At 45.4% G+C, this 72,089-nt stretch overlaps 2 protein-coding genes and 1 pseudogene across 3 annotated transcripts in view; all 3 read left to right on the plus strand.

Annotated features, from left to right (window-relative positions):
- Positions 1-27,210: 27,210 nt before the first annotated feature.
- LOC123442061 lies at positions 27,211-36,005 on the plus strand (annotated as a pseudogene).
- A 5,536-nt stretch (positions 36,006-41,541) lies between these two features.
- On the plus strand, positions 41,542-42,314 carry LOC123440675 (putative lipid-transfer protein DIR1). The gene has a single exon (XM_045117233.1). The coding sequence runs from the start codon at positions 41,641-41,643 to the stop codon at positions 41,968-41,970; it is 330 nt and encodes a 109-aa protein (XP_044973168.1). The 5' UTR covers positions 41,542-41,640; the 3' UTR covers positions 41,971-42,314.
- Positions 42,315-67,142: 24,828 nt separating this feature from the next.
- The window catches only part of LOC123445187 (proline--tRNA ligase, cytoplasmic-like), a 7,655-nt gene continuing 2,708 nt past the window's right edge, over positions 67,143-72,089 (plus strand). Inside the window, exons 1-9 of one of the 2 annotated variants that reach the window (XM_045122141.1) lie at positions 67,143-67,343; positions 67,547-67,619; positions 67,719-67,804; positions 68,423-68,515; positions 69,003-69,119; positions 69,434-69,621; positions 70,332-70,398; positions 71,310-71,432; positions 71,525-71,677. In XM_045122141.1, coding sequence (XP_044978076.1) covers positions 67,568-67,619; positions 67,719-67,804; positions 68,423-68,515; positions 69,003-69,119; positions 69,434-69,621; positions 70,332-70,398; positions 71,310-71,432; positions 71,525-71,677 — 879 coding nt within the window. In that variant the 5' untranslated portion in view covers positions 67,143-67,343; positions 67,547-67,567. Of the gene's footprint in view, positions 67,349-67,546; positions 67,620-67,718; positions 67,805-68,422; positions 68,516-69,002; positions 69,120-69,433; positions 69,622-70,331; positions 70,399-71,309; positions 71,433-71,524; positions 71,678-72,089 lie in introns of both variants that reach the window. The other variant, XM_045122142.1, reaches the window with a different exon arrangement.

Raw genomic sequence — 72,089 nt, forward strand, 5'->3', positions numbered from 1 at the left:
TACGATTACGACGTTCGGACACACCATTACGCTGTGGTGTTCTAGGCGGTGTCAACTGTGAAACAATTCCACATTGTCTTAAGTGAGCACCATACTCGAAACTCAGATATTCACCCCCACGATCAGACCGTAGGAACTTGATATTCTTGTTACGATGATTTTCGACTTACTCTGAAATTGCTTGAACTTTTCAAATGTTCCAGTCTTGTGCTTCATCAAGTAGACATAACCATATCTACTCAAATCGTCAGTGAAGGTGAGAAAATAACGATATCCGCCGCGTGCCTCCACACTCATCGGACCACACACATCGGTATGTATGATTTCCAACAAGTCACTTGCACGCTCCATTGTTCCGGAGAACGGAGTTTTAGTCATCTTGCCCATGAGGCATGGTTCGCACGTGTCAAGTGAATCAAAGTCAAGTGACTCCAAAAGTCCATCGGTATGGAGTTTCTTCATGCGCTTTACACCAATATGACCTAAGCGGCAGTGCCATAAAAACATGGCGCTATCATTGTTAACTCTAACTCTTCTGGTCTCAATGTTATGTATATGTGTATTATCACTATCAAGATTCAATACGAACAATCCTCTCACATTGGGTGCATGACCATAAAAGATATTACTCATAGAAATAGAACAACCATTATTCTCTGACTTAAACGAGTAACCGTCTCGCAATAAACAAGATCCAAATATAATGTTCATGCTTAACGCAGGCACTAAATAACATTTATTTAAGTTCATAACTAATCCTGATGGTAACTGAAGTGAAATTGTGCCGACGGCGATTGCATCAACCTTGGAACCATTTCCCACGCGCATCGTCACTTCATCTTTCGCCAGCCTTCGCTTATTCCGCAGTTCCTGTTTCGAGTTGCAAATATGAGCAACAGAACCGGTATCGAATACCCACGCACTACTAGGAGAGCTGGTTAAGTACACATCAATAACATGTATATCGAATATACCTGATTTTTCTTTGGCCGCCTTCTTATGAGCCACATACTTTGGGCAGTTGCGCTTCCAGTGACCCATACCCTTGCAATAATAGCACTCCGTTTCAGGCTTAGGTCCAGCTTTGGGTTTCTTTGTCGGATTGGCAACAGGCTTGCCGCTCTTCTTTGAATTACCCTTCTTTCCTTTGTCGTTTCTCTTGAAACTAGTGGTCTTATTCACCATCACCACTTGATGCTCTTTACGGAGTTCTGACTCTACGACTTTCAGCATCGTGAATAACTCGCCGGGTGACTTGTTCATCCCTTCCATGTTATGGTTCAACACAAAGCCCTTATAGCTTGGTGGCAGTGATTGAAGAATTCTGTCAGTGATAGCCTCTTGCGGGAGTTCAATCCCCAGCTCAGCTAGACGGTTTGAGTACCCAGACATTTTGAGCACATGTTCACTAACAGACGAATTCTCCTCCATCTTGCAAGCATATAATTTATCGGAGGTCTTATACCTCTCGATCCGGGCGTTCTTCTGAAAGATAAACTTCAACTCCTGGAACATCTCATATGCTCCATGATGCTCAAAGCGACGTTGAAGTCCCGGCTCTAAGCCATACAAGACTGCACATTGAACTACTGAGTAGTCCTCCTTGCGTGCTAACCAAGCGTTCTTAGCATCTTGGTCAGCTGCGGCGGGTGGTTCATCTCCTAGCGCAGCATTAAGGACATAATATTTCTTCCCAGCTTGCAGGAGCAACTTAAGATTACGAGCCCAGTCTACAAAGTTGCTTCCATCATCTTTCAACTTAGCTTTCTCTAGGAACGTATTAAAATTCAGGCTGACTGTCACGTGAGCCATTGATCTACAACACAAATATTTTCAAAGTGGACTTAGACTATGTTCAAGATAATTAGAGTTTAACTAATCAAATTACTTGCTAAACTCCCACTCAAAAAGTACATCTCTCTAGTCATTTGAGTGGTTCATGATCCAATTCCACTAGCTCAAGTCCGATCATCACGTGAGTTGAGGATAGTTTCAGTGGTAAGCATCCCTATGCTAATCATATCAACTATATGATTCATGATCGAACTTTCAGTCTCATGTGTTCCGAGGCCATGTCTGCACATGCTAGGCTCGTCAAGCTTAACCCGAGTATTCCGCGTGTGCAACTGTTTTGCACCCGTTGTATGTGAACGTTGAGTCTATCACACCCGATCATCATGTGGTGTCTCGAAACGACGAACTGTAGCAACAGTGCACAGTCGGGGGGAACACAATTTCGTCTTGAAATTTTAGTGAGAGATCACCTCATAATGCTACCGTCGTTCTAAGCAAAATAGGGTGCATAAAAGGATTAACATCACATGCAATTCATAAGTGACATGATATGGCCATCATCACGTGCTCCTTGATCTCCATCACCAAAGCACCGGCACGATCTTCTTGTCACCGGCGCCACACCATGATCTCCATCAACGTGTCGCCATCGGGGTTGTCGTGCTACTCATGCTATTACTACTAAAGCTACGTCCTAGCAATATAGTAAACACATCTGCAAGCACAAACATTAGTTTAAAGACAACCCTATGGCTCCTTCCGGTTGCCGTACCATCGACGTGCAAGTCGACATTAACTATTACAACAAGATCATCTCATACATCCAATATATCACATCACATCATTGTTGGGGAACGTCGCATGGGAAACAAAAAATTTCCTACGCGCACGAAGACCTATCATGGTGATGTCCATCTACGAGAGGGGATGAGTGATCTATGTACCCTTGTAGACCGTACAGCAGAAGCGTTAGAGAACGCGGTTGATGTAGTGGAACGTCCTCACGTCCCTCGATCCGCCCCGCGAACAATCCCGCGATCAGTCCCACGATCTAGTACCGAACGGACGGCACCTCCGCGTTCAGCACACGTACAGCTCGACGATGATCTCGGCCTTCTTGATCCAGCAAGAGAGATGGAGAGGTAGAAGAGTTCTCCGGCAGCGTGACGGCGCTCCGGAGGTTGGTGATGACCTTGTCTCAGCAGGGCTCCGCCCGAGCTCTGCAGAAACGCGATCTAGAGGAAAAACCGTGGAGGTATGTGGTCGGGCTGCCGTGGAAAAGTCGTCTCAAATCAGCCCTAAAACCTCCGTATATATAGGTGGGAGGGAGGGGTCTTGCCTTGGGGCTCAAGGAGCCCCAAGGGGGTCGGCCGAGTCCAAGGGGGAGGACTCTCCCCCCCAAACCGAGTTGGACTAGGTTTGGTGGGAGGGAGTCCCCCTTCCTTCCCACCTCCTCCTTTTTTTTTCTTTCTCTCTTGATTTTCTTCTCCTTGGTGCATAGGGCACTTTGTGGGCTGTCCCACCATCCCACTAAGGGCTGGTGTGTCTCCCTCAAGGCCTATGGGCTTCCCCGGGGTGGGTTGCCCCCCCGGTGAACTCCCGGAACCCATTCGTCATTCCCGGTACATTCCCGGTAACTCCGAAAACCTTCCGGCAATCAAATGAGGTCATCCTATATATCAATCTTCGTTTCCGGACCATTCCGGAAACCCTCGTGACGTCTGTGATCTCATCCGGGACTCCGAACAACATTCGGTAACCAACCATATAACTCAAATACGCATAAAACAACGTCGAACCTTAAGTGTGCAGACCCTGCGGGTTCGAGAACTATGTAGACATGACCCGAGAGACTCCTCGGTCAATATCCAATAGCGGGACCTGGATGCCCATATTGGATCCTACATATTCTACGAAGATCTTATCGTTTGAACCTCAGTGTCAAGGATTCGTATAATCCCGTATGTCATTCCCTTTGTCCTTCGGTATGTTACTTGCCCGAGATTCGATCGTCAGTATCCGCATACCTATTTCAATCTCGTTTACCGGCAAGTCTCTTTACTCGTTCCGTAATACAAGATCCCGCAACTTACACTAAGTTACATTGCTTGCAAGGCTTGTGTGTGATGTTGTATTACCGAGTGGGCCCCGAGATACCTCTCCGTCACACGGAGTGACAAATCCCAGTCTTGATCCATACTAACTCAACGAACACCTTCGGAGATACCTGTAGAGCATCTTTATAGTCACCCAGTTACGTTGCGACGTTTGATACACATAAAGCATTCCTCCGGTGTCAGTGAGTTATATGATCTCATGGTCATAGGAATAAATACTTGACACGCAGAAAACAGTAGCAACAAAATGACACGATCAACATGCTACGTCTATTAGTTTGGGTCTAGTCCATCACGTGATTCTCCCAATGACGTGATCCAGTTATCAAGCAACAACACCTTGTTCATAATCAGAAGACACTGACTATCATCGATCAACTGGCTAGCCAACTAGAGGCATGCTAGGGATGGTGTTTTGTCTATGTATCCACACATGTAAATGAGTCTTAATTCAATACAATTATAACATGGATAATAAACTATTATCTTGATACAGGAATTATAATAATAACTATATTTATTATTGCCTCTAGGGCATAATTCCAACAGTCTCCCACTTGCACTAGAGTCAATAATCTAGCCCTCGCATCACCATGTGAATTACATTGTAATAAATCTAACACCCATACAGTTCTGGTGTCGATCATGTTTTGGCCGTGGAAGAGGTTTAGTCGGCGGGTCTGCTACATTCAAATCTGTGCACTTTGCATATATTTACGTCCTCTTCCTCGACGTAGTCGCGGATGAGGTTGAAGCGTCGTTTGATGTGTCTGGTCTTCTTGTGAAACCGTGGTTCCTTTGCTAAGGCAATGGCACCCGTGTTGTCACAGAACAAGGTTATTGGATCGAGTGCACTTGGCACCACTCCAAGATCCGTCATGAACTTCTTCATCGAGACACCCTCCTTAGCCGCCTCCGAGGCAGCCATGTATTCCGCTTCACATGTAGAATCTGCTACGACGCTTTGCTTGGAACTGCACCAGCTTACTGCACCCCCATTAAGAATAAATACGTATCTGGTTTGCGACTTAGAGTCGTCCGGATCTGTGTCAAAGCTTGCATCGACGTAACCTTTTACGGCGAGCTCTTCGTCACCTCCATATACGAGAAACATCTCCTTAGTCCTTTTCAGGTACTTCAGGATATTCTTGACCGCTGTCCAGTGATCCACTCCTGGATTACTCTGGAATGTACCTGCCATACTTATGGCCAGGCTAACATCCGGTCTAGTGCACAGCATCGCTTACATGATAGAACCTATGGCTGAAGCATAGGGGACGGAGCGCATATGCTCTCTATCATCATCAGTTGCTAGGCACTGAGTCTTACTCAATCTCGTACCTTGTAAAACTGGCAAGAACCCTTTCTTGGACTGTTCCATTTTGAACCTCTTCAAAACTTTATCAAGGTATGTGCTTTGTGAAAGTCCTATCAGGCGTTTTGATCTATCCCTATAGATCTTAATGCCTAGAATGTAAGCAGCTTCTCCTAGGTCCTTCATAGAGAAACTTTTATTCAAGTAACCTTTTATGCTCTCCAAAAGCTCTACGTTGTTTCCAATCAGTAATATGTCATCCACATATAATATTAGAAACGCCACAGAGCTCCCACTCACTTTCTTGTAAATACAAGATTCTCCAACCACTTGTATAACCCAAATGCCTTGATCACCTCATCAAAGCGTTTGTTCCAACTCCGAGATTCTTGCACCAGTCCATAAATGGATCGCTGGAGCTTGCACACCTTGTTAGCATTCTTAGGATCAACAAAACCTTCTGGTTGTATCATATACAACTCTTCCTTAAGGAAACCGTTAAGGAACGCCGTTTTGACATCCATCTGCCAGATTTCATAATCGAAAAATGCAGCTATTGCTAACATGATTCTGACGGACTTAAGCATCGCCACGGGTGAGAAAGTTTCATCGTAGTCAATTCCTGGAACTTGTGAAAAACCTTTTGCCACAAGTCGAGCTTTATAAACGGTCACATTACCGTCAGCGTCCGTCTTCTTCTTAAAAATCCATTTGTTCTGAATAGCCTTGCGGCCCTGAGGCAGTATCTCCAAAGTCCACACTTTGTTCTCATACATGGATCCTATCTCGGATTTCATGGCTTCTAGCCATTTTTTGGAATCTGGGCCCACCATTGCTTCTTCATAACTTGCAGGTTCATTGTTGTCTAACAACATGATTGATAAGACGGGATTACCGTACCACTCTGGAGCAGCACGTGATCTCGTCGACCTGCGTGGTTCAACAGAAACTTGAACGGGAGTTTCATGATCATCATCATTAACTTCCTCCTCAACCGGCGTCGCAACGACAGAGGTTTCCCCTTGCCCTGCGCCACCATCCACAGGGATGAGAGGTTCGACAACCTCGTCAAGTTCTATCTTCCTCCCACTCAATTCTCTCGAGAGAAACTCCTTCTCGAGAAAAGCTCCGTTTTTAGCAACAAACACTTTGCCCTCGGATTTGAGATAGAAGGTGTACCCAACTGTCTCTTTTGGGTAACCTATGAAGACGCACTTTTCCGCTTTGGGTTCCAGCTTTTCAGGCTGAAGCTTTTTGACATAAGCATCACATCCCCAAACTTTAAGAAACGACAACTTTGGCCTTTTGCCATACCACAGTTCGTATGGTGTCGTCTCAACGGATTTTGATGGTGCCCTATTTAAAGTGAATGCAGCTGTTTCTAATGCATAACCCCAAAATGATAACGGAAAATCAGTAAGAGACATCATAGATCGCACCATTTCCAACAAAGTACGATTACGACGTTCGGACACACCATTACGCTGTGGTGTTCCAAGCGGTGTTAACTGTGAAACAATTCCACATTGTCTTAAGTGAGCACCAAACTCGAAACTCAGATATTCACCCCCACGATCAGACCGTAGGAACTTGATCTTCTTGTTACGATGATTTTCCACTTCACTCTGAAATTGCTTGAACTTTTCAAATGTTTCAGACTTGTGCTTCATCAAGTAGACATAACCATATCTACTTAAATCGTCAGTGAAGGTGAGAAAATAACGATATCCGCCGCGTGCCTCCACGCTCATTGGACCACACACATCGGTATGTATGATTTCCAATAAGTCACTTGCACGCTCCATTGTTCCGGAGAACGGAGTCTTAGTCATCTTGCCCATGAGGCATGGTTCGCACGTGTCAAGTGAATCAAAGTCAAGTGACTCCAAAAGTCCATCAGCATGGAGTTTCTTCATGCGCTTTACACCAATATGACCCAAGCGGCAGTGCCACAAAAATATGGCGCTATCATTGTTTACTCTAACTCTTTTGGTCTCAATGTTATGTATATGCGTATCGCTATCAAGATTCAATATGAACAATCCTCTCACATTCGGTGCATGACCATAAAAGATGTTACTCATAGAAATAGAACAACCATTATTCTCAAACTTAAAAGAGTAACCGTCTCGCAATAAACAAGATCCAGATATAATGTTCGTGCTCAACGCAGGCACTAAATAATAATGATTTAAGTTCATCACTAATCCCGATGGTAGCTGAAGTGACACTGTGCCGACGGCGATTGCATCAACCTTGGAACCATTTCCTACGCGCATCGTCACTTCGTCTTTCGCCAGCCTTCGCCTATTCCGCAGTTCCTGCTTCGAGTTGCAAATATGAGCAACAGAACCGGTATCGAATACCCAGGCACTACTACGAGAGCCGGTTAAGTACACATCAATAACATGTATATCAAATATACCTGATTTTTCTTTGCCCGCCTTCTTATCTGCCAGATACTTGGGGCAATTGCGCTTCCAGTGACCCATACCCTTGCAATAGAAACACTCCGTTTCAGGCTTAGGTCCAGCTTTGGGTTTCTTTGGCGGATTGGCAACAGGCGTGCCGCTCTTCTTCGAATTGCCCTTCTTGCCTTTGTCGTTTCTCTTGAAACTAGTGGTCTTATTTACCATCAACACTTGATGCTCTTTACGGAGTTCAGACTCTGCGACCTTCAACATCGCAAACAACTCGCCGGGAGACTTGTTCATCCCTTGCATGTTGTAGTTCAACACAAAGCCTTTGTAGCTTGGCGACAGTGATTGAAGGATTCTATCAGTGATAGCTTCTTGCGGGAGTTTAATCCCCAGTTCAGCTAGACGGTTTGAGTACCCAGACATTTTGAGCACATGTTCACTGACAGACGAGTTTTCCTCCATCTTGCAAGCATAGAATTTATCGGAGGTCTCATACCTCTCGATCCGGGCGTTCTTCTGAAAGATAAACTCCAACTCCTGGAACATCCCAAATGCTCCATGACGCTCAAAGCGACGTTGAAGTCCCGGTTCTAAGCCATACAAGACTGCACATTGAACTATTGAGTAGTCCTCCTTACGTGCTAACCAAGCGTTCTTAACATCCTGATCAGCCGTAGCGGGTGGTTCATCTCCTAGCGCAGCATTAAGGACATAATCCTTCTTCCCAGCTTGTAAGATTAGCTTAAGATTACGAGCCCAGTCTACAAAGTTGCTTCCATCATCTTTCAACTTAGCTTTCTCTAGGAACGTATTAAAATTCAGGATGACTGTCGCGTGAGCCATGATCTACAACACAAATATATTCAAAGTGGACTTAGACTATGTTCAAGATAATTAGAGTTTAACTTAATCAAATTATATGCTAAACTCCCACTCAAAAAGTACATCTCTCTAGTCATTTGAGTGGTTCATGATCCACTTACACTATCCCAAGTCCGATCATCACGTGAGTTGAGTATAGTTTCAGTGGTAAGCATCCCTATGCTAATCATATCATCTATATGATTCATGATCGACCTTTCGGTCTCATGTGTTCCGAGGCCATGTCTGCACATGCTAGGCTCGTCAAGCTTAACACGAGTGTTCCGCGTGCGCAACTGTTTTGCACCCGTTGTATGTGAACGTTGAGTCTATCACACCCGATCATCACGTGGTGTCTCGAAACGACGAACTGTAGCAACGGTGCACAGTCGGGGAGAACACAATTTCGTCTTGAAATTTTAGTGAGAGATCACCTCATAATGCTACCGTCGTTCTAAGCAAAATAAGGTGCATAAAAGGATTAACATCACATGCAATTCATAAGTGACATGATATGGCCATCATCACGTGCTTCTTGATCTCCATCACCAAAGCACCGGCACGATCTTCTTGTCACCGGTCGCCACACCATGATCTCCATCGAAGTGTTGCCATCGGGGTTGTCGTGCTACTCATGCTATTACTACTAAAGCTACATCCTAGAAAAATAGTAAACGCATCTGCAAGCACAAACGTTAGTATAAAGACAACCCCATGGCTCCTGCCGGTTGCCGTACCATTGACGTGCAAGTCGATATTTCTATTACAACATGATCATCTCATACATCCAATATATCACATCACATCGTTGGCCATATCACATCACAATCATACCCTGCAAAAACAAGTTAGACGTCCTCTAGTTTTGTTGTTGCATGTTTTACGTGGTGACCATGGGTATCTAGTAGGATCGCATCTTACTTACGCAAACACCACAATGGAGATATATGAGTTGCTATTTAACCTCATCCAAGGACCTCCTCGGTCAAATCCGATTCAACTAAAGTTGGAGAAACCGACACTTGCCAGTCATCTTTGAGCAAAGGGGGTTACTCGTAACGATGAAACCAGTCTCTCGTAAGCGTACGAGTAATGTCGGTCCAAGCCGCTTCAATCCAACAATACCGCGGAATCAAGAAAAGACTAAGGAGGGCAGCAAAACGAACATCACCGCCCACAAAAACTTTTGTGTTCTACTCGAGAAGACATCTACGCATGAACCTAGCTCATGATGCCACTGTTGGGGAACATCGCATGGGAAACAAAAAATTTCCTACGCGCACGAAGACCTATCATGGTGATGTCCATCTACGAGAGGGGATGAGTGATCTACGTACCCTTGTAGACCGTACATCAGAAGCGTTAGAGAACGCGGTTGATGTAGTGGAACGTCCTCACGTCCCTCGATCCGCCCCGCGAACAATCCCGCGATCAGTCCCACGATCTAGTACCGAACGGACGGCACCTCCGCGTTCAGCACACGTACAGCTCGACGATGATCTCGGCCTTCTTGATCCAGCAAGAGAGACGGAGAGGTAGAAGAGTTCTCCGGCAGCGTGACGGCGCTCCAGAGGTTGGTGATGACCTTGTCTCAGCAGGGCTCCGCCCGAGCTCCGCAGAAACGCGATCTAGAGGAAAAACCGTGGAGGTATCTGGTCGGGCTGCCGTGGAAAAGTCGTCTCAAATCAGCCCTAAAACCTCCGTATATATAGGTGGGAGGGAGGGGGCCTTGCCTTGGGGCTCAAGGAGCCCCAAGGGGGTCGTCCGAGTCCAAGGGGGAGGACTCTCCCCCCCAAACCGAGTTGGACTAGGTTTGGTGGGAGGGAGTCCCCCTTCCTTCCCACCTCCTCCTTTTTTTTCTCTCTTGATGTTCTTCTCCTTGGCGCATAGGGCACTTGTGGGATGTCCCACCAGCCCACTAAGGGCTGGTGTGTCTCCCCCAAGGCCTATGGGCTTCCCCGGGGTGGGTTCCCCCCCCCCCCCCCCCCGGTGAACTCCCGGAACCCATTCGTAATTCCCGGTACATTCCCGGTAACTCCGAAAACCTTCCGGCAATCAAATGAGGTCATCCTATATATCAATCTTTGTTTCCGGACCATTCCGGAAACCCTCGTGACGTCCGTGATCTCATCCGGGACTCCGAACAACATTCGGTAACCAACCATATAACTCAAATACGCATAAAACAACGTCGAACCTTAAGTGTGCAGACCCTGCGGGTTCGAGAACTATGTAGACATGACCCGAGAGACTCCTCGGTCAATATCCAATAGCGGGACCTGGATGCCCATATTGGATCCTACATATTCTACGAAGATCTTATCGTTTGAACCTCAGTGCCAAGGATTCGTATAATCCCGTATGTCATTCCCTTTGTCCTTCGGTATGTTACTTGCCCGAGATTCGATCGTCAGTATCCGCATACCTATTTCAATCTCGTTTACCGGCAAGTCTCTTTACTCGTTCCGTAATACAAGATCCCGCAACTTACACTAAGTTACATTGCTTGCAAGGCTTGTGTGTGATGTTGTATTACCGAGTGGGCCCCGAGATACCTCTCCATCACACGGAGTGACAAATCCCAGTCTTGATCCATACTAACTCAACCAACACCTTCGGAGATACCTGTAGAGCATCTTTATAATCACCCAGTTACGTTGCGACGTTTGATACACACAAAGCATTCCTCCGGTGTCAGTGAGTTATATGATCTCATGGTCATAGGAATAAATACTTGACACGCAGAAAACAGTAGCAACAAAATGACACGATCAACATGCTACGTCTATTAGTTTGGGTCTAGTCCATCACGTGATTCTCCGAATGACGTGATCCAGTTATCAAGCAAAAACACCTTGTTCATAATCAGAAGACACTGACTATCATCGATCAACTGGCTAGCCAACTAGAGGCATGCTAGGGATGGTGTTTTGTCTATGTATCCACACATGTAAATGAGTCTTCATTCAATACAATTATAACATGGATAATAAACTATTATCTTGACACAGGAATTGTAATAATAACTATATTTATTATTGCCTCTAGGGCATAATTCCAACAATCATCGGCCATATCACATCACAAGCATACCCTGCAAAAACAAGTTAGACGTCCTCTAATTGTTGTTGCATGTTTTGCGTGGTTGGCATGGGTATCTAATAGGATCGCACCTTACTTACGCAAACACCACAACGGGGATGTATGTATTGCTATTTAACCTTTCTCCAAGGACCTCCTCGGTCAAATCCGATTCAACTAAAGTTGGAGAAACCGACACTCGCCAGTCATCTTTGAGCAACGGGGTTGCTCGTAGCGGTGAAACCAGTCTCCCGTAAGTGTACGAGTAATGTCGGTCCGAGCCGCTTCGATCCAACAATACCGAGGAATGAAGAAAAGACTAAGGAGGGCAGCAAATCGCACATCACCGCCCACAAAAACTTTTGTGTTCTACTCGAGAACACATCTATGCATGAACCTAGATCATGATGCCACTGTTGGGGAACGTCGCATGGGAAACAAAAAATTTCCTACGCGCATGAAGACCTATCATGGTGATGTCCATCTACGAGAGGGGATTTCCGATCTACGTACCCTTGTAGATCGCACAGCAGGATGCGTTAAGAAATGCGGTTGATGTAGTGGAACGTCCTCACGTCCCTCGATCTGCCCCGCGAACCGTCCCGCGATCCGTCCCACGATCCGCTCCGATCTAGTGCCGAACGGACGGCACCTCCGCGTTCAGCACACGTACAGCTCGATGATGATCTCGGCCTTCTTGATCCAGCAAGAGAGACGGAGAGGTAGATGAGTTCTCCGACAGTGTGACGGCGCTCCAGAGGTTGGTGGTGATCTTATCTCAGCAGGGCTCCGCCCGAGCTCCGCAGAAACGCGATCTAGAGGAAAAACCGTGGGGTATGTGGTCGGGCTGTCGTGGCAAAGTTGTCTCAAATCAGCCCTAATACCTTAGTATATATAGGAGGGAGGGGGAGGGACCTGCCTTGAGGCTCAAGAGAGCCCCAAGGAGTCGGCCGAAGGGGGGAGGAGGATTCCTCCTCCAATCCTAGTCAAACTAGGATTGGAAGGTGGAGTCCTTCCGTTCCTTCCCACTTCCCCTTTTTTTCTCTTTGATTTTCTTTATCTCCTGCGCGAGGGCCTTCTTGGGCTTGCCCTCCAGTCCACTAAGGGATGGTGCGGCATCCCTAAGGCCTATGGGCTTCCCCCGGGTGGGCTGGCCCCCCGGTGAACATCCCGAACCCATTCGTCACTCCTAGTACATTCCCGGTAATGCCGAAAACTTTCTTGTAATCAAATGAGGTCATCCTATATATCAATCTTCGTCTCCAGACCATTACGGAAACCCTCGTGACGTTCGTGATCTCATCCGGGGACTCGAACAACATTCGGTAACCAACCATATAACTCAAATACGCATAAAACAACGTCGAACCTTAAGTGTGCAGACCCTGCGGGTTCGAGAACTATGTAGACATGATCCGAGGGACTCCTCGGTCAATATCTAATAGCGGGACCTGGATGCCTATATTGGATCCTACATATTCTACGAAGATCTTATCGTTTGAACCTCAGTGCCAAGGATTCATATAATCCCGTATGTCATTCCCTTTGTCCTTCGGTATGTTACTTGCCCGAGATTCGATCGTCACTATCCGCATACCTATTTCAGTCTCGTTTACCGCCATGTCTCTTTACTCGTTCCGTAATACAAGATCCCGTGACTTACACTAAGTCACATTGCTTGCAAGGCTTGTGTGTGATGTTGTATTACCGAGTGGGCCCCGAGATACCTCTCAGTCACACGGAGTGACAAATCCCAGTCTTGATCCATACTAACTCAACAGACACCTTCGGAGATACCTGTAGAGCATCTTTATAGTCACCGAGTTACGTTGTGACGTTTGATACACACAAAGCATTCTTCCGGTGCCAGTGAGTTATATGATCTCATGGTCATAGGAATAAATACTTGACACGCAGAAAACACTAGCAACAAAATGACACGATCAACATGCTACGTTCATTAGTTTGGGTCTAGTACATCACATGATTCACCCAATGATGTGATCCAGTTATCAAGCAACAACACCTTGTACATAGTCAGAAGACCTTGACTATCCTTGATCAACCGGCTAGCCAACTAGAGGCTTGCTAGGGACAGTGTTTTGTCTATGTATCCACACATGTATCTAAGTTTTTCATTCAACACAATTATAGCATGGATAATAAACGATTATCTTGATACATGAATTATAATAATAACTTATTTATCATTGCCTCTAGGGCATAATTCCAACAGAAAAAACATATTATTTTTCTTTCTTAAAAAGCATGGTATTTTTTTTCACGAGAGGCACGAATTTTCTTCTGCGATAGGCAACGTTGTGCCTATCGAAAACGGAAAAAAAATCCTTCCTTGAGAGACACGATTTTGCTTCCGCAAGAGGCATGAATTTGCTTTCATGAGAGGCACGATTTTGCTTTCGTGAAAGACACAGATTTGCTTCCGTGACAGGCACGGTTGCGCCCATCGAAAACGAAAAGAAAACATGTTTTATGTTTTTTTCGTGAGGGACACAGTTTTGCTTCCGCGAGAGACACGGCGGTGCCTCTTGAAAACGGAAAAAACACGGGTTTTCTCTGTGATATTTTCATGAAAATTCAGTTCGACAAAACCTATCAACATGGGATCTAGTAGTAAAGTGAACTGTTTTCATCGTTGGATTCTTCGCGTCGAGATCTTCAATATTAGATCACATGTTGATAGATTTTGCTCAACTTTTTTTTTTTGTAATTTAGCTTTATTGAATCTGCGGTTACCTCCATGGCCTTTCCTTGTTGGGCCAGCTAAGAATCTTTGGGAATCTACATTGACAAAGACACATGCGTCAGAAACCCGCTGATTTCTATAAACCGCGGCCCGCATAGCGACCTTCTTTTCTGTTTACCCTTTACCTTTTCCAGGTTTTTATCCTCCTTTTGATTGAAAGCTAGCACATGCTGTGTGTGCGATAGGCTTTCGATGTGTTTGCCTTAGGTAGAGGGACAGCGGAGTAGTAGTTGTTTCAAAGCGACAATGCTCAGATCTGCTTTTCATGCTGCTCCGTGCAGCTCCTTCTGGTTCTTAGAGGGTGTTTGGATACTCTCTAGTCATGTGACTAGTAGTAGTCAGACTAGAAGTTTTTAGTCAGGCCCTGTTTAGAAGGTGACTACTACTAGTCAGCATTAAATGTCTCTGTATTAAATTATTCTCATTTATCTCCCTTCCATTGGCGTGCCAGCATGGGAGGATGAGTCATTAATTGGAGAAGAGACTTTAGTCACTTTTAGTTGGGGGTGGGGTGACTAGGGACTAAACTAGTTTTAGTCACCCATTAGTCAGGGGTGTTTGGAGGTTTACTGACTAAAGGTGACTACTACTAGTCTCTAGTCTCTAGTCTCTAGTGATCCAAACACCCTCTTATCCTGCTAGGATGTGCTAAAAAAGAATAGTCAATTTCACTGCTTATATTTTTATATAATCGTAGGTATTGCCCATGGTTGAATACATGGAGACTGGAGCAGTTGGGACCACGGCTCTGGCCTCTTGTTCTTGTTTTCCCTCTTTCCCTTTCTCAACTTTGAACAAAAGATGCAGATGTAGGTCCCGTAATTACCGAGATGAAATAGTTGGAAACATCCAAACATTACGAGTCATTTGATCCAGTTTATCGCACATGTAGGCTAGTTGCTTTTGTTTGCAGATTAATCCACACCTTAGTTCGCTTTACACCAACTACAACCGGACCATCCATTTCGTCTCTGCGTGTCCGTTTAAATCATCACGGACATAAAACTTGATCCAATGCGACGAGCTAAACGGACATGCGTTCGTTTTCTATCTGTCCGCATCTCATTCTAGATCCAAATTTAGGCTGTATTGGTGTCGACGCGGACATGAGATGGACGCACGCGACGCCCGCCCTTCTCCTTTTCCTGACCCTCCAGTCGGTGGCACAGTGTCATCATTTTCCCTAACTTTCCAAAAAAACACGCCTACTCGCGCGCGCCATGGACAAGATGCATCGACCCTCGGCGCCGCCGGCCTTGTCTCCCTCGCTTCAATCGACCCCGGCTCTGGCAAAGTAGTCAAGGCCCGCGGCGCCCGCAAAGCGCCGACGCTGACCAAGAAGAAGAAGGTGCTAACGGACGAGGAGCGCGTCGTCCAGTCGTCGAGGAGAAAATACCACAGGCATGTGCAAGTGGCGAGGATCAACGCCGCGGCTGCGGCCGCCCTCGCCACCGCAACACAACAAGAGGTCGACGCCGCGAAGACCAGCCACCTCGTTCTCGAGGCCACGAGGGAGGCCCTGCTGATGTTTGCGTTAAACCTAGGCCAGCAAGGGCTCGTCGCTATCGCCGTCACTACGACCAGCACCGGCTCGTCACCCCTTATTCCTCCACTTCCGGACTCGTCGTGCATGTTGACCACGTCGCAGGCGCACGTCTTCCGCCCCCACAACCCGCAAGCCTCCCGTTTGTCCGATTCTACGGGCTCTGGTTCGCCGAGATGAGCATGGTCGCGTCTGCCATGCCGGCGCACATGGCCATCGATCTCAACGCGAGACCTATGGACGGTGGATCGTTCTCCGGGGGGGAATGGTAGTGCGAGCTCTCAACCGACACCTTGAGGAACTCCCGCAACCAGTTCGACAAAATGTCGACGCACGACGAGGCCAACCGCTTGTTCATGGAGAGCATCATCTTAGAAGGTGATGGCGGTGGCATTCCCTTCGATCCCGACGAGACACAAAGCCAAGATGGCCGAGCCCCCTTATGGCCGGCCACAAGGGCATGCGCAACACATTCGGTGAAGAAATTGGAGGCACGAGCGACCCCTTCATGGAGGACTAACTCGGCATTGGCAGCTCTTTCCCGCTAGAGCACGAGTTTCCAAAAGACTATGGCCTAGACGAATAAGAAGATGAAGTCGACATCGATGGAAATCCATTGTTTTTCGAGCAAGAGGTCACCGCCCAATCCAATGCAAACAGGAAGCGGAAGAGCAAGTGGTCCAAAGCATGCACAAAGGATGAGGATAAACTCCTTTGTGAATGTTGGAGACGCGTTAGCCAAGGCCCCAGGATAGGCTCAAAGCAAAAGGCTTCACCATTTTGGCAAAGAGTGCATCCTGAGTTCCACGAACACAAGAAGTTTAAGCCGTACCAAATTGAGAGAAAGCGTGGATGGGTTTCGCTCGACAAACGTTGGAGGATGATACAACAAGAGTGCAAAAAAGTTTTGTGTCACCCTTGAGATCATCGAGGCCCGTCACGTGAGTGGCCTCAACATCAAATACATGGTATGCGACATGTTTGTTCATTTGCTTGCTCATTTGATAGTCCCGTAGCTAATAAGCTTGCTCGTATGCTTGCCGACAAGCTTCCTTATATGATTGCTTGTCCATTTGTAGGCCTTACAAGCTTTGGAAGCACTCAAGGCCCAATATGAGGGCAAGTCCTTCAACTTCACCCATTTTTGGATGATCATCAACGGGGAAGAGAAGTTCAAGACACAATACGCCGCCATCAACGCGTGTGAAGGAAATGCAGCCGTTGACGAGCATGGTGAGCGCGAAAAGCCGCGGCCGTGGGAGAAGACCAATTCCAAGAAAGAGGACAGGCGCGAGGAGGCGTCCCTTGCCTTGCAAGCTACTTTGCAAGGCATGATCACCAACCAGGATTCAAGAGAGGAGAAGCGACGGCAAGACAAGGAGGAGCAAAATAGGGCTTTCATGGACATACAAAAGAAGAAGTTCGTGTTGGAGGCGAAGAAGCAAGCAAATATGCTCGAGATTGAGGCCACCAAAGCCGCCACCAAAGCAAGAGAAATTTGGCTCGCTTGCATGACGAAGGGGGTGGAGATCATGAAGGTCGACTTGAGCATGATCTCCCCAAGAAAATTGTCTTGGTTCGAGAAGATGCATGCCGACATGTTCAACCTCGATGACGAGTGATCTATGGCCGACAACACCATGTTTTTGTATGCCCGCAAGTGTGACGGCATGGCCACGATCGAGATGACATGGTAGAACTACTCTCATTTTGTATGTTGTGATGTGTGCCGGTTGCCGTCAAATACGCCCAACATGAAACACGTACTTTTTTTAGGCTGATATATGTACATCGTTTGCTGACATATCGTCGGTCGGTTGAACTCTTGTCAATGACATGATCGCTCTCATGATCTCTGGCCGTAGGTCCTTTTCACGAAAAAAAACTATTCTGTATGGACGAAAAATGAACTGTTCTCTTGGATACAGGGCCAATTCATTTATAAAACGAGACATACGAGCCTATTTAAATGGACAAAATATTGATAAAACACGTGGCCATTTAAATCGACCGGTTGGAGTTGCTTTACTACTCGATCGTGCGATTCATTTCAGAAGCGGCAAATCCAACACTGGACAGAAGATATGTCCTCTTTTCTATGCCCAAAGGAAAAGGAGGGAGCACGCACACACCTACACATACAGTGATTTCTGCAACAAGTGGCATAAACAGAGAACAAAAGGAACCAAAAAATCAGAATGGCAATTCATCCCACGGATGTTCCTGGTCGCCTTGGTCGGCTGGCCAACTGGCCGGAAATATTACCGCACTCGGAGTGGGATTACTGTACGCTCGGAGACTATCCATAATGAAAAATAATATCTCTACTATTAAAGGGGATCTGCCGTCGTGATGGTTCGACCAGAGCGATGGTTCGACCTCTCGTTCGCTCGTCCCCCCACCTTCCTCGTTCTCCAATCGAATCAGGAAAACCCACGACGGCATCCCGCACTCCCCGACCCCATCCCGCACTCGTGCGAACCGCTCCTCTCGCGCAGCCACATCACGCCCCCGCGCCGCTCGGCACTGCCGTCGCCGCCCCGCTCCTCTCGCGCAGCCGCATCACGCCCCCGCGCCGCTCGGCACTGCCGCCGCCGCCCAGCTCCTCTCTGTTGGGGAACGCCGCATGGGAAACAAAAATTTTCCTACGCGCACGAAGTCCTATCATGATGATGTCCATCTACGAGAGGGGATTTCCGATCTACGTACCCTTGTAGATCGCACAGCAGAAGCGTTAAGAAATGCGGTTGATGTAGTGGAACGTCCTCACGTCCCTCGATCCGCCCCGCGAACCGTCCCACGAACCGTCCCGCGATCCGTCCCACGATCCGCTCCGATCTAGTGCCGAACGGACGGCACCTCCGCGTTCAGCACACGTACAACTCGACGATGATCTCGGCCTTCTTGATCCAGCAAGAGAGACGGAGAGGTAGATGAGTTCTTCGGTAGCATGACGGCGCTCCGGAGGTTGGTGGTGATCTAATCTCAGAAGGGCTCCGCCCGAGCTCCGCAGAAACGCGATCTAGAGGAAAAATCGTGGAGGTATGTGGTCGGGCTGCCGTGGCAAAAGTTTGTCTCAAATCAGCCCTAATACCTCAGTATATATAGGAGGGAGGGGGAGGGAAGAGGCAGCCTCAAACCCTCAAGGTTTGGCCGAAATTGGAGGTGGAGGAGTCCTACTCCAATCCTACTTGGAGTAGGATTCCACCTTCTCACTTAAAAACTCTTTCCACCTTGTGTTTTTTCCTTCTCAAACCTTATGGGTCTTAGTGGGAACTTATTCCAGCCCACTAGGGGCTGGTTTATCTCTTCCCATAGCCCATGAGACCCCTTGGGGCGTGACACCCCTCCTGATGGTCCCCGGCACCCCTCCCGGCACTCCCAGTACACTACCGATGAGCCCGAAACTTTTCCGGTAATGCACGAAAACCTTCCGTAACCAAATGAGGTCATCCTATATATCAATCTTCGTTTCCGGACCATTCCGGAAACCCTCGTGACGTCTGTGATCTCATCCGGGACTTCGAACAACATTCGATAACCAACCATATAACTCAAATACGCATAAAACAACGTCGAACCTTAAGTGTGCAGACCCTGCGGGCTCGAGAACTATGTAGACATGACCCGAGTGACTCCTCAGTCAATATCCAATAGCGGGACCTGGATGCCCATATTGGATCCTACATATTCTACGAATATCTTATCGTTTGAACCTTAGTGCCAAGGATTCATATAATCCCGTATGTCATTCCCTTTGTCCTTCGGTATGTTACTTGCCCGAGATTCGACCGTCAATATCCGCATACCTATTTCAATCTCGTTTACCGGCAAGTCTCTTTACTCGTTCCGTAATACAAGATCCCGCAACTTACACTAAGTCACATTGCTTGCAAGGCTTGTGTGTGATGTTGTATTACCGAGTGGGCCCCGAGATACCTCTCCGTCACACGGAGTGACAAATCCCAGTCTCGATCCGTACTAACTCAACGAACACCTTCGGAGATACCTGTAGAGCATCTTTATAGTCACCCAGTTACGTTGCGACGTTTGATACACACAAAGCATTCCTCCAGTGTCAGTGAGTTATATGATCTCATGGTCATAGGAACAAATACTTGACACGCAGAAAACAATAGCAACAAAATGACACGATCAACATGCTACGTCTATTAGTTTGGGTCTAGTCCATCACATGATTCTGCTAATGATGTGATCCCGTTATCAAGTGACAACACTTGCCTATGGTCAGGAAACCTTGACCATCTTTGATCAACGAGCTAGTCAACTAGAGGCCTACTAGGGATAGTGTTTTGTCTATGTATCCACACATGCACTGTGTTTCCAATTAATACAATTATAGCATGGATAATAAACGATTATCATGAACAAAGAAATATAATAATAACTAATTTATTATTGCCTCTAGGGCATATTTCCAACAGTCTCCCACTTGCACTAGTCAATAATCTAGTTCACATCACCATGTGATTCCAACGAATCCAACACCCATATAGTTATGGGGTCTGATCACGTCTTGCTCGTGAGAGAGGTTTTAGTCAACGGTTCTGAAACTTTCAGATCCGTGTGTTCTTTACAAATCATTATGCCATCTTATAGATGTTGCTACTATGTGCTATTCGGAAATACTCCAAATATCTACTCTACTATACGAATCTGTTTCACTACTCATAGTTATTCGAATTAGTGTCAAAGCTTGCATCGACGTAACCCTTTACGACGAACTTTTTAACCACCTCCATAATCGAGAAAAATTCCTTAGTCCATCAGTTACTAAGGACAAATTTTGACCGCTGCTAGTGATTCAATCATGGATCACTCTCTGTACCTCTCAACAGACTTTGAGTCAAGGCACACATCAGGTGCGGTACCCAATATGGCATACTTCAGATTCTACGGCCAAGGCATAGAAGACGACCTTCGTCTATTCTCTTTATTCTGCCGGGGTCAGGTTTTGAGTCTTACTCTAATTCACACCTCACAACGCAACCAAGAACTCCTTCTTTGCTGATCTATTTTGAACTCCTTCAAAAACTTGTCAAGGCATGCATCTTGTTGAAACTTCTATTAAGCGCTTTCGATCTATCTTCATAGATCTTTGATGCTCAACGTTCAAGTAGCGCAATCCAGGTATTCCTTTGAAAACTCCTTTCAAACAACCTTGTATGCTTTACAGAAATTCTACATTACTTCTAATCCACAATATGTCAACCACATATACTTATCAGAAATTCTATAGTGCTCCCACTCACTTCTTTGGAAATACAAGTTTCTCATAAACCTTGTACTAACCCAAAATCTTTGATCATCTCATCAAAGTGTATATTCCAACTCCGAGATGCTTGCACCAGTCCATTGAAGGATCGCTGGAGCTTGCATATTTGCTAGTATCTTTAGGATCGACAAAACCTCCTGGTTGTATCACATACAATGTTTGCTCAAGGAAACCGTCGAGGAAACAATGTTTTGACATCCTATGTGCAATATTCATAAATAATGCAGCAACTACTAACATAATTCTAACAGACTTTTAGCATCGCTACGAGTGAGAAAGTCTCATCATAGTCAACTGTTTGATCTTGTCGGAAACATCTTTGCGACAAGTCGAGCTTTTCTTAATAGTGACTTATCACCATCGTCGTCTGTCTCCCTTTTAAAGATCCATCTTTACTCAATAGTCCTATGACCATCAAGTAGTTCTTCCAAAGTCTACACTTTGTTTTCATACATGGATCCTCTCTCGGATTTCATGGCTTCCAGCCATTTGTCGGAATCCGGGCCCACCATTGCTTTCTCCATAACTTGTAGGTTCACTGTTGCTCAACAACATGACCTCCAAGATAGGGTTACCATACCACTCTGCAATAGTACGCGACCTTGTCAACCTACGAGGCTTGTAGTAACTTGATGCGATGCTCGATGATCACCATCATCAGCTTTCACTTCAATTGGTGTAGGCGCCACAGGAACAACTTCCGGCGCCCTGCTACACACTGGTTGAAGTGATGGTTCAATAACCTCATCAAGTTCTACCACCCTCCTACTCAATTCTTTCCAGAGAAACCTTTCCTCGAGAAAGGATCCGTTTCTAGAAACAAACACTTTGCTTTCGGGTCTGAGATAGGAGATGTACTCAACTGTTTTGGATATCCTATGAAGATGCATTTATCCGCTTTGGGTTCGAGCTTATCAGACTGAAGCTTTTTCACATAAGTGTCGAAGCCCCAAACTTTCAAGAAACGACAGTTTAGATTTCTCTAAAACTCAGTTTATACTGTGTCATCTCAACGGAAATACGCGGTGCCCTATTTAAAGTGAATGTGGTTGTCTCTAATGCATAACCCATAAACGATAGTGGTAATTCGATAAGAGACATCATAGCATGCACCATACCGAATAATGCGTGGCTATGACGTTCAGACACATCATCACACTATGATGTTCCAGGTGGCATGAACTGCGAAACAATTTCCACATTGTCTTAACTGCGTACCAAAACTCGTAACTCAGATATTCATTTCTATGATCATGTCGTAGACAGTTTATCCTCTTGTTACGACGAACTTCACTCCGAAACAGAATTGAACTCTTCAATATTTCAGACTTGTGATTCATTAAGTAAATACTCTTGTATCTGCTCAAATCGTCATTGAAGTAAGAACATAATGATATCCACTGCGTGCCTCAGCACCCATTGGACTGCATACATCAAAATGTATCACTTCCAACAAGTTACTATCTTGTTTCATCTCAATGAAAACAAGGCCTTGCTCATGTGGTATGATTTGCATGTCACTAGTGATTCAAAATCAAGTGAGTATAAAGATCCATCAGCATGGAGCCTTTTCATGCAATTTATACCAACATGACTCAAGCGGCAGTGCCACAAGTAAGTGGTACTATCATCATTACCTCGTATCTTTTGGCACCAATATCATGAACATGTGTAACACTACGATCGAGATTCAATAAACCATTGAAGGTGATTATTCAAGCTAATAGGGTAACCATTATTCTCTTTAAATGAATAATCGTATTGCAATAAACACGATCCAATCATGTTCATGCTTAACGCAAGCACCAAATAACAATTATTTAGGTTTAACACCAATCCCGATGGTAGAGGGAGCGTGCGACGTTTGATCATATCAACCTTGAAAACACTTCCAACACGTATCGTCACCTCGCCTTTAGCTAGTCTCCGTTTATGCCGTAGCTTTCATTTCGTGTTACTAATCACTTAGCAACCGAACCGGTATCCAATACCCTCGTGCTACTAGGACTACTAGTAAAGTACACATCAAAATCATGTATGTCAAATATACTTCTTTCGACTTTTGCCAGCCTTCATATCTACGAAGTATCTAGAGTTGCTCCGCCTTAGTGACCGTTCCCCTCATAACAGAAGCACTTAGTCCCGGGCTTGGGTTTAATCTGGGGTCTCTTCATTAGTGCAGCAACTGCTTTGCCGTTTCACGAAGTATCCCTTCTAGCCCTTGCCTTTCTCGAAACTTTGTGGTTTTACTAACCATCAACTATTGATGCTCCTTTTTGATTTCTACTTTCGCAGTGTCAAACATCGCGAATCGCTCAAGGATCATTGTATCTATCCTTGATATGTTATAGTTCATCACGAAGCTCTCATAGCTTGGTGGCAGTGACTTTGGAGAACCATCACTATCTTATCTGGAAGATCAACTCCCACTTGATTCAAGCGATTGTCGTACTCAGATAATCTGAGCACACGCTCAATGATTGAGCTTTCCTCCTCTACTTCGTGGACAAAGAATCTTGTCGGAGGTCTCATACCTCTTAACAAGGGCACAAGCATAAAATCACAATTTCATCTCTTTAGAACATCTCTTATGTTCCGTGACGTTTCAAAACGTCTTCGGCGCCTTGCTTCTAAGCCATTAAGTATTTTGTACTGAACTATCGTGTAGTCATCAGAAACGTGTATGTCGGATGTTCATAACATCTACAGACGACGCTCGAGGTGCAGCACACCGAGTGGTGCATTAAGGACATAAGCCTTCTGCGCAGCAACGAGGACAATCCTCGGCTTTACAGAGTCAGTCTGCAAAGTTTGCTACCATCAACTTTCAACTAAATTTTCTCTAGGAACATATAAAAACAGTAGAGCTATAGCGCAAGCTACATCGTAATTCGCAAAGACCATTAGACTATGTTCATGACAATTAGTTCAATTAATCATATTACTTAAGAACTCCCACTCAAAAAGTACATCTCTCTAGTCATTTGAGTGGTACATGATCCAAATCCACTATCTCAAGTCCGATCATCACGTGAGTCGAGAATAGTTTCAGTGGTTAGCATCTCTATGCTAATCATATCAACTATACGATTCATGCTCGACCTTTCGGTCTCATGTGTTCCGAGGCCATGTCTGCACATGCTAGGCTCGTCAAGCTTAACCCGAGTGTTCCGCGTGTGCAACTGTTTTGCACCCGTTGTATGTGAACGTTGAGTCTATCACACCCGATCATCACGTGGTGTCTCGAAACGAAGAACTGTCGCAACGGTGCACAGTCGGGGAGAACACAATTTCGTCTTGAAATTTTAGTGAGAGATCACCTCATAATGCTACCATCGTTCTAAGCAAGATAAGGTGCATAAAGGATTAACATCACATGCAATTCATAAGTGACATGATATGGCCATCATCATGTGCTTCTTGATCTCCATCACCAAAGAACCAACACGATCTTCTTGTCACCGACGTCACACCATGATCTCCATCATCATGATCTCCATCAACGTGTCGCCATCGGGGTTGTCGTGCTACTCATGCTATTACTACTAAAGCTACGTCCTAGCAATATAGTAAACGCATCTGCAAGCACAAACGTTAGTTTAAAGACAACCCTATGGCTCCTGCTGGTTGCCGTACCATCGACGTGCAAGTCGATATTAACTATTACAACATGATCATCTCATACATCCAATATATCACATCACATCGTTGGCCATATCACATCACAAGCATACCCTGGAAAAACAAGTTAGACGTCCTCTAATTGTTGTTGCATGTTTTACGTGGTGACCATGGGTATCTAGTAGGATCGCATCTTACTTACGCAAACACCACAACAAAGATATATGAATTGCTATTTAACCTCATCCAAGGACCTCCTCGGTCAAATCCGATTCAACTAAAGTTGGAGAAACTGACACTCGCCGGTCATCTTTGAGCAACTGAGTTACTCGTAGCTATGAAACCAGTCTCTCGTAAGCGTACGAGTAATGTTGGTCCGAGCCGCTTCGATCCAACAATACCGCGGAATCAAGAAAAGACTAAGGAGGGCAGCAAAACGCACATCACCGCCCACAAAAACTTTTGTGTTCTACTCGATAAGACATCTACGCATGAACCTAGCTCATGATGCCACTGTTGGGGAACGCCGCATGGGAAACAAAAAATTTCCTTCGCGCATGAAGTCCTATCATGGTGATGTCCATCTACGAGAGGGGATTTCCGATCTACGTACCCTTGTAGATCGCACAGCAGAAGCGTTAAGAAACGCGGTTGATGTAGTGGAACGTCCTCACGTCCCTCGATCCGCCCCGCGAACCGTCCCACGAACCGTCCCGCGATCCGTCCCACGATCCGCTCCGATCTAGTGCGGAACGGACGGCACCTCCGCGTTCAGCACACGTACAGCTCGATGATGATCTCGGCCTTCTTGATCCAGCAAGAGAGACGGAGAGGTAGATGAGTTCTCCGGCAGCGTGACGGTGCTCTGGAGGTTGGTGGTGATCTAATCTCAGCAGGGCTCCGTCCGAGCTCCGCAGAAACGCGATCTAGAGGAAAAAATGTGGAGGTATGTGGTCAGGCTGCCGTGGCAAAAGTTTGTCTCAAATCAGCCCTAATACCTCAGTATATATAGGAAGGAGGGGGAGGGAAGAGGCAGCCTCAAACCCTCAAGGTTTGGCCGAAATTGGAGGTGGAGGAGTCCTACTCCAATCCTACTTGGAGTAGGATTCCACCTTCCCACTTGGAAACTCTTTCCACCTTGTGTTTTTTCCTTCTCAAACCTTATGGGCCTTAGTGGGAACTTATTCCAGCCCACTAGGGGCTGGTTTATCTCTTCCCATAGCCCATGGGACCCCTTGGGGCGTGACACCCCTCCTGATGGTCCCCGCACCCCTCCCGGCACTCCCAGTACACTACCGATGAGCCCGAAACTTTTCCGGTAATGTACGAAAACCTTCCGGTAACCAAATGAGGTCATCCTATATATCAATCTTCGTTTCCGGACCATTCCGGAAATCCTCGTGACGTCCGTGATCTCATCCGGGACTCCGAACAACATTCGGTAACCAACCATATAACTCAAATACGCATAAAACAACGTCGAACCTTAAGTGTGCAGACCCTGCGGGCTCGAGAACTATGTAGACATGACCCGAGTGACTCCTCAGTCAATATCCAATAGCGGGACCTGGATGCCCATATTGGATCCTACATATTCTACGAAAATCTTATCGTTTGAACCTCAGTGCCAAGGATTCATATAATCCCGTTTGTCATTCCCTTTGTCCTTCGGTATGTTACTTGCCCGAGATTCGATCGTCAGTATCCGCATACCTATTTCAATCTCGTTTACCGGCAAGTCTCTTTACTCGTTCCGAAATACAAGATCCTGCAACTTACACTAAGTCACATTGCTTGCAAGGCTTGTGTGTGATGTTGTATTACCGAGTGGGCCCCGAGATACCTCTCCGTCACACGGAGTGACAAATCCCAGTCTCGATCCGTACTAACTCAACGAACACCTTCGGAGATACCTGTAGAGCATCTTTATAGTCACCCAGTTACGTTGCGACGTTTGATACACACAAAGCATTCCTCTAGTGTCAGTGAGTTATATGATCTCATAGTCATAGGAACAAATACTTGACACGCAGAAAACAGTAGCAACAAAATGACACGATCAACATGCTACGTCTATTAGTTTGGGTCTAGTCCATCACATGATTCTGCTAATGATGTGATCCCGTTATCAAGTGACAACACTTGCCTATGGTCAGGAAACCTTGACCATCTTTGATCAACGAGCTAGTCAACTAGACGCCTACTACGGACAATGTTTTGTCTATGTATCCACACATGCACTATGTTTCCAATCAATACAATTATAGCATGGTTAATGAACGACTATCATGAACAAAAAAATATAATAATAACTAATTTATTATTACCTCTAGGGCATATTTCCAACACTCTCGCGCAGCCGCATCACGCCCCGGCGCCGCAGTGTCCCACCCCAATGGAAGCAGAGTACCCCCAAATAAACCCTCTCCTCCTCTGCTCTCCAGGCGCCGGAAAAGGAAGGAGGACGAGGGAGGGCTCGAGCTGCTGCTGTCCATGGATCTCGACGAGGAGGAGACGCGGCCGGAGCAGCACGCGCTGCCTCGGGTTCCGGTACGTCTCCCCCCTCCCGCGCCCCGTGATTCTGGGTGTTTCTTGGGAGAATTCTTGGCGGCGGGATGGGCGTGCTAAACGGGCCAACCGACTGCTCCCCAAGCAGAGCAGCGCCGGAGGGGAGGACGCAGAATCGGGGAAAATGTCGGAATCGAACTCGTACGAGGAGCAGCGCCGGAGGCAGATCGAGGAGAACCGGCGGAAGGTCGAGGAGCTCCACCTGTACCACCTCTCCGCCGCCGTCCGCAAGGCCGCCGCCAGGCCCAAGCCCAAGCCCAAGCCCAGGTCGGTTCGTCAGATCCTCTCCCTTCTTCTTCCTTGCCTACGGTCTTCCATCCCCTTTTCTCCCCTACTTATAATGTCTGGTGCCGCAGAAGCCCAAGGCCCCGGGCCCCGGCGAGCTCCGGCGGTCCGGCCGCGTCGCCACCCTCCCGGAGCAGCCCGACTACCTAGCGGGCAAAAAGCGTCGCGACTACCGTGGAGGGTACGAGGCACATGCCGCTGCCAAACAAAAGGCGGCGCCGGATTCACGACATCCGCTGGCCGGCCCTCGTCAAGCCCATCACCCACGACTGCGCCATCAAGTCATTCACAATGGTAAATTTTTTTAGCAAGAGAACTTGTTGCACTGGATGTGCTTCTTGGATCGGATTGGATGTTGATTGATTTGCTGGGTTATGTATATGCATTGTGTTGTGTTGTGACAGGCAATCCCCAAGGACTTCATCAAGTATCTCCCGGCGCACGACGAGGCGGTCGTCGTGGTGGATGAGGCGGATGACGAGTTCCACATGGTGTACAATGCCAGACACCACTTCCTCAGGAAGGAGTGGAGAGGGTTCGCCGTCCACCATGGCCTCGACGATGGCGATTGCTTGGTTTTCCAACTCACAGACATGACAAGGTTCAAGGTGAGATTTAGCATCATGGTCACCGGTCCATGGATAAAATCGCTCTGCTTTTACTATCAGCAACTCCACGTTCAGTACGATTGCATAAATTGTTGAGTAAATAGGCAATTTTCCGAGTAGATTAATCCACAAAATAATAACTAGCATGGCATTGACTAGACTAATGACATACTGATGTTGAGCTAACCTAGCACATACTACGCATATAGTGGATACATCTATGCAAACAAGTAGTACTGCTAGAATAAATACGAACAAGAGGATAAACGAGTCATACCCTCCAATCGGCCAGTTGGCCGTAGCAGCAGCAGCGGCGGCGGCGGCAGAGGCAGTATCCTCTGCCGTCTTCTTTTCGGCTTCCTCGCGGAGACGATCAGCTTCGCTTGGTGAAGACATGGCGATGACGAGGGCGACGCGGACGTAGACGAAGCAGACGGACGGAGGCGAGCAGTCGCGTGATCGCTCCCCAAAAACCTAATCGCCCCTCTCCCGTACAGGAACCGGAGAGGCGAGGTTTCGGAGGCCTGCTCTCCCGTCGACCGTGTACGCGGTAAACGGGACGGAGTCGCCGGCGGCAGCAGCAGTTCAAGGAACGAACGCGTGAGGCAGATGTGATCTGATTTCGTGACGGCTAGGGTAGGCGATCGCGTGCTTATAAAGACGGCTGGGTGGAAGAGTCCGAGTCGGTAACGATCACGATCCGACGTCTCGGATCGTTTCCTTGTCCGTTACGTATTCTCCGTTCCTGACCGGCAAAAATAAGCGCGTAGGTATGAGCTCGGCTCGGCTCATTCCCGCAACCCGCGGCGCGTCGTGACGAGGCGTGGCGTGGCGAGGCGGGCGGCGGAGGAGGAGTGCGCGAGGGCACCTTCTCTTCTCACTCTCCAATAGCATGTGGAAGAGAGACCCTTATAAAGGGGTCCAAACTCTCCTCCACTAGCGGGGTGGGACTAAACTCCCACCACCTTGCCATGCCACCACCTACATGGGCCCTTTAGATTTTTCTGAAATTCTCTAGTGGGCCTAAGGCCCACCTCCAAATTTCAACAATCCCCCACCAGATCTCAAGGGCACATCGTGTTCCCTCGTTCCAATCACTGTTTTAATATACCAGCATTTCAGTGAAGACCTGTTAAGGTTGAGCTTCACCTAGAACAAGTAGCTACACCCCTTCACAACTGAACAATAGACTATGCCTTGAATTGTCAGTTTGGCGTAAAGGAGCTTCACCACAAGTCTTACTAGTACTAGGCTGCCGAAGGTGACCCCTCGGGTGGAGCATATTAGTCACACTCCTGGCCTATTCATGAGTTTACTAGAGATCACCCAAATCTCATAGACTGTGACCAGCAGTCAAGCTCATATAGGTGTGTTCCTCCAAAGATCGCTCTGTAGGACAGCATCTTGCTTACATATAAGCTTTAGAACACATTAAGACAGTAGTCATCCTACCATACAGTATCCGAGAGTATTGCATCTCCAACGGAGTGGGTTAGTAAAGTTACTCTCCTCAGTTCACCACTGGCTTGTTTTCCCAGGTCCTACTTCACGGGATCTCCGATCATATAGGTTAGGTTACTACCATGGCAACTCATGTGGGTCTCATACCCATCTCCCTCGATGCACTATCTATCACAACACGTGATAGCCCTTTAGCAAAGGGATCTGCCAGATTCTTAGCCGTTTGGATATAATCCAACGCTATCACTCCGGAGTTTCTCAAACGTCTGACAGACTTCAATCTCATTCTTATATGTTTGTTGGACTTCATATTGTCCTTTGAACTCTTCACTTTAACAATAACCGTCTGATTATCGCAGTTCATAAGGATAGCCGGAACTGGCTTCTCAACCACAGGTAAGTCCATCAAAAGATCTCGAAGAAATTCTGCTTCGACACCAGATGTGTCTAATGCTGTTAATTCTGCTTCCATTGTCGATCTTGTTAAGATCGTTTGCTTGCAAGACTTCCAGGAAACAGCACCACCCCCAAGAGTAAACATATACCCAGTAGTGGCCTTCATCTCATCAGCATCAGAGATCCAATTCGCGTCACTATACCCTTCAAGTACCGATGGGAATCCCGTATAGTGAAGCCCGTGGTTGACAGTACCTTTCAAGTAGCGCATAATTCTTTCAACAGCACGCCAATGAACTTCGCCCGGGTTTGCAACAAACCGGCTAAGTTTGCTCACAGCAAACGCGATGTCAGGCCTCGTTGCGCTAGCTAGGTACATAAGTGAACCGATAATTTGAGAGAATCTCAATTGATCTATAGCTGTGCCTTTAAACTTTCGAATAAGCACACTAGGATCATATGGTGTTTGACAAATCTTGCAGTCTGAATATCCAAAGCGACTCAAAATCTTGTCAACATAGTGGGATTGCAGAAGTGTAATCCCACCCTCATCATCTCTCAATAGCTTGATGTTCAAGATAACATCAGCCACCCCAAGGTCCTTCATCTCAAAGTTTTGAGACAGAAAGGACTTAACCTCCTCAATTACTTTGAGGTTGGTTCCAAATATCAGTATGTCATCAACATACAAGCACAATATAACTCCTTCGCCCCCACCATGGCGATAGTATACACATTTGTCAGCTTCATTAACAACGAAGCCAACAGATGTCAGAGTTGTATTAAACTTCTCATGCCATTGCTTAGGTGCTTGTCTCAGACCATATAAAGATTTCAGCAACTTACACACCTTTCCTTCCTGACCTTCTATCACAAAGCCATCTGGCTGTTGCATATAGATTTCCTCATTTAGCTCTCCATTCAGGAAAGCCGTCTTAACGTCCATTTGATGAACGAGAAGACCATGAGAGGCCGCCAATGAGAGTAGTACTCTAATGGTGGTCAGTCTAGCCACAGGTGAATAAGTATCGAAGAAATCTTCCTCTTCTTTCTGGGCATAGCCCTTGGCCACAAGCCTAGCCTTGTACTTTTCAATTGTACCGTCGGGCCTAAGCTTCTTTTTGAACACCCACTTGCATCCCAATGGTTTGCAACCATAGGGACGATCAGTGATTTCCCATGTCCCGTTAGCCATGATGGAGTCCATCTCGCTACGGACAGCAGCTTTCCAGTAATCAGCATCTGGAGAAGCATACGCTTCTGAAATAGAAGTGGGATTATCATCCACGAGGTATACGAAGAAATCATCACCAAAGGTCTTTGCAGTCCTTTGTCTCTTGCCCCTACCACGGGCTTCCTCGTCATCCTCCTCAGGATTTTCATCATGTGTTTGTTCATAATATTCCATAGGAATGGCAGGCTCAGGAGTTATCTCAGATTCCTGTCTAGAAGTGCTTTGCATATCTCTCATGGGAAATATATCCTCAAAGAATGTAGCATCCCTCGACTCCATTATTGTACCGACCTTCACGTCAGGTACCTCAGATTTCACTACTAGAAATCTATAGCCTACGCTGTTCTTAGCGTATCCCAAATTAACGCAATCCACAGTCTTTGGTCCAAGCTTGCGCTTCTTGGGGATCGGTACATTGACTTTCGCCAAGCAGCCCCAAGTACGTAAGTACGAGAGTGTCGTCCTTCTCTTCGACCACTCCTCGTAGGGAGTGACCTCATTATCTTTTGTAGGAACTTTATTCAGGACATGACACGCGGTCAATATAGCCTCCCCCCACCATGCCTTGGATAAACCCGATGTATCTAACATGGCGTTAACCAAATCAGTTAGAGTACGGTTTTTCCGCTCGGCAACCCCGTTTGACTGGGGTGAATAGGGAGGCGTCCTCTCATGAATAATGCCGTGTTCCGCACAAAATGAATCAAATTCGTTTGAGAAGTACTCTCCACCACGATCAGACCGGACTCGTTTAATTTTCTTTTCAAGTTGATTCTCAACTTCTGCCTTATAGATTTTAAAGTAGTGTAGAGCCTCATCTTTAGTATTTAACAGATACACATAGCAAAATCTAGTGGAATCATCTATCAATGTCATGAAGTATTTCTTTCCACCTTTAGTCAACACACCATTCATCTCACAAAGATCAGAATGTATGAGTTCTAATGGTGCCAAGTGTCTCTCCTCTGCAGCCTTGTGAGGCTTGCGAGGTTGCTTTGCTTGCACACACGAGTGGCACTTAGAACCTTTGGCTAAAGTGAAAGTTGGGATTAAATTCAGTTTTGCTAGCCGCGACATAACACCGAAACTTATGTGACAAAGACGTGAATGCCAAACTTCAGATTCATTAACACTCGAATGAATATTGTTCACGACTTTATTACAAAAATCTGCTAGAGAAAGGCGGAACAGACCTCCGCATTCATAACCTTTTCCAACGAAAAGTCCATATTTCGTAACTACTACTTTATTAGACTCGAACACCAACTTAAACCCTTCTCTACACAGAAGGGAGCCACTAACGAGATTCTTCTTGATGGCGGGGACATGCTGCACGTTCTTCAGCTGCACGATCCTTCCCGAAGTAAACTTCAGATCGACCGTGCCAACACCAAGAACAGAAGCACTCGCGCCATTCCCCATCAATACGGACCCGCGACCGGTGGCCTGATAAGAAGAGAACAATGACAAGTCAGCACACACATGAATATTTGCACCTGTGTCCACCCACCAATCGGTGGACTGACAAACTGTAAATACAGTAAGTAAATTACCGTACCCAGATGCACCACTTTCATTGTTGCCCACAATCATGTTTGCAGACTTGGAGTCCTGCGCCGGCTTCTTGTACTTGTTTGGGCATTTGTTCGCCCAATGTTCCTCTGAACCACAAGTATAGCAGCCATCTCCCTTCTTATTCTTCTTGAAGGGCTTCTTCCCCTTCTTCTTGAAGTCGGTATTCTGTTGGACAGAGTTCTTTCCCTTGGGCTTGTGAGAATTGAAGTTCCTCTGATGTACCATATTGGCAGCAGAAGAGCTTTCCACCGCTTTTCCATTGGAGTCCTTTGCTCTCGAGTTCTGCTCAACACTCAGATGGCCGATGATGTCCTCTACTGAGAACTCACGCCTCTGATGTTTCAGAGTAGTAGCAAAGTTCCTCCAGGAATTAGGGAGCTTAGCAATTATACAGCCCGCGACAAACTTGCCCGGCAAATTGCACTTAAGAACCTCAAGTTCCTTAGCTATGCATATTATCTCATGAGCTTGTTCCAATACAGAACGGTTGTCAACCATCTTGTAATCGTGGAACTGCTCCATAACATACATCTCACTCCCAGCATCGGTGGCCCCGAATTTAGATTCGAGCGCCTCCCACAAGTCCTTGGCAACATGCATATGTAAATATGCATCAACCAGCTTATCTCCGATCACGCTAATGACTGCTCCAAGGAATAGGACGGTGGCCTCCTTAAACATCTTCTCCTGTTCAGGAGTGATAGTTTCCGTAGGAGTGACACCGGCTACCCAGAACACGTTCATAGCCGTGAGCCATAAGGTGGTTCTCGTTTGCCAACGCTTGAAAAAAGTACCGGTAAACTTATCCGGTTTCAGTGCAGCAGCAAAACCATTACTCGAAAAATTCCTACAGACATTAGGTTTTTGGATTGTTGAGTAAATAGGCAATTTTCCGAGTAGATTAATCCACAAAATAATAACTAGCATGGCATTGACTAGACTAATGACATACTGATGTTGAGCTAACCTAGCACATACTACGCATATAGTGGATACATCTATGCAAACAAGTAGTACTGCTAGAATAAATACGAACAAGAGGATAAACGAGTCATACCCTCCAATCGGCCAGTTGGCCGTAGCAGCAGCAGCGGCGGCGGCGGCAGAGGCAGTATCCTCTGCCGTCTTCTTTTCGGCTTCCTCGCGGAGACGATCAGCTTCGCTTGGTGAAGACATGGCGATGACGAGGGCGACGCGGACGTAGACGAAGCAGACGGACGGAGGCGAGCAGTCGCGTGATCGCTCCCCAAAAACCTAATCGCCCCTCTCCCGTACAGGAACCGGAGAGGCGAGGTTTCGGAGGCCTGCTCTCCCGTCGACCGTGTACGCGGTAAACGGGACGGAGTCGCCGGCGGCAGCAGCAGTTCAAGGAACGAACGCGTGAGGCAGATGTGATCTGATTTCGTGACGGCTAGGGTAGGCGATCGCGTGCTTATAAAGACGGCTGGGTGGAAGAGTCCGAGTCGGTAACGATCACGATCCGACGTCTCGGATCGTTTCCTTGTCCGTTACGTATTCTCCGTTCCTGACCGGCAAAAATAAGCGCGTAGGTATGAGCTCGGCTCGGCTCATTCCCGCAACCCGCGGCGCGTCGTGACGAGGCGTGGCGTGGCGAGGCGGGCGGCGGAGGAGGAGTGCGCGAGGGCACCTTCTCTTCTCACTCTCCAATAGCATGTGGAAGAGAGACCCTTATAAAGGGGTCCAAACTCTCCTCCACTAGCGGGGTGGGACTAAACTCCCACCACCTTGCCATGCCACCACCTACATGGGCCCTTTAGATTTTTCTGAAATTCTCTAGTGGGCCTAAGGCCCACCTCCAAATTTCAACATAAATATAGCTTGTTCCAAATGTGGTCGTATGCTACTCCTACATGGGAAAAACCTGTTATGGCTGCATAATAATCAAACTAGACACAAAGTCATTGTGTAGTATGACAAACTTCCATGTTTTTTTATATATGTCTTAGATTTAGATTATAAAGCAGGTTACGTGCCATATCCATGATTGAAACCAGTGAGTTGTGTTTACATGTTCAAAGATAACAAGTTAGGCCTGTTTTGGTAGCCAATTTTGCACACAGTTTGCAGGGAATGATGCAATTGCTCACCGTCAGTACCAGATGCCTTCGTTTAATCTAATGGAAGGGATTCTTTTAAGGCCTGATCATGGGGGGGGGTCGTTTACTCTTACTACTAAGTGCACTTTATGTGACTCATTCTATGTAAACGATGCAGGTGTACATAATTACAGCAAGTTCCAGTTATGAAAATGACAAAACTTCTGATGATGACGACAAACGCTAATGAAGCTGTGTGCTTCTGAATTGTGATACAATGACCCATCGGGGCAGGTACATTGTTCTTATACAGTTGTTTGCCTAGGTTACAGGATACCTGAATTGAATATTTCTTTATCGTAGGGCGAGGCACTGATTTCATAATTGGCCAAGCTCAGTTTTTTGGATAAAAATTACAAACCGGCTCGCTTCTGAGTTATGACCAAACATAACCATATTTCCTGCACTGGGGTTGGATGTTTTCGCAAAACGAACTAGTCGTTCCTCCCATTTCCCTATTGGTTTGAGATTTCGAGCCTATCATGTGAAACCGCCACCTTATTATGTTGCTTTATCCTAGCCATGAAAATAAACAGGAAACTGCAGTTTATGTAGGAAGTTTGTATGTTCTCGGCAGTCAAACGGACAAACTAATCATTCGACATCTTAGATGCGCTCGTAGAAAGTAAAAACTGCCGGGATAGTGTTTCTCTTAAATTGCTCTTCGCAAAAAAATTCTGCCTCTCTTGCCTCAGTGAGCTCTTCTCTTGAGACTCGATCATTAGTTCTGTAGTAGTACTGAATAAAAGGCTCTTGTATAGGTTCTGATTTATCCGTATATATAGATGCTAACATGTCAAATGTCTTCGTTTCTTCTGCAGATTGTTAGAGAAGCAATTTCTTTGCTGATTCTGGAGACTCGGCTGCTGATGTTTCGTGCTGGTTGCTACCGATCTGTCGTGCCCGGCGGGCAGCGAGGACAAGCCCCGGCCGTCGACGCGCAGCTCTGGCTGGCCTGCGCGGAGAGCATGTGCGCCGTGCCGCCCGTCGGCGCCGCCGTCTACTACTTCTCACAAGGCCACGCAGAGCAGGCCACGGCCGCCGTCGACCTGTCCGTCGCGCGTGTCCCCGCGCTCCTTCCCTACCGCGTCTCCGCCATGCGCTTCATGGCCGATGAGGAGGTCTTCGCCAAGATCCGCCTCATCCCGATCAGCCACGGCGACCCCGCGGTCGACGTGGGCGCCGTCGCCGCCGAAGGGAGGGCGGAGGACGACCACCCCAAGCCGGCCTCCTTTGCCAAGACGAGTAGGTAGACGGTGGAGGCGGCGGGAACCCAATCTCCTCAAGCGCATGCCAGGACAAGGCATCCATGAGCGCCTCCACACGCACCAAGCCCCATAGGCCGCCAATCACCGAGCGCCTCATGGCCGCCGCGGCCGCGGCCGCCATGCCATGCCCTAGGGTGTGCTCAAGCATGAGCCCGATCTTCGCCCAACACCGGTTGTCTATGGACTGTGGGCATCACGGACATCCCGCCAATGACGACACCGCTCGGGCAGATGACGTGGAACCAGGGCGTAGTCGTGATGGTGTCCCGGAGATGGGCTGCAAGCATGCCAACATGTCTTTCGGCACGCTCATGACGTCACCCTCCCTCCCGCACCGCTTCGAATAGCAGTGGTGCCCCACACGACCCGCAACGGTGTGTATCCCTCCATCACCTGTGTGCAACCCGGCGCTGCACAATCCCGTACGTGAGCATATTCTCAAGACGAGCTAGAAACGACGACCTTTGCGATCGTCGCTTCATGCCCTACATAGCAAGATGATATTCAACACACTCGGTTGTTAGCTCATAGCCTGCTTTACATGTCCTGACTGGCAGTTCATACCCAGCTTAGTTAACCCTACTGACTCCAGTTAACCATGCCCCTTGACGATCTTCCTCCATATTTTGAAGTTATTACCTGGTTTACATGTCTATATTGTTGGGCTTTGAGCTAACACCTTTACATTGCATCATAGGCATCCGCTACAATTCCAGGTTTGTACCTAGAACTACCGTATTGAGATTTGAGACTATGCTCGCAGAACCACCAGAGCCTTCTAGATAATACATGTTTTGTAGGTTGAGATGACCAACTAACTAGCTGCAACATCACCGGATTTAACAAGGTTCCCTAATTTGCACTGATGTGAGATATGTTTACTCGTCTTTTTATATTTTGATTCTCTGCTTTTTTTTCTCCTTCAAGTTGTTTGTTAGATGAGAAGAACCGTGATAATGGGAGAAGAGGAGAGAGGAAGCACAAGCTTTGGGAGTAGGCGGAGACGCTAACTGGTACCTCCCATCTTGCATTCATTCATCTTGTGCTTGCAGGTGATGCCAATCACCAACTCATATTAGCTAAATGTTGTTCTTTCTGCTTCACTGGTGAATGTAAATTTGCTCAGTGATTATTCATGTGCTCAGTTTGATAGATCTGTTACAACCTGTTCTACACAAGAAAACAAAAGTGGAGAGACAATGGAGTTAAACCCTGAACTCAAGGTAAGCATGGTGTCAGTACACATGGATTCTAGCATCTGCATGGAAATAAATCATGGTTTGGTAGACGTTCGAATTTTCAAAAGACTTGTTCATGTATGAAGCAATATTCTGGGATGGATTATAGATTGCATAGTGTGGATTCCAAAACTGAACTACTTATCCTGAAATTCCCTTGTAATGGAGTACATCTAAACCTACTAAATTTTTTCTTTTTTTACATTTTCATGATGAATATTTTCTCAAGTACAGCCTTGTTGAGCTTGAGTGGAGGAACTCAAGCCGACGGGCGGCGAGGACAAGCCCCGGCCGTCGACGCGAACCTCTGACTGGCCTGCGTGCGGAGCATGTGCGCCGTGCCGCCCGTCGGCGCCGCCGTCTACTACTTCCCACAAGGCCACGCCGAGCAGGCCACGGCCGCCGTCGACCTGTCCGTCGCGCGCGTCCCCGCTCCTTCCCTATCGCGTCTTCGCCGTGCGCTTCATGGCCGACGAGGAGGTCTTCGCCAAGATCCGCCTCATCCCGATCAGCCACGGCGACCCCGCGGACGACGTGGGCGCCGCCGCCGCCGAAGGGAGGGCGGAGGACGACCGCCCCAAGCCGGCCTCCTTCGCCAAGACGAGTACGTATTCCCTATCCCGTCTTTTTGCTTGAATGTTTGTATGCTTACAAAATGTGCAGCAGTTACCATGGTTTGCAGGTATCCCATTCATATGATTTTTTTTATTTCCTTGGTCTCAATATATATATCAACTGCTGCAACTGCGATTAAACTCCGTCCTTTTCTGACCTCATGATGACTTTTAACCCGTATAAGGCAAAGGAGCACTTAATCAACTTGTGGTGTAGGTTGTACTCAATTGCTTATCTTACATTATGTTTATGTTGTATTTGATAGGCTTGAGGTTGTACAATTAGAGTTCCATGTGCATACTATGGCGTGCTTTGTCGTACTTTAGGTTGCAGTTTTCTTTTCACCTTTGGAATGTGTTATACAAGTTTGTTCCATATTCATTTGCAGCGCTGATACTATTCAAGTGATAAGCTTACTTAAGTGTGGAATATGCATGTACGAAAAAGGGAAAACGGGTTATTCGGAGGGAAGATAGCGTAAACTGTTGATAACATTGTTGGAACAAAGAAGTATCATCTTATTATGGTTGTTTGTATTTTATTTTCTTCTTTCCTATGGTGTTTATTGCTCAATGGATCTTCTGGAATTGTATTATGAGCTCTGTTATAATCTCAAGCATGCACAATTTCAGTATAACAACATTCATCATTGAAATAGTCTATTTCATATGTAAAGTTATGTCAGATATTTTAGGCTTTCCTTGAAGAGTTATGATTTTTCCAAATTAATGTCACTAGGCACTAATAACTCTTAAATTATGTTGGAAGTTCAAGCTTCATAGTTTTTTTGCTGCTGCCTACAACTTCTAGGCGTGTCTTTCTTTCATGTTGTCATATGTGCATATGAGGACAATGATGATCAATCTTGTGGAGAAACGATCGCCGAGGAGGTTGAGGAGATTGATAGCAAGGTGGAGCATATGACGAATGATGATAGGTCAACTATGATGTTGTGCTAAATATGTTGAGGGTAAGCTATATGGATGAACATGAATATTTTGGTTTTGTTGGGATTAATCCATCACTGAGCTAGCTTGCCCTCAAAGAATGGTGTGAGCCATGCCGGGACGGTGCTAGGCCTAATTGCACTTTGTTAAGTATGACTTTTGAATTTATCGTGTTCTGTGTATGGATGATTAACTATTAAATTTATATTGTTAGACACGCGCATTGCATGGCTTCATGTACTATTTTCGCCTATTTTATGGATTGATATATTGTGAGATATGTGTTTGATTTTCTCTAACTTAATATAAGTGTTGACTACTTATTAATTCAAATTAGGCAATTCTGATGGGTAGCATTAAAAGATCAGTACCCTACTGAATACCATGCTTTACAAATTAATGTTGTCAAGCTAAAGGAGACTGTCACCTCTTCCTGAGAGTTTCAGGTGAAGGAGAAACTAAAACATTGTGATATCAAATAATTGTTCACTTATTGTGAATGAAATTGCTAAAATTTAATTGTTGATATGTCTATTCCGTGAAGTTTGCGTGTGAATTAAGTACTAATGGGCAGATGGAGCTCCTTATATTGACCACCCGGGAATGCATAGTGCAAGCGAGGACTCTATTCACTTTCTCATCTACTTATACACATCACTTAATTATTTTTTGGTTCACTTACATGTGTTGTCACCCGTAGCAACACACGGGTATTTAACTAGTAAACTAGTAAATGTTACTAGTTTAAATTACCATGTTTATAGTGACGAGTAACATTTATATATAGTGTCATGCAATATTTTATTTATTATAATAAATGTTATTAGTCTAAGTTATTAGACATGTACAACGGGGCAATATCTTACTACTGCCTTAGGTTTTAAAATAATCAAAAAATAATGAAGCTATCATTTTAGAAACATTTTGGTCAACCGAGGCCACACGTTGTACCAGACCCATCGTCTTTCACATGCATGGTGCTTCGGATGTCAGAAAAAGTAGGTTCGAATAAAGAAGCGTGATCCTTTGTAGGAGGCGGGTGCTTGAAGAGAAAAAGTGTGGTTCGGTGTAAAAAACTGAAAAATTAGAGATGCATGTGCATTAGAGTTTTTATTTTTTTTGATAAGGTATCTTGTGGTATCTTGCATTGAAGAGAAAAAGTCAATATAGATGCATCAAGCTACTTTTTGTCATGAAGCATTTGTATTCATATGCCACCATTATACATGTTCTTAAATCTCTCTCCTTGCATGCATCAACAAAGCTATCTTTTCTTTCCTTTCTCTTGCTTTTCACCCCGAAGAGGTCGACTCCTCTGTAGGCTACACTAGCTATTGTGAAGCTACACCTTTTAGGCCTTGTTTGGGATCCCTTCGCTCCATCAAAAATAGCTTCGCCAAATCCACTTTGAAGCAGTTTTATATAGGAGTTGTAGCTCTTTTAAAGAGAACGTTTGGCTTTTATCCAGCTCCAGCTTCACGAATGAAAATTTTGGTGAAAATGACCTATTTGATTGGATGAGAGGGAAGAAACGAAGGGGTATCCACTTACTGGTGGCAGTGGTGGATAATTTTGCTTCAACTCCAGCTTCTACAATTTTATGGAGCACCTCCTAGAGAGCTTCATAAAAAACAAAAAGTTGGACCCCAGATTCTAGTTTTTTATGAAGTTGTATATCGTGAAGCTACCCGGTTTGGCTTATGTTTTCTAGAACGGAGCTGATTTTTGTAAAGTAGAGCAGTCCCAAACAGACCCTTGGTCTGAACTTAGCTCCGATCCTACATGAACCTTCGAGGCATAGGTTGAGGCCACCCGTTGTACATGCCCTTAGTGCTCCGAAAAAAAGTTGTAAGTTACTACTCCCTCCGTTCCTAAATATAAGTCTTTGTAAAGATTTCATTAGTGGACTACATACGGATGTATATGAACATACTTCAGAGTGTACATTCAATCATTTTCCTTCGTATGTAGACATCTACTGAAATCGCTTAAAAGACTTATATTTAGAAACCGATGGAGTACTAGTGAAGTATGTCTAGTGTGAAAGTGTCTCGGCTCTGGACTCCATCTGGGCTTGGATTGATTGTTTTTACAGCCAGCTGCGCGAGCACGTGCATGCATGCAAGCAGGAGCGCACAAGAAAAGCACAGCATCTCTAGCTACGTACGTGCATGCATGTGCTTCGCTCGGTGGCCGGCGAACAATACAACGTGTCTTTTGGCGCGCCCGGTGGCGCCGCCGACGAGACATACATATTCCATCCTGCCCGTGACCGCGACTGCGCGCCAATGGACACAACAAGGCGGCGCGCGAGCTAGGCGACGGAGCTGCACATGGACGCCTCACGGGCGGCCCTATGACCACGCTGGCTATATAACCGATCGATCGGCACGTCGATCAGATCACACCTACACACCGTACTCAACTCAACCAGAGCCAGCTGCCGCACAGTGCCTAGCCAGCCATATACATATACATATACATATACAGCTCAAGCTCGACCCGATCGGTCGATGGCCGGAAGGAGGAAGGCGACGATGGCGAGCGCGGTGGCCGTGGCGCTGCTGCTGGCCATGGCGGCCGTGTCGGGCGCCGCCGCGGGCGGGTACACGGCGTGCGGCGTGGACCTGGAGCGCATGAAGGGCTCGTGCGGGTCCTACTGCGCGAGGGGCAGCAGGGAGGCCCGGCCGAGCAGCCAGTGCTGCGGCGCGCTGAGCGGAGCCGACTTCCCGTGCCTCTGCCGCCTCAAGGGCGCGCTCGCCTCCTTCGGCAACTTGGACGCCGGCCGCGCCATGCAGATCCCCTCCAAGTGCGGCATCCGCGGCGCGCCCAGGTCCTGCTAGACGTACCGGTCCATCCATGCATCCTGCTGCTGAGACGCGCGCGTTGCGTACGTATGATCAAATGCATGCCGACGGTCGATCCTTTCAAGTCTGTGGTTTTCGATTTTGGTTTGAGCTTTCGTAGTAGTACGTTCGTGCGTCTCCTAGCTGATCGCGCGAGCTGGCTAGTCGTGCGTTCGTACTAATTGTATCCTCTTGTGAACTACTACTCCTTCATTTTGTTTTCTGTACCGGCGCGCCGCCGGCCTTACCGTACCGTGCCGTGCGTGTGGGCTGCGTTATCACATATATACGCTACCCGTGCGTTGTTATGAATCAACATAATACAATCGAATATTATCATATACTCCCTCTGTCCCATAATATAACGTTTTTGTATAAGATCAGAAAATATTCTTACTTTCATAGTCGGTAACAACATAGGTGTGGCATCATGCAAGCCTTTATTTAGACTCTTGTTTTTTATGTGTTATGTTAGAGCATTTACATACGGACTTGGCAAATCCGGCTCCCTAGCTATATGTGGGATAGACCCTCATATGGGTTGTTGCACATCCAAGACACCTCAAATGCGGAATTTTAAATCCATGCAAGTCGATCATACGATACAAATTTTCTGAATTCAACAGTTCGAAAAAAAACAAAACAAATCATAGTTCAATAATCCGGACATGCAAAAATGAAAATAAATGTCCGAGCATGACAAATTGTATCACTCACCGAACGTCATCCATGCCTCCTGCTCCAAGGCCATCATTGTCTCTTGCTCCAACGCAATCCTTGCGTTCTGCTCCACATGCAGCTCATGCATCCGGTTCACATGATCCGCCTACATCCTTGTTGCATGTTTCTGGGTTGTCGCTGTTGTCATTGTCGCCTCGTACTCCCTATGGTGGTTGATCTCTTTCTTCTTCTTCGCAATCCACTTCTTTGAACGCTCATTCAAGAGGTTTTCATCTGCCAACATCGCGTCCTCGGAGTCTCATGCGAGTTGCAACATTTCCTTCTCAAGCTCAATCTCTTCAAAAGTATTTGCATTTCAATGTGACAGCCCGAGACCGACGTTCCAGAAGATTCCCCCCTTTATTCCGTTTTCGTTGTGTGTCTATTTTCTTTTGTCGCATCATCATCGCATCATGCGCATCATCAGCATTGCATCGACACCCTGTTGCCGCCAATTTTCAAAAGTTGCATCCGTTGTTAGTTGCCGGTTATCGTCGTTGTTCGTTCCGAGTCCGACCACACTCGCACGCGCCCGCGGCATCGTCAAACCTTGTTTTAAAAGTGTGTTGAAAACTTTCTCTGATCGGGTTGAGATTTGACGCGCGGTCTTTATTAGTTGTAGTTAGGCCGCCTGTCAAGTTTTGTCGCGATCGGAGTTCGTCTGGTACCCGAACGGTCGACCGTAGCGGCACCATATTCGGTCTACCGTCGGACGTTTGTCGGTGTTTTAAATATCGTTGCCGCGTCGCCCGTTTTCCCTCTCGTCCCCGGCTAGCCACTCTACACAGCCCATCCAATCCATTCCCGTGTCCATGATCGTCCGTTCACGATTCCGTGGACGAAGACGGATCCCGATTCGGATAATCCTAACCCCATTTCCTATAAATAGACCACCCTAAATCAGCTAACCCTAACCCTCTCCTCGTTTCCCATGCTAACCCACCAAACCCTAGCCTCCACCTCCCTCTCTCCCTCCTCGAGCCGCCGGGCCCGCCCGAGCCCGGGTCAGGCCCGCCGAAACCCATCTGGACCCGGGACAGCCTCTGCCCAGCCCCCATGGCACGCCGTCTCGCCTCCAGTGCACCTCCCGCGCGCAGCCCCGCCCAGCAGCCCGCGCCGCGCCTCCTGCCTCAACGCCGCCGGCGACCAACCAGCCTGCCGGGGCCGGCCACCGCAGCATCCGACGGCTCGCCGCGTCAGTACCTGCCAGCCATGGCCCGAGCTGCCAGGGTCGTCGCTGCCTGTCGTCGCCTTGCCCCGCCGTGTGGTTTTCCCCGCTTCGCGGCCTGCCGGCGGCCAGATCCGGTGGGTTCCGCGTCCCTCGGCCTCCCCTGCCGGCGCCTCAGCCCCGCCACGTCGTCGCCGGCAACCGCCGCCACCGCCGCCTTCGGATCCCGCTCGGGAGGAGCCCGACGGGAGCGCCTCATCTCCTCGCTGCGCCAGTTGGGCCGCAGCCCAGGCCTCCTCCTCCCTTTAGTCCAGTCCAGGTCGGCCCAAGCCGAGGTGAGCCTGCCCCCTAACCAGCGCCCGTGGCGCCGTATAGATGTGTGTTTCTCGCTGTGATGTGTAGCCCATTAGGTTGGTTTTGGCTCGTAGAGTTTCGTTAGGTTTTCGGAATTATTTAAATTCCAGAAAATAGCCGATTTTAAATCGCGTGTATCTTTTAAACCGTTAGTCGGATCACGATGAATTAGATATGTTTTCATGTAGTTTTGCGCGTAGAATCCGTTTATAAAACCTGCATAATTGTTTGACGTTGTTTGACGTGTCGAATGCATAGGTTAGCGTGTTGTTCCAACAGATAGTGCCCGCATTTATTTTTCGCGCGTGCCCGGATTGCTCGTATGCCACAGATAAAATGCCCATGTTTTAGGAACCTATTTTCCATGTATTTTAGAGCGGTCATTGGTATTTTTGCGTGTAGGGATTGCCGCTAGTTTATTTATCCGTGTATAGGTTATTATCTCGCATTTATGTGTGGCATTATTTTTATGTTGCAACCCCACATGTTTTATATGTTTTCGGGGTCGAAAAATCTGTGCAATTAGTTTTAGCTTTTGAACAAATTAGTTCGCGCGATGTTTGGTCATGTTGCCCTCTTGTTTATTTCGTAGGATTTATTCCGTGCTTCGTTTGATTAAGTTGTCAACTATGGAGTTGATCTTTGATGTTTACTCTAGCCCCTGGTATTTTTGGTTCCAATAGAAATGCATGATTAGGTGTGGTTTGCTTGCTCTCAAGTTGCTAGAAATAGTGCTGATTTGGAGGTGCTGAAATATTTTGAAGTCTAAGATATGTTATATTTTGTTGTTGTCTTGTCTTGCTTGTATCTTTTGATCTGTAGCTCTTCTGAGGTTGGTCCAATGGAGTTAGTTGTAGCCCTTGTGTTTCTCTAGCATGCTGTGGGTTTTCATATCATTTGGAGTCATGTAGCTATAGGTTTTGCTGCTGACAATATGGCTTCAGATCGAAAACTGCACTTTCATGAGGTGTAATTTTCACTAAGTCTGAAATAGTGTGTGAGATGCCATTTTGTGACTTCTTTCCCTAGTGTTCCTTGCTGTCATGCTAGTTGTTGTTAGTTGTTTGTGGTAGTGCTTCTTGCCCTCTTTCGTGTCATGCCTTGCTTGAGTTTATTTGAGTTGAGTAGCTCGTAGTTGTGGGGTGTAGAAAATGCTATGTGGCTGATTTTGGCAGATTGTAGTGATTTCTTGTTTTGCTCGTAGTTGTTGAACCGTAGCTCCGATTTGATCGTGTCCTACATGAAACTTGCTTAGAATCTCGTGTAGTTTCATTTTCTCTTGCTGTTTGTATGTTTTGAAGTGCTCGTAGCCGTCGTTGCACACATATTGCATTCATGCCAACATATCTTGCGGTGCTTGTAACTTTTGATCTGTAGCTCCGTTGGAGATGATCTCTACGTGTAAATTGCTTGTCTCGACGCGTAGAATCACGTGAACCTATTTGTTTTGTTGTTTAACAACTAATTAAATGTGTTAGTTCAGATCTGGACAGAATTGTAAATTAACATGTGAGGTCGTCTCGGAGATGCTATATGTCATTTCCGACCTCATTTAAAATTCCTAGATAGGTAGTTTAATTACGTTTCACCTCTTGCCATGTTTAACCATATTTAATATTGCCGTGTACCTAATCGGGATAGAACTAAATAATTAAACGTGGAGTTTCGTTAATATGCAACTCGTTGCATATTGAACTTCACTTAATGTGTAGTATTTGGTTGTTGTGAATTGTCATGCCGTGACTTGCATGTATTCAGCTGCTCATGCATCATTTGTGTTGTGCATCGTGTGGTGAATATCGTGTGTTGATGCTTGTTTTCGGTTTTCCCCGTCTCGATAGAGTTCCGCAAGCGTGTCGGATTGTGAGGGCCCGTTCGACTACATCGGTTCGTCTGCTTCACGGAGTCATTCTTCTTCCAAGCGGGATCTCAGGCAAGATGACCATTTCCCCAGATACCATTACTATCATTGCCATGCTAGTATTACCGTTTCTATCGATTATGTCTCGTTGCCTACCACATGTTAAATATCAGTCTCTCAACAATGACATGATAACCTTCAACCTGTTCAACCTAGCAAACCACTGATTGGCTATGTTACCACTTGCTTAACCTTGTGTTAGCGTTGCTAGTTGCAGGTGCAGTTGCTTCCATGTGATAACATGGGTTCCTTGTTATAACACCTTATTAAATGCTATTTAATTTAATGCACCTATATACTTGGTAAAAGGTGGAAGGCTCAGCCTTTCTAGCCTGGTGTTTTGTTCCACCTTTGCCCCCTTAGTTTCGGCTACCGGTGTTATGTTCCATAAATGAGCGCTCCTAACACGATCGGGGTTGTTATGGGGACCCCCTTGATAATTCGTTTTAGATTAAAGCTGGTCTGGCAAGGCCCAACATTGGTACTATTTGCCCAACATAATTATTTGATAATACTGAAATGCATAGGGAGTTAGCGCTACCCGAGGAGTAATTCTACATAATACAGGTAGGGCCAGTGCTGATGGTGCTGGTCCAAAACAGAGCACTGTGCGGGGCCACCGCGAGGAAACTCGAGGTTTGGCACTCGTACGCGTCGCTTATCCGTCGTGTCCTGAGAACGAGATACGCGGCTCCTATCGGGATCGTCGACACGCCGGGCGGCCTTGCTGGATTAGTTTTACCTTTGATGAGATATCTTGTGCATCGGGATTCCGGTGATGCTTTGGGTAATATCAGAGTTGAGGTTTTCCACTAAGGAATCTGACGAGATCTCGAGTGTCGTGATCGAGGATTTCTATGCGGCTTGTGGTAATTTGTGATGGACTAGTTGGAGCACCCGTGCAGGGTTAAATCTTTCGGAAAGCCGTGCCCGCGGTTATGTGGCAACGTGGAAACTTAGTTTAACACTGGTTCTAGATAACTTGAAGTTAACTTAATTAAAATATGCCAACTGTGTGCGTAACCGTGACTGTCTCTTTCGTGAGTTCCTTCTCCGATCGAGGACACGGTGGGGTTATGCCTGACGTAGGTAGGTGTTCAGGATCATTCATTTGATCATCGGTAGTTCACGTCCGTTATGCGTAGATCATCCCCCTCTTATTTCTTGTACTCGTAAGTTTAGCCACCAAATATATGCTTAGTCGCTGCTGCAACCTCACCACTTAACCATGCCTCACCCATTAAGCTTTGCTAGTCTTGATACCTTTGGAAATGAGATTGCTGAGTCTCCTGTGGCTCACAGATTACTACAACACCAGTTGCAGGTACAGGTAAAGGTTACTTGACGTGAGCGCGTTGATTGTTCATTTGGAGTTGCTTCTTCTTCTTCTTCTTCAACGATCTAGGATGGGTTCCAGGCCGGCAGCCTGGGATAGCAAGGATGGGCGTCGTTCTTCTTTTCTCCTTTGTTTTCGTCCGTAGTCGGACCCTGCTCTTACTCTTGATGATTATGTAATGTACTGATGTGACTCTGATGTAGCTTGTGACGAGTGTAAGCCAATTCTATATATATATATATCTTCTTTTCAGTACATGTACTTGTAACGATATCCATTCTTGCGACACGACGAGATGCGCTTCTATCCCTGTCGAGGCCTTCGTGCCAAATTGAGGATAGGGTCGCATCTTGGGCGTGACAAGTTGGTATCAGAGCAGTACCGACCTAGGAGCCCCCTTGATTGATCGAACTTGGCCGAGTCGAGTCTAGTGAAAAACTGCTTTGAGTCTAGTTATATATCGGAGAGTAGGATTCTTTTTTCTCCTCTTCTATGCTCTGGTGAAGAATCTTGACGTAATAATTTATTCTACTCCTCTTCTCACTCAATTTTTTTTAGGATCACGCGGATATTTTTGGAGTCTATATGATGCCGATGTGACGGAGTTCTGTCTTGGTGCCTCCTATCTGCTTTGAGTTTCACGGGAGTTGAGCTCCGGGGGATTCTTGAGCACATCGTTATCATTCAGATTTCTGAGTATCTAAGAACGAAGGATGTTCGTAATTGCTTCAATAGTAGTAGTGGCGAGATAACCCCGATGCCCCCAGTACTGGTGCAGATTATTCGGGAGTACTGCCATACTTTGTATAGTTGTGATCACGAGGGTCTATTGTAGATGAAGGTCCGAGATTCTGGTCGTGTGTTGACGGATGTGATACAAGTGACGGGTTAGTATAGGAGTTGTGTGTTATTACTCCTTGTATCCGTGTACCAGATTGCATGACCAGATATTTCGGGAATTCTTAGGTGGGAATTCAAGTAGTTGCTTATAGGACAATCTTCCAACAAATGCATGATGTTAGGTTGGGGTTCGACATCTAGTGGATTCCTGTCCACGAAAATATCGGACGAAATCTTTCTCATGAGTTTCTTCTGGCTAATTGTAAGTTGCATCCTTTGTTTTGTTGAATATGGTAATTCGAGTTGCTTCGATGTCAAGTGGTGATTTCACATATTTTCTAAGTAGTGTTCTCATATTCATATGAGAGTGCAAATCCTTTTGCTTAATCAATTGTCTTATCAATTCTTGTTGACCGGAGTCGTCATGTTAATTCTTTTCCAACCGGTGTGTTTCTCTCCAAGTGGATTCAATCTTCTCCAATTTTTGCAAGATCATTCTCTCATTATATTCCGGAGTTCATCTCATCTAGCCCAAGTTGTCTTTGTTTTTCCCGCCCTCCCGCCCTTTTCTTCAATGTTTCAGTCATCATCCTAGTGCCTTCATATTCTGTGATGCTTCCGCTATCTCTTCTCCCTTTTGTATCCGGTGATTCATTGTGAATATTCTCAGGAGATTCGTGTCATATTTGTTCATTCTTGTCATCTTTTCCGGTGAATTTAATTCAGTTGTCTGTGTTCATCATATCCTTTTCATCCTTATAATTTTCCCATGTTGGAAATTCTTATCAGTCTTCTTCTTATTCATTCATCTCTTTTCTATACGGAGCGTTGAAGTTATCTCAGAAATTCTTGTGTTCGATTCTTCCAATTATTTCGAGGTGCTATCCTCATCAAGTTTTCATTTGTACCGATGCAATATCTCCCGTTCTAGCAATCTTTTCAACGGTGATATCTTTGAGTGGGCCCATAACCCACATGTTCTTTCCCAGGATCTTATCTCACTCTTGTAATCCTTCCGGAGTTATCTTGTTCTTTTCAACTATGACATAAGTATGAATTTCATCAGTCATATCCCTTCTCCAAGGCCTATTTGAATTAAATCTCATATTTGGCTCAACCTTCCATTCTTCTTTATTCCGGAGTGTCTCGTTATCCTTGGTGCTGTTTCTCGTCATCATTCTTGGCTTGCAATCCGAAGGAGTGTTTCTCTCAATCTTGGTTCATTCTCTTGGAGATTCATCATTTCAGCTTTGTGCCATCATCTTAATTGTTGTCAATCATGAGTATCCCTTTCTTGCTATATGGTGCATTTCTGAATTGTTTCATTCTCGATTCTCCGAAGGCCATCATTTCTGAAGATTTCTTCGTTCTCAGCTTGCAGCTTTCGTTCTCTAATTCTTCTCCATTGTTGTCTCTTCGTTCGTCTCTCGTTTATTCTGGTGCCTTGTTCTGGTTTTCTCTCAGGTGGCTCATCATCTCTTCATTCTCATGTATCTCCATTATTTCGTGGTGTTCCCATTTATTTTTGAATTCTCACCGGTGCTTCCTTCAATTATGCCTCAAGTGGTGCTTATCTCTTTGTGCCTCTTCAAGATTCATTTCTAGTAGAATAAGTGATATGCTAAATCCGTTGCTTGTCATCATTTAAACTTGATGAAGGATAATCATAACATAATTCTTATTCTTGTTCTTCCTTCTTCCAAGAGATTTCAATTCTTCTTCCGGAGTGGCTCATGATATCGATTCTTTTCTCAGGTGCTTATCTTTCTTTCCCGGAGTACCAAGTTCTTTTAAGTATCTCTTTGTGAGGCTTCATCTTAATTTTGGCAAGGTCATAATCTTATTCTTTTCTACCTTCATATCGTTGCATCATTCATACAGAGGTCCTTCATGGCGGTTCATCATCATATCAATTCATTCTCAAAAGTGTTCTTCAAGATTCTTGTTGGAGAACCTCAAGTATCCGTTCTCTTGCATTTATATGTGCAATTGTTCTTCCTTTATTCTTTGAGATGGTATTATAGCATTCTTGTTAGTGTAGGAGCCTCGAAGAGATTTCCTTTCAAGGATGAGATAAATAAACCCACCAATTCTATGATCATGAGATATTTTCAACCCATGGTTTCTTCATTGAGCTATCTTGATTTGGATTTCACCTAAAGCTTTTCCTATGGATTGTTGCTATCATGGTGCTTGTCATTAATCCAAGTTCTCAATGTATCATCTTGGTGTAAGAAATTGTTCATATCTTGTTGCTCCCAATCTATCCTTGTTTCTTTTAGTGGTTGGTTGTCACCTCATATTTGTTGAGATGATTTTCATAAGCCCCCTACTATCTTGTTCTTTTTGTTGTTGTTTTTCCAACAACTCCGTCCAATTCTTCTTGCAAGGATGCTTGCCAAGTTCATTGGAGTTAGTAGTTGTCATTCTCTCTTCGTTCTCTTCTTCCGCTTGAGCTAGTTCATATTCTCTTGTTCCGGAGGCATTGTGTTGTTGCTCTTTTGGGTCTATTATGTTGTTCTATCAAGATCATGGTGTTCCCTTGCTCTATTCGGTTGTTTGTTATGTATATTGTCTAATTCTCTCTTCTTATCGAATTTTTTGTCCCTTTTTCCTACCGAAGTGGTGCCGAAATTTTTCATGAATTCGTTCTTCTTTCTCATTTCATTCCTCATCGCCTTGCAACTTTCAAGGATCATTGGTTTCACTCGTTTGTCAAAGAAGCGACAAAGTTTTTACCTCTTGCCTTCTCATCCTATCCTCCTTTCATTCTTAGATCTCGGGGCGAGATCCTCTTGTAATGTAGGAGAGTTGTGACAGCCCGAGACCGACGTTCCAGAAGATTCCCCCCTTTATTCCGTTTTCGTTGTGTGTCTATTTTCTTTTGTCGCACATCATCGCATCATGCGCATCAACAGCATTGCATCGGCACCCTGTTGCTGCCAATTTTCAAAAGTTGCATCCGTTGTTAGTTGCCGGTTATCGTCGTTGTTCATTCCGAGTCCGACCACACTCGCACGCGCCCGCGGCATCGTCAAACCTTGTTTTAAAAGTGTGTTGAAAAATTCCTCTGATCGGGTTGAGATTTGACGTGCGGTCTTTATTAGTTGTAGTTAGGCCGCCTGTCAAGTTTTGTCGCGATCGGAGTTCGTCTGGTACCCGAACGGTCGACCGTAGCGGCACCGTATTCGGTCTACCGTCGGACGTTTGTCGGTGTTTTAAATAGCGTTGCCGCGTCGCCCGTTTTACCTCTCGTCCCCGGCTAGCCACTCTACACAGCCCATCCAATCCATTCCCGTGTCCGTGACCGTCCGTTCACGATTCCGTGGACGAAAACGGATCCCGATTCGGATAACCCTAACCCCATTTCCTATAAATAGACCACCCTAAATCAGCTAACCCTAACCCTCTCCTCGTTTCCCGTGCTAACCCACCAAACCCTAGCCTCCACCTCCCTCTCTCCCTCCTCGAGCCGCCGGGCCCGCCCGAGCCCGAGTCAGGCCTGCCGAAACCCATCTCGACTCGGGACAGCCTCTGCCCAGCCCCCATGGCGCGCCGCCTCGCCTCCGGTGCACCTCCCACGCGCAGCCCCGCCCAGCAGCCCCCGCGCCGCGCCTCCTGCCTCAACGCCGCCGGCGACCAACCAGCCTGCCGGGGCCGGCCACCGCAGCATCCGACGGCTCGCCGCGTCAGTACCTGCCAGCCATGGCCCGAGCTGCCAGGGTCGCCGCCGCCTGTCGTCGCCTTGCCCCGCCGTGTGGTTTTCCCCGCTTCGCAGCCTGCCGGCGGCCAGATCTGGTGGGTTCCGCGTCCCTTAGCCTCCCCTGCCGGCGCCTCAGCCCCGCCACGTCGTCGCCGGCAACCGCCGCCGCCGCCGCCTTCGGATCCCGCTCGGGAGGAGCCCGACGGGAGCGCCTCATCTCCTCGCTGCGCCAGTTGGGCCGTAGCCCAGGCCTCCTCCTCCCTTTAGTCCAGTCCAGGTCGGCCCAAGCCGAGGTGAGCCTGGCCCCTAACCAGCGCCCGTGGCGCCGTATAGATGTGTGTTGCTCGCTGTGATGTGTAGCCCATTAGGTTGGTTTTGGCCCGTAGAGTTTCGTTAGGTTTTCGGAATTATTTAAATTCCAGAAAATAGCCGATTTTAATCGCGTGTATCTTTTAAACCGTTAGTCGGATCACGATGAATTAGATATGTTTTCATGTAGTTTTGCGCGTAGAATCCGTTTATAAAACCTGCATAATTGTTTGACGTTGTTTGACGTGTCGAATGCATAGGTTAGCGTGTTGTTCCAACAGGATAGTGCCCGTATTTATTTTTCGCACGTGCCCGGATTGCTCGTATGCCATAGATAAAATGCCCATGTTTTAGGAACCTATTTTCCATGTATTTTAGAGCGGTCATTGGTATTTTTGCGTGTAGGGATTGCCGCTAGTTTATTTATCCGTGTATAGGTTATTATCTCGCATTTATGTGTGGCATTATTTTTATGTTGCAAGCCCACATGTTCTATATGTTTTCAGGGTCGAAAAATATGTGCAATTAGTTTTAGCTTTTGAATAAATTAGTTCGCGCGATGTTTGGTCATGTTGCCCTCTTGTTTATTTCGTAGGATTTATTCCGTGCTTCGTTTGATTAAGTTGTCAACTAGGGAGTTGATCTTTGATGTTTACTCTAGCCCCTGCTATTTTCGGTTGCAATAGAAATGCATGATTAGGTGTGGTTTGATTGCTCTCAAGTTGCTAGAAATAGTGCTGATTTGAGGTGCTGAAATATTTTGAAGTCTGAGATCTGTTATATTTTGTTGCTGTCTTGTCTTGCTTGTATCTTTTGATCTGTAGCTCTTCTGAGGTTGGTTCAATGGAGTTAGTTGTAGCCCTTGTGTTTCTCAAGCATGCTGTGAATTTTCATGCGATTTGAAGTCGTGTAGCTATAGGTTTTGCTGCTGTCAATATGGCTTCAGATCGAAAACTGCACTTTCATGAGGTGTAATTTTCACTAAGTCTGAAATAGTGTGTGAGATGCCATTTTGTGACTTCTTTCCCTAGTGTTCCTTGTTGCCATGCTAGTTGTTGTTAGTTGTTTGTGGTAGTGATTCTTGCCCTCTTTCGTGTCATGCCTTGCTTGAGTTTATTTGAGTTGAGTAGCTCGTAGTTGTGGGGTGCAGAGAATGCTATGTGGCTGATTTTGGCAGATTGTAGTGATTTCTTGTTTTGCTCGTAGTTGTTGAACCGTAGCTCCGATTTGATCGTGTCCTACATGAAACTTGCTTAGAATCTCGTGTAGTTTCATTTTCTCTTGCTGTTTGTATGTTTTGAAGTGCTCGTAGCCGTCGTCGCACACATATTGCATTCATGCCATCATATCTTGCGGTGCTTGTAACTTTTGATCCGTAGCTCCGTTGGAGATGATCTCTATGTGTAAATTGCTTGTCTCGACGCGTAGAATCACTTGAACCTATTTGTTTTGCTGTTTAACAACTAATTAAATGTGTTAGTTCAGATCTGGACAGAATTGTAAATTAACATGTGAGGTCGTCTCGGAGATGCTATATGTCATTTCCGACCTCATTTAAAATGCCTAGATTGGTAGTTTAATTACGTTTCATCTCTTACCATGTTTAACCACATTTAATATTGCCGCGTACCTAATCGGGATGGAACTAAATAACTAAACGTGGAGTTTCGTTAATATGCAACTCGTTGCATATTGAACTTCACTTAATGTGTAGTATTTGGTTGTTGTGAATTGTCATGCCGTGACTTGCATGTATTCAGCTGCTCATGCATCATTTGTGTTGTGCATCGTGTGGTGAATATCGTGTGTTGATGCTTGTTTTCGATTTTCCCCGTCTCGATAGAGTTCCGCAAGCGTGTCGGATTGTGAGGGCCCGTTCGACTACATCGGTTCGTCTGCTTCACGGAGTCATTCTTCTTCCAAGCGGGATCTCAGGCAAGATGACCATTTCCCCAGACACCATTACTATCATTGTCATGCTAGTATTACCGTTTCTATCGATTATGTCTCGTTGCCTACCACATGTTAAATATCAGTCTCTCAACAATGCCATGATAACCTTCAACCTGTTCAACCTAGCAAACCACTGATTGGCTATGTTACCGCTTGCTTAACCTTGTGTTAGCGTTGCTAGTTGCAGGTGCAGTTGCTTCCATGTGATAACATGGGTTCCTTGTTATAACACCCTATTAAATGCTATTTAATTTAATGCACCTATATACTTGGTGTTGGGGAACGGCGCATGGGAAACAAAAATTTTCCTACGCGCACGAAGACCTATCATGGTGATGTCCATCTACGAAAGGGGATGAGTGATCTACGTACCCTTGTAGACCGTACAGCAGAAGCGTTAGAGAACGCGGTTGATGTAGTGGAACGTCCTCACGTCCCTCGATCCGCCCCGCGAACAATCCCGCGATCCGTCCCACGATCTAGTACCGAACGAACGGCACCTCCGCGTTCAGCACACGTACAGCTCGACGATGATCTCGGCCTTCTTGATCCAGCAAGAGAGACGGAGAGTTAGAAGAGTTCTCCGGCAGCGTGACGACGCTCCGGAGGTTGGTGATGACCTTGTCTCAGCAGGGCTCCGCCCGAGCTCCGTAGAAACGCGATCTAGAGGAAAAACCGTGGAGGTATGTGGTCGGGCTGCCGTGGAAAAGTCGTCTCAAATCAGCCCTAAAACCTCCGTATATATAGGTGGGAGGGAGGGGGCCTTGCCTTGGGGCTCAAGGAGCCCCAAGGGGGTCGGTCGAGTCCAAGGGGGAGGACTCTCCCCCCTCAAACCGAGTTGGACTAGGTTTGGTGGGAGGGAGTCCCCCTTCCTTCCCACCTCTTCCTTTTTTTTTCTTTCTCTCTTGATTTTCTTCTCCTTGGCGCATAGGGCACTTGTGGGCTGTCCCACCAGCCCACTAAGGGCTGGTGTGTCTCCCCCAAGGCCTATGGGCTTCCCCGGGGTGGGTTGCCCCCCCCCCCCCCCGGTGAACTCCCGGAACCCATTCGTCATTCCCGGTACATTCCCGGTAACTCCGAAAACCTTCCGGTAATCAAATGAGGTCATCCTATATATCAATTTTCGTTTCCGGACCATTCCGGAAACCCTCGTGACGTCCGTGATCTCATCCGGGACTCCGAACAACATTCGGTAACCAACCATATAACTCAAATACGCATAAAACAACGTCGAACCTTAAGTGTGCAGACCCCGCGGGTTCGAGAACTATGTAGACATGACCCGAGAGACTCCTCGGTCAATATCCAATAGCGGGACCTGGATGCCCATATTGGATCCTACATATTCTACGAAGATCTTATCGTTTGAACCTCAGTGCCAAGGATTCGTATAATCCCGTATGTCATTCCCTTTGTCCTTCGGTATGTTACTTGCCCGAGATTCAATCGTCAGTATCCGCATACCTATTTCAATCTCGTTTACCGGCAAGTCTCTTTACTCGTTCCGTAATACAAGATCCCGTAACTTACACTAAGTCACATTGCTTGCAAGGCTTGTGTGTGATGTTGTATTACCGAGTGGGCCCTGAGATACCTCTCCGTCACACGGAGTGACAAATCCCAGTCTTGATCCATACTAACTCAACGAATACCTTCGGAGATACCTGTAGAGCATCTTTATAGTCACCCAGTTACGTTGGGACGTTTGATACACACAAAGCATTCCTCCGGTGTCCGTGAGTTATATGATCTCATGGTCATAGGAACAAATACTTGACACGCAGAAAACAGTAGCAACAAAATGACACGATCAACATGCTACGTCTATTAGTTTGGGTCTAGTCCATCACATGATTCTCCTAATGATGTGATCCCGTTATCAAGTGACAACACTTGCCTATGGCCAGGAAACCTTGACCATCTTTGATCAACGAGCTAGTCAACTAGAGGCTTACTAGGGACAGTGTTTTGTCTATGTATCCACACAAGTATTGTGTTTCCAATCAATACAATTATAGCATGGATAATAAACGATTATCATGAACTAAGAAATATAATAATAACTAATTTATTATTGCCTCTAGGGCATATTTCCAACAGTCTCCCACTTGCACTAGAGTCAATAATCTAGTTCACATCACCATGTGATTCCAACGAATCCAACACCCATATAGTTATGGGGTCTGATCACGTCTTGCTCGTGAGAGAGATTTTAGTCAACGGTTCTGAAACTTTCAGATCCGTGCGTTCTTTACAAATCTTTATGTCATCTTATAGATGCTGCTACTACGTGCTATTCGGAAATGCTCCAAATATCTACTCTACTATACGAATCCGTTTCACTACTCATAGTTATTCGGATTAGTGTCAAAGCTTGCATTGACGTAACCCTTTACGACAAACTCTTTAACCACCTCCATAATCGAGAAAAATTCCTTAGTCCATTAGTTACTAAGGATAAATTTCGACCGCTGCTAGTGATTCAATCATGGATCACTCTTTGTACCTCTGAACATACTTTGAGTCAAGGCACACATCAGGTGCGGTACACAGCATGGCATACTTTAGATTCTATGGCTAAGGCATAGAAGACGATCTTCGTCTATTCTCTTTATTCTGCCGTGGTCGGGTTTTGAGTCTTACTCAAATTCACACCTCACGACGCAACCAATAACTCCTTCTTTGTTGATCTATTTTGAACTCTTTCAAAAACTTGTCAAGGCATGCATCTCGTTGAAACTTCTATTAAGCACTTTCGATCTATCTCCATAGATTTTTGATGCTCAACGTTCAAGTAGCGTAATCCAGGTACTCCTTTGAAAACTTCTTTCAAACAACCTTGTATGCTTTACAGAAATTCTACATTACTTCTGATCCACAATATGTCAACCACATATACCTATCAGAAATTCTATTGTGCTCCCACTCACTTCTTTGGAAATACAAGTTTCTCATAAACCTTGTACAAACCCAAAATCTTTGATCATCTCATCAAAGTATATATATTCCAACTCCGAGATGCTTGCACCAGTCCATTGAAGGATCGCTGGAGCTTGCATACTTGTTAGTATCTTTAGGATCGACAAAACCTTCTGGTTGTATCACATACAATGTTTGCTCAAGGAAACCGTCGAGGAAACAAAGTTTTGACATCCTATGTGCAATATTTCAAAAACAATGCATCAACAACTAACATAATTTCTAACAGACCTTTAGCATCGCTATGAGTGAGAAAGTCTCATCATAGTCAACTGTTTGATCTTGTCGAAAACATCTTTGCGACAAGTCGAGCTTTTCTTAATAGTGACTTATCACCATCATCGTCTGTTTTCCTTTAAAGATCCATCTTTACTCAATAGTCCTATGACCATCAAGTAATTCTTCCAAAGTCTACACTTTGTTTTCATTCATGGATCCTCTCTCGGATTTCATGGCTTCCAGCCATTTGTCGGAATCTGGGCCCACCATCGCTTTCTCCATAACTCATAGGTTCACTGTTGCTCAACAACATGACCTCCAAGACAGGGTTACCGTACTACTCTGCAGCAGTACGCGACCTTGTCGACCTACGTGGTTTGTAGTAACTTGATTCGAAGCTCAATGATCACCATTATCAGCTTCCACTTCAAATGGTGTAGGCGCCACAGGAACAACTTCCTGCGCCCTGCTACACACTGGTTGAAGTGATGGTTCAATAACCTCATCAAGTTCTACTACCCTCCCACTCAATTCTTTCGAGAGAAACCTTTCCTCGAGAAAGGATCCGTTTCTAGAAACAAACACTTTCTTTCGGATCTGAGATAGGAGATGTACCCAACTGTTTTGGATACCCTATGAAGAAGCATTTATCCGCTTTAGGTTCGAGCTTATCAGACTGAAACTTTTTCACATAAGTGTCGAAACCCCAAACTTTCAAGAAACGACAGTTTAGATTTCTCTAAACCTCAGTCTATACTGTGTCATCTCAACGGAAATACGCGGTGCCCTATTTAAAGTGAGTGCGGTTGTCTCTAATGCATAACCCATAAACGATAGTGGTAATTCGATAAGAGACATCATAGTATGCACCATACCAAATAGTGCGTGGCTATGACGTTCAGACACATCATCACACTATGATGTTCCAGGTGGCATGAACTGCGAAACAATTTCCACATTGTCTTAACTGCGTACCAAAACTCGTAACTCAGATATTCATTTCTATGATCATATCGTAGACAGTTTATCCTCTTGTTACGACGAACTTCACTCTGAAACGGATTTGAACTTTTCAACATTTCAGACTTGTGATTCATTAAGTAAATACTCCTGTATCTACTCAAATCGTCAGTGAAGTAAGAACATAATGATATCCACTGTGTGCCTCAGTACCCATTGGACTGCATACATCAAAATGTATCACTTCCAACAAGTTACTATCTTATTTCATCTCAATGAAAACAAGGCCTTGCTCATGTTGTATGGTTTGCATGTCACTAGTGATTCGAAATCAGGTGAGTACAAAGATCCATCAGCATGGAGCCTCTTCATGCAATTTATACTAACATGACTCAAGCGGCAGTGCCACAAGTAAGTGGTACTATCATCATTAACTCGTATCTTTTGGCACCAATATTATGAGCATGTGTAACACTACGATCGAGATTCAATAAACCATTGAAGGTGATTATTCAAGCAAATAGAGTAACCATTATTCTCTTTGAATGAATAATCGTATTGCAATAAACACGATCCAATCATGTTCATGCATAACGCAAGCACCAAATAACGATTATTTAGGTTTAACACCAATCCCGATGGTAGAGGGAGCGTGCGACGTTTGATCATATCAACCTTGGAAACATTTCCAACACGTATCGTCACCTCGCCTTTAGCTAGTCTCCGTTTATGCCGTAGCTTTCATTTCGTGTTACAAATCACTTAGCAACCGAACCGGTATCCAATACCCTCATGCTACTAGGAGTATTAGTAAAGTACACATCAACATCATGTATATCAAATACACTTCTTTCGACTTTTGCCAGCCTTCTTATCTACCAAGTATCTAGAGTTGCTCCGCCTCAGTGACTGTTCCCCTCATTACAGAAGCACTTAGTCTCAGGTTTGGGTTTAATCTTGGGTCTCTTCATTAGTGCAGCAACTGTTTTGTCGTTTCACGAAGTATCCCTTCTAGCCCTTGCCTTTCTTGAAACTTAGTGGTTTTACAAACCATCAACTATTGACGCTCCTTCTTGATTTCTACTTTCACAGTGTCAAACATCGCGAATCGCTCAAGGATCATTGTATCTATCCTTGATATGTTATAGTTCATCACGAAGCTCTCACAGCTTGGTGGCAGTGACTTTGGAGAACCATCACTATCTCATTTGGAAGATTAACTCCCACTTGATTCAAGTGATTGTCGTACTCAGACAATCTGAGCACATGCTCAACGATTGAGCTTTTATCCTTTACTTTGTGGACAAAGAATCTTGTTGGAGGTCTCGTACCTCTTAACAAGGGCACAAGCATGAAATCACAATTTCATCTCTTTAGAACATCACTTATGTTCCGTGACGTTTTACAACGTTTTCGGCGCCTTGCTTCTAAGCCATTAAATATTTTGCACTGAACTATCGTGCAGTCATCAGAAACGTGTATGTCGGATGTTCATAGCATCCACAGATGACGCTCGAGGTGCAGCACACCGAGTGGTGCATTAAGGACATAAGCCTTCTGCGTAGCAACGAGGACAATCCTCGGTTTTACAGACTCAGTCTGCAAAGTTTGCTACTATCAATTTTCAACTAAATTTTCTCTAGGAACATATAAAACAGTAGAGCTATAGCGCAAGCTACATCGTAATTCGCAAAGACTATTAGACTATGTTCATGACAATTAGTTCAATTAATCATATTACTTAAGAACTCCCACTCAAAAAGTACATCTCTCTAGTCATTTGAGTGGTACATGATCCAAATCCGCTATCTCAAGTCCGATCATCACGTGAGTTGAGTATAGTTTCAGTGGTAAGCATCCCTATGCTAATCATATCATCTATATGATTCATGATCGACCTTTCGGTCTCATGTGTTCCGAGGCCATGTCAGTACATGCTAGGCTCGTGAAGCTTAACCCGAGTGTTCCGCGTGCGCAACTGTTTTGCACCCGTTGTATGTGAACGTTGAGTCTATCACACCCGATCATCACGTGGTGTCTCGAAACGACGAACTGTAGCAACGGTGCACAGTCGGGGAGAACACAATTTCGTCTTGAAATTTTAGTGATAGATCACCTCATAATGCTACCGTCGTTCTAAGCAAAATAAGCTGCATAAAAGGATTAACATCACATGCAATTCATAAGTGACATGATATGGCCATCATCACGTGCTTCTTGATCTCCATCACCAAAGCACCGGCACGATCTTCTTGTCACCGGCGTCACACCATGATCTCCATCATCATGATCTCCATCAACGTGTCGCCATCGGGGGTTGTCGTGCTACTTATGCTATTACTACTAAAGCTACATCCTAGCAAAATAGTAAACGCATCTGCAAGCACAAACGTTAGTTATAAAGACAACCCTATGGCTCCTGCCGGTTGCCGTACCATCGATGTGCAAGTCGATATTAACTATTACAACATGATCACCTCATACATCCAATATATCACATCACATCGTTGGCCATATCACATCACAAGCATACCCTGCAAAAACAAGTTAGACGTCCTCTAATTTTGTTGTTGCATGTTTTACGTGGTGACCATGGGTATCTAGTAGGATCGCATCTTACTTATGCAAACACCACAACGGAGATATATGAGTTGCTATTTAACCTCATCCAAGGACCTCCTCAGTCAAATCCGATTCAACTAAAGTTGGAGAAACCGACACTTGCCAGTCATCTTTGAGCAACGGAGTTACTCGTAACGATGAAACCAGTCTCTCGTAAGCGTACGAGTAATGTCGGTCCAAGCCGCTTCAATCCAACAATACCGCGGAATCAAGAAAAGACTAAGGAGGGCAGCAAAACGCACATCACCGCCCACAAAAACTTTTGTGTTCTACTCGAGAAGACATCTACGCATGAACCTAGCTCATGATGCCACTGTTGGGGAACGGCGCATGGGAAACAAAAAAATTCCTACGCGCACGAAGACCTATCATGGTGATGTCCATCTACGAGAGGGGATGAGTGATCTACGTACCCTTGTAGACCGTACAGCAGAAGCATTAGAGAACGCGGTTGATGTAGTGGAACGTCCTCACGTCCCTCGATCCGCCCCGCGAACAATCCCGCGATTAGTCCCACGATCTAGTACCGAACGGACGGCACCTCCGCGTTCAGCACACGTACAGCTCGACGATGACCTCGGCCTTCTTGATCCAGCAAGAGAGACGGAGAGGTAGATGAGTTCTCCGGCAGCGTGACGGCGCTCCGGAGGTTGGTGATGACCTTGTCTCAGCAGGGCTCCGCCCGAGCTCCGCAGAAACGCGATCTAGAGGAAAAACCGTGGAGGTATGTGGTCGGGCTGCTGTGGAGAAGTCGTCTCAAATCAGCCCTAAAACCTCCGTATATATAGGTGGGAGGGAGGGGGCCTTGCCTTGGGGCTCAAGGAGCCCCAAGGGGGTCGGCCGAGTCTAAGGGGGAGGACTCTCCCCCCCCCCCCAAACCGAGTTGGACTAGGTTTGGTGGGAGGGAGTCCCCCTTCCTTCCCACCTCCTCCTTTTTCTCTCTCTCTTGATTTTCTTCTCCTTGGCGCATAGGGCACTTGTGGGTTATCCCACCAGCCCACTAAGGGCTGGTGTGTCTCCCACAAGGCCTATGGGCTTCCCCGGGGTGGGTTGCCCCCCCGGTGAACTCCCGGAACCCATTCGTCATTCCCGGTACATTCCCGGTAACTCCGAAAACCTTCCGGTAATCAAATGAGGTCATCCTATATATCAATTTTCGTTTCCGGAACATTCCGGAAACCCTCGTGACGTCCGTGATCTGATCCGGGAGTCCGAACAACATTCGGTAACCAACCATATAACTCAAATACGCATAAAACAACGTCGAACCTTAAGTGTGCAGACCCTGCGGGTTCGAGAACTATGTAGACATGACCCGAGAGACTCCTCGGTCAATATCCAATAGCGGGACCTGGATGCCCATATTGGATCCTACATATTCTACGAAGATCTTATCGTTTGAACCTCAGTGCCAAGGATTCGTATAATCCCGTATGTCATTCCCTTTGTCCTTCGGTATGTTACTTGCCCGAGATTCGATCGATAGTATCCGCATACCTATTTCAATCTCGTTTACCGGCAAGTCTCTTTACTCGTTCCGTAATACAAGATCCCGTAACTTACACTAAGTCACATTGCTTGCAAGGCTTGTGTGTGATGTTGTATTACCGAGTGGGCCCTGAGATACCTCTCCATCACACGGAGTGACAAATCCCAGTCTTGATCCATACTAACTCAACGAACACCTTCGGAGATACCTGTAGAGCATCTTTATAGTCACCCAGTTACGTTGGGACGTTTGATACACACAAAGCATTCCTCCGGTGTCCGTGAGTTATATGATCTCATGGTCATAGGAACAAATACTTGACACGCAGAAAACAGTAGCAACAAAATGACACGATCAACATGCTACGTCTATTAGTTTGGGTCTAGTCCATCACATGATTCTCCTAATGATGTGATCCCGTTATCAAGTGACAACACTTGCCTATGGCCAGGAAACCTTGACCATCTTTGATCAACGAGCTAGTCAACTAGAGGCTTACTAGGGACAGTGTTTTGTCTATGTATCCACACAAATATTGTGTTTCCAATCAATACAATTATAGCATGGATAATAAACGATTATCATGAACTGAGAAATATAATAATAACTAATTTATTATTGCCTCTAGGGCATATTTCCAACACTTGGTAAAAGGTGGAAGGCTCGACCTTTCTAGCCTGGTGTTTTGTTCCACCTTTGCCCCCTTAGTTTCGGCTACCGGTGTTATGTTCCATAAATGAGCGCTCCTAACACGATCGGGGTTGTTATAGGGACCCCCTTGATAATTCGTTTTAGATTAAAGCTGGTCTGGCAAGGCCCAACATTGGTACTATTTGCCCAACATAATAATTTGATAATACTGAAATGCATAGGGAGTTAGCGCTACCCGAGGAGTAATTCTACATAATACAGGTAGGGCCAGTGTTGATGGTGCTGGTCCAAAACAGAGCACTGTGTGGGGCCACCGCGAGGAAACTCGAGGTTTGGCACTCGTACGCGTCGCTTATCCGTCGTGTCCTGAGAACGAGATACGCGGCTCCTATCGGGATCGTCGACACGCCAGGCGGCCTTGCTGGATTAGTTTTACCTTTGATGAGATATCTTGTGCATCGGGATTCCGGTGATGCTTTGGGTAATCTCAGAGTTGAGGTTTTCCACTAAGGAATCTGACGATAATGATAAGATGAAGTAACTTACGTGAGTTTCCACTCCCATCCCACTTTGAGGGTGGCCAGTCACTTGTGCATAGTACCCGACGAACTTATTCACTTTTCGTTGACTGATCCCCCATCAATGAGAGCGATGCCACATTGCGATTGGTGACGATATGATGCGGTTCCACATATTCCTTTTGTTTGTGATATTTCTTCTAAATCTTATCCCAATACTTGTTCCATTTTTCTCGTTGTCGCGTATTAGATCCGTTGTTGTGATCAACCAAGCTTTGACCAATAAAATACCCTCAAAAGTTGAAAATGGCGGGCCTCTTGCCTTGGGCTTCTTTCCCTTCTTCTTCTTCTTATCGTTCGTTTCAGGACTAGAAGTTGTCGCAACTTAAAATGAAGGACACCCAATTCGTATTTGATTTGGGTTGGATCTTGATTTTCACTGATCATGTCCGATAGAAACACCTCCTAAAAGATCATGGCTTTATGAGTATTCATCGTGCCCGGTCTATGCAAAACATTGAACATACTATATGCAAAGTTAGGCGGACAAGAGCAATTGGACATACCGAGTCTTGTGGTGTCATTTTTTCGAACAGTTCGTGGGCAGCCTAGGCACCACTGGTGCTCGTGCTTATCCACGTCCGAATGAGCTGTCGCGTGTGACACATGTCCATCGTCGGCATCTGCGTTGGCGGAACGTTGTCCGGAATGCCCCAACCGTACATCGGATCTTACTGTGTCCCAACCTAGTGTGACGACGCAATCCTTGTCGATGGATGGATGGATGGGGTGCAGGGTTCCGCGCACGGCTAGGAGGACAAGTGTTCCTTCATGTCCCCTTCCGCTCCCCGCGACGATGCAACCGCTTCCCTCTCTAGCTGTCGACGATGACGTTCCTCCGCACGATGTTCGCCGGTTTGTAGGACAAAGGTGAGGATGGGACACCGACGGATAAGGCGGACGCAACCTCTGTCGTGGAGGTCGGGGATGTGTTGACTGACATCTTGGGGGTGGATCAGGACCGGTGGTGAAGATGTGAAGTAAGGGTGTGGGACAGCGAGGGTTCGGACGCAGGAAACGGAAGGGGTGGAAGGAGAAGGAAGAGTATGGTGAATTTGGTGTAATTTTGGGTAGGTTGACATGCTCGGGCGCCCCTATATCCACCCTAGATTTGGGCTGGACATATCGGGTGCCGGCTGAGCATTTGCGACCCATTTGAGGAGCTCGTGTGGATTTCTTTTTCATGACCGGGCACCAACTGGGCCGCCCGCCTAAGCATTTGAGAATGGTTTAGGTGCCCGGCTATAGATGCTCTAATAAAAAAAAATATCGATCTATTGCGCAATCCAGCTGATGGCTCTGATGACACGAACCTCTACTATTTAGAGCATCTCCAATGGAAGATGTATTTACAAAATAACTACTTTTTTTTTATCTCCGAGGCCTAAAAACGCTTCTCCAACAAATGGTGTAGATGCACAAAAAAATTACATCTCCGTCTCCGGAAGAAGTAAAGTACAACACCTCGTTGTGCAAATTTGTATCTTCTCTCTAGGAGATGTAAAAATGAAACCGTCCGTCAACCCACCAACTGCCATTCAGCTACCTTTCGCACGCACAACCGTTGCCCAACTATACTCGTTTGTGCACATATTATATTTTGTTTTGGTGTAAATATTATCAGTATTAATTTATAAACCTGTGCTAAATTTATATAGATGGATGACAACAGCAAGACTCAGATACGCCGATAGTGCAAGCTGCTGGTTTGGTTGCTGTTTTGTGTGCATATATGGCCACTATAACTACAAGGGCTAGAATTAGAAATTATCGTGCTCCAGTCTGTTATGTTATGCTTGAGAGAGACATAGCTAGGTTGTCCAATCTACGTTTTATCTATGATACCAATGATATAAATTGCCATGACCTATTAAGGATGAATAGGCCCCATTTTATAACTTGTGTACCTTGTTCCGTGAGCGAAAGTTGCTGAAAGACAGCATCCATACCTCCATTGAGAAGCAGCAAGATGCCTCGACCCCACGCCGATCGCACGGCGCCACTCGTGTACCGCGTCCACGTATCAAATGGAAGCGGGAAAAAGTCCAAAACAAACCTTGAAGTTATGGACGAAAGCTAAATCAAACCCTGAACTTTGAATCCCTGAAATCGGCACATCGAACTCACTGATCCTGGTCTATTTTAAACCTTGACAGAACTTAACCGGGATTTGCTGAATTGGGCCGGGCCCATTAGCGCAGTTGCGCACGCGCGCACCCTCTGCTCTGTTTTTTTTTTTTGTTTTTTCATTTTCTTTTTGCTTTTCCACATGTGTATATTTTTTTCAGTATCCAATGTATTTTTTAACACATATGTATCAACAGTTCCAGTAATTATCCCTGTGTACCTATTTTTCTAAGAGTGCCACAGTAGTATAATTTAAAAAAAAAACAAGCATCAACTTCCGAAGGCATTAATAAAATGACAAGCAAGCTGATTATTACCTGGGGTTATAGAAGATGTGGAACATGCTCTTTGTACCAAGGTTCGAGCATTGGCTATATAGCGCCGGAAAAGCGGATCCATTTTTCAGCTGAACAGCACGGGGTACTCCCAGTCTAAGCTCCCCATCGTTCGCCCCTGGGAGTTGATGAAAAATGATTAAAATGGACCAACAACATCTTGAGCTACTTAGATGCATGATCATGTTAGCCTACCACAGAAAGAGGACAGCATCCCCGGAGACAAGCTTCTTCTTGTTGACAAATGCACTCCATCCGGTGGTTAGAAGGTGCCTGCGCGGCTGGCCTGCATCACATTCAGTTATAAATAACAATAAACATTTTATAAAATTGATATATATATTTTTGAGGTATAAATAACAATAAACGTTGAATGTTTGGCGCTAGGATTATGCTCCTACAAATTTATAAAATGCATGTTGGACCAATACGAATAGAATTAAAAATACGAATAGAATTAAAAATACGAATAGAATTAAAAAAACCAAACATTTTTTTGAAATAAAAAAGACACAGAATTTGTGACAAAAATAGAAAACATAAATATTTTTAACTTCTGAAAAATTTTAAAAATGCGCGAACTTTTTTTAAACTTCGTAATTTTTTTTGTTAGTGGGCCGGTCCAATTTCTGTCTATAAGAGTAGCATCCTAGCAGTTTATTCCGGTCGGGATTGTGGTATTGCCAGAATCCCGGTGTGCCAAACGGGCCTAGGGTTTAAAATAGACCGGGATTACAAGTTCAGAGTGCCAATTTCAGGGATTCAAAGTTTAGGGTTTGATTTAGCTTTCGTTTATAACTTCAAGGTTTGTTTTAGACTTTTTCCAACGGAAGCGTCGGCCGTGCTGTCCAATTGGCTACTTGCGCCCTACTCTTGCTACACTCACCCGTGTTATAACACGAGATTGCAGAAGCGAGCCTCCCCAAGAACAGCTAGGGTTCCTAGCCGCCGCCGCTGCCGGCCGAAGCCGCCGCTGCCCAGCCGTTGCCCAGCCGTTGCTCCCGCCCAGCAACGTCGCCGCCGCCCAGTCCATAGGCAGGTAGCCGCCGCCCCTGCTGCTCCGCCGCGTTTTCTTCTCATCCGCCGCCCTCCACTGCTGCCCCAAGGTAAGGCAAGCTTCCCCCTTCCCTTTTCCATGGAGTTTGTGCAGTTCCTCTTGTACGGACGTTTAAATCATAGAAACCCTAGGTACTGAGGGAGATGGGGATTTGACTGAGAGGGGTTGGATCGGGAAAGGGGTACTCATGCTGCAGCGGTGATTTCCGAGCTTATTTGATCGTGATTCTTGTTCCATCTACTCATGCTGCAGCGGTGATTTGGGATCTTAGCCATGTCGACCAACAAGGGCGGAGGTGAAAAGACCAACAAGGGCGGAGGCGGAGGTGTTTGTCTTTTTCTTGAGCTATTGATTCCTCTGGATTTGAGTTTTGATACTTGATCTTTGCATTCTCTGAGCTTGTTTCTTGGTTCATGGATTGCAGGGAAGAAGAAGAAGGAGGTGAAGAAGGAGACCAAACTGGGGATGGCGTACAAGAAGGATGATAACTTTGGGGAGTGGTACTCTGAGGTGCGTTTTCTTGCTTATTGCTCTGGCTTGGTGAAGTTTATTTACAAGTCGATTTGGGCACAGGGTTGGTGCAATGTAGAAATAATTATGTAAGGTGCTCATCTCATTCTATGCCCAAGGCAAGATTTCGTATGATGGCCGTGGGAAAAGTTCTGTGCTGTGATGGCTTTAAGTTTGTTGACACATACTATTGCACTAATCTGCAATATTGGCGTTCTTGTAATCTACTGCTGCTTTTTTTCTTTTTGAACTGTTCTATGCCAAATATTCTGTTTGTATGTTGTTCTCGAAGAGAAACTACCGACCTTCCAGGATATGATGATGTTTTATATTAGGTATCAGTTCTTGCCTTTGAGTGTCAGACATTCTATTAGCTTACATGTGCTCTCGTGACCGGTACAGTGGTGATCATACTTACTGTTTCCGAGTTGTGCTTTATCTTTTAATTGTAGGATTAGAGAAGATAAGTTTCTTGCATTTTTGTTAGAGCGGAAACAACAATGTCAATGGTTCTTTATAATAGTAGAAACAGCACATGCGAGCAAAATTTCATTCATAATGCAAATTAATCCTGCTCTTGCTAGGGGCTTCTTTAAGCTTTTTTATTTGTTTGTCCAGGTTGTTGTTAACAGCGAAATGATTGAGTACTATGACATCTCTGGTTGCTATATCTTGAGGCCTTGGGCGATGGAAATATGGGAGTTGCTGAAAGTAAGTTTTCTCAATATCATCTGGAATCTGAAATCCAAATGACCAAGCTGTATTTTACTGTTTGTTAGTATTTTCGCTTCTACGCAATGAAATATATGCATCCTTTCTTGAGAGTTACCACTTTTTCGGAGACTGATTTTGGGGCCATCTGAAACTTATCTTATGCTTATGCCCATGTTGCTTCTTTTTTATTTGGCAATTAATTCTGAACTTCTGTATATCCAATCAACATTTGATAACACATAATCCGTAATGTCTCTTTTCAGTGTTATACATGTAAGTTCTATTTTTCCTCCAGTGTCGTGTTGCTGTCTTGTTTGAATGCCGTTATTGCATATGTTTTCTTCGGCAGCTTATCATATCAATACTTTTTGACTCTGAATCAACATCAGTACCCTTGCTGTTGCTGTTAATTTATCTTTTAATTATCAAGTGATAGTGACATTATTATGTTTTACTTAAGTAACATCAATGTGATTTGTTGCAGGAATTTTTTGATGCGGAAATAAAGAAGTTGAAGCTGAAACCATATTATTTCCCTTTGTTTGTTACAGAGAATGTTCTGCAGAAGGAGAAAGACCATATTGAGGGGTTTGCCCCTGAGGTGTGTCTTTTACTCCATTTCTTTTCAGATGAAGTATTTTGCAAGTTAATATGTTGGTTTAGTCAGCTATTTAGCTTGTACAACTACGACAGTAGCTTTTCGAAAGTTAAAAGTTGCAAGAATAATAAACAATAGTGACAACAGCTCCTACACCTGTGACAAAGTTTGTCAAGATACCACTTGTATGGACTAAAAGAATAATTGTTTTCTTTAACCTTAACACACCTCGTAAGTTGTGCTTTACTATTTGCTTTGACCTGTGTAGTGGTTTCTATATGAATTCATAAGATAGTAACCTTTTATTTGTCCTCCAGGTAGCATGGGTTACTAAATCAGGAAAATCTGATCTGGAAGCTCCTATTGCAATCCGTCCAACAAGTGAGACTGTCATGTATCCATACTTCTCTAAATGGATAAGAAGCCACCGGGACTTACCTTTGAAGTGTAACCAGTGGTGCAATGTTGTTAGATGGGAGTTTAGCAATCCAACTCCTTTCATAAGGTAGCTCATTATTTGGTGGCCCATCATCACATTTGTCTAGGCACTTATCTAAGTTTAACTTTCTTATATTGCCTGTAGAGCTCTGCCCCCTCACTGTCTTGTTAGTAGTTAATGGTGCGATAGTGTCTAAGTGAATGCTTGATAAAGTTATTGCAAAAAGCAGTACATTCATTTACAAAAAGCAGTATATTAGCAAGATGGCTGTTGAAGACTTGTAGTATTACGCTTTTCAAGTACTCCAAGGGTCAAGGACATAACATTTATTCTTGCCATCGAAATCATGATTGTTTGCTAGATTATTTGAAACAAAAGAACCAAAGGAAGATAAATGAGGTTTCACAACTTCAGAATTTACACATAAAATTTCCATTCTGGCTATTTTATCATTCCAACGTAGTATTTGTGTATGGTACCAATAACACCCACCATTTTTGTTGTTCATTTCTTTTTGGGTTGAGAAAATACTGTTTTTCATTTGTTATATCCTAGCAATATGCTGCTCATTTACTCACAATGATGATGAAGTTTTCACAATTGATTTTCTCAATGGATGTATAAACCAAAAATTGTGAATTTCATGCACCTTGTTTCTGCAAAGCTTATCATTATGGCTAATGGGCCTTTTTTCCGATGTAAAGCTTGTGACGTGTCTTGACTAAACATTCTGCGTCTGCTTTTAGTTATTTGACATGATCTGTAACCGTTCTCAGGAGCCGTGAATTTCTTTGGCAAGAAGGCCATACAGTTTTTGCAACTAAAGAGGAGGCAGATGAAGAGGTATTAGAACTTCCGTTCCTGAATGCATGGCATGTTTAGTATTTGCACTTTAACCAAGATATAAGCAAATAAGATTGCACTACTCCCTATTTATTAGGCCACTTATCACTATTAGGAGGTGGGTATTTCATTTGTAGTAATATAAATGAATTTGGAAATAGCCAAATGGAGGGTATATACTTGTTGAAATGACCAAATGGAGGTGCATATACACGTTGGGAATGACCTAATGGAATGGCATATAAATGCTGAGCTTGTCTAAAGTTATACTAATCTTTTGGGGTGCAAAATTTGAATTCTATAATGACGTGTGTTCAGTAACGAAGGGCTTAAATAGTTTGCTACTTATCGTGGTATTTTAATCTGGCTGTGTTGTAATCTGTACTCCCTCCGTTCCTAAATATAAGTCCTTTTAGAGATTTCACTAAGAGGCTACATACGGAACAAAATGAGTGAATCTATACTCTAAAGTATGTCTATATACATCCGTATGTAGTCCCTTAGTGGAACCTCTAGAAAGAATTATATTTAGGAACGGAGGGAGTAACATTGAATTGATTTTGGTGGTTCTATTGTGAACCAGTAGATTGGTTGGTTTTATTCGGTCTGGACTATGGATGGCTAGTGTGGAGCAGTGATGTATGTAGTTGTAAGCTATGGGGATCAGCGTTTTGACCTCTCGTGTAAATTGCTCAACTCTACCACACTCATAACTTCACTTGTAAATTCTAAGTTGTTATTCTCCCCCCCCCCCCCCCCCCCCCCCCCAAAAAAAAACAATTTAAGTCAGTACTCATGGGATAGAGTAGCTCCTGAATAATACCGGTTCTATGTTGTTTGATAAGTTTTTTTTGAAATTTGCATGTTAAATATCAAAGGGTTGATCTGTCATTTATGGCAATGTTTACCAGGTCCTCCAAATATTGGAACTCTACAGGAGAATATATGAAGAATTTTTAGCAGTTCCAGTGTCCAAAGGGAGGAAAAGTGAGATGGAAAAGTTTGCTGGTGGACTTTACACAACCAGTGTAGAGGTATGGATAAGAAACTGCTTGCTGCATGTAAGAATACAAGTATTATTTTCCTTCACTGCAAAGATAAAAGTTTATCGGTTGTTTTTCTTTAGGCCTTCATTCCAAATACCGGTCGTGGTATACAAGGTGCAACTTCACATTGTCTTGGTCAAAACTTTGCAAAGATGTTTGATATCACTTTTGAGAATGAAAAGGGTGAACGGTCCATGGTGTGGCAGAACTCTTGGGCATACACTACCCGCTCGGTAATTCTTATATTTCTTTACTTGAAATGGACTTTGCTGGGATTCTTTTTTTTATTGCTAAAGTTTTGGAAGTGGCATCACTTTTAGAATCATGCACTTACTGCTTATATATCGTGCTGTGATGTAAACGTTCGAATAAGCTTATAAGTTCGACCAGAAAAGATAAATGTTGGAGAATAGGTTCATTGTATTTATGATATTTGGTTTTCAACATGAAAATCTATTATCTTAAAGAAGTATAATGTTATCTTTCAGACATTGACAGAATGGTAAATAGGAAGTACTAGTGTGGGGAGCACCGGTATACATCTGGATGTATTTTTCTTTCCAAAATATATATGTTTTGTTTGGAGGAATCTCGAAAGGCAGGAGCTTGCAATTTACGAGTAGAAATTGAATTTGCCTAGTCTAA

Source organism: Hordeum vulgare, chromosome 3H (genome assembly GCF_904849725.1).
Source record: "Hordeum vulgare subsp. vulgare chromosome 3H, MorexV3_pseudomolecules_assembly, whole genome shotgun sequence".
Classification (NCBI taxonomy): Eukaryota; Viridiplantae; Streptophyta; class Magnoliopsida; order Poales; family Poaceae; genus Hordeum; species Hordeum vulgare.

Coding starts and splice junctions, on each gene's coding strand:
- LOC123440675 (XM_045117233.1), top strand. CDS start 41,641: ATGGCCGGAAGGAGGAAGGCGACGATGGCGAGCGCGGTGGCCGTGGCG.